This window comes from Pocillopora damicornis, chromosome 7, assembly GCF_964200805.1.
Source record: "Pocillopora damicornis chromosome 7, jaPocDami1.2, whole genome shotgun sequence".
Classification (NCBI taxonomy): domain Eukaryota; kingdom Metazoa; phylum Cnidaria; class Anthozoa; order Scleractinia; family Pocilloporidae; genus Pocillopora; species Pocillopora damicornis.
In genome coordinates, this window is record NC_142676.1 from 7,447,599 (window position 1) to 7,508,546 (window position 60,948).

At 38.0% G+C, this 60,948-nt stretch overlaps 6 protein-coding genes across 7 annotated transcripts; 5 read left to right on the forward strand and 1 right to left on the reverse strand.

The window, feature by feature from the left end:
• The first annotated feature begins 4,072 nt into the window (after positions 1-4,072).
• On the forward strand, positions 4,073-16,278 carry LOC113684438 (polycystin family receptor for egg jelly). Its single transcript, XM_089213028.1, has 11 exons — positions 4,073-4,730; positions 5,842-6,430; positions 6,879-7,058; positions 7,477-7,602; positions 7,824-8,018; positions 8,826-9,086; positions 9,888-10,604; positions 11,078-11,311; positions 11,625-12,923; positions 13,305-13,473; positions 13,827-16,278. The coding sequence occupies exons 1-11, from the start codon at positions 4,168-4,170 to the stop codon at positions 15,557-15,559; spliced, it is 6,066 nt and encodes a 2,021-aa protein (XP_089069154.1). The 5' UTR covers positions 4,073-4,167; the 3' UTR covers positions 15,560-16,278.
• A 425-nt stretch (positions 16,279-16,703) lies between these two features.
• Positions 16,704-21,568, forward strand: LOC113684443 (UPF0764 protein C16orf89 homolog). Its single transcript, XM_027201819.2, has 5 exons — positions 16,704-17,959; positions 19,287-19,715; positions 20,305-20,695; positions 20,828-20,892; positions 20,998-21,568. The coding sequence occupies exons 1-5, from the start codon at positions 17,728-17,730 to the stop codon at positions 21,099-21,101; spliced, it is 1,221 nt and encodes a 406-aa protein (XP_027057620.2). The 5' UTR covers positions 16,704-17,727; the 3' UTR covers positions 21,102-21,568.
• Positions 21,569-24,063: 2,495 nt separating this feature from the next.
• LOC113684440 (UPF0764 protein C16orf89 homolog) lies at positions 24,064-31,137 on the forward strand. The gene is made up of 5 exons (XM_027201817.2): positions 24,064-24,486; positions 27,023-27,457; positions 28,468-28,918; positions 29,404-29,459; positions 30,026-31,137. The coding sequence occupies exons 1-5, from the start codon at positions 24,291-24,293 to the stop codon at positions 30,499-30,501; spliced, it is 1,614 nt and encodes a 537-aa protein (XP_027057618.2). The 5' UTR covers positions 24,064-24,290; the 3' UTR covers positions 30,502-31,137.
• A 2,571-nt stretch (positions 31,138-33,708) lies between these two features.
• LOC113684444 (nuclear factor NF-kappa-B p105 subunit) lies at positions 33,709-37,157 on the forward strand. Of its 2 annotated transcripts, none has more exons than XM_027201820.2 (6): positions 33,709-34,249; positions 34,797-34,902; positions 35,065-35,299; positions 35,719-35,807; positions 36,091-36,377; positions 36,704-37,157. In XM_027201820.2, the coding sequence occupies exons 1-6, from the start codon at positions 33,843-33,845 to the stop codon at positions 36,717-36,719; spliced, it is 1,140 nt and encodes a 379-aa protein (XP_027057621.2). In that variant the 5' UTR covers positions 33,709-33,842; the 3' UTR covers positions 36,720-37,157. The 2 variants fall into 2 exon arrangements, with proteins under 2 accessions (XP_027057621.2, XP_027057623.2); XM_027201822.2 differs by having other exon boundaries at positions 36,091-36,339.
• Positions 37,158-38,157: 1,000 nt separating this feature from the next.
• LOC113684442 (tryptophan--tRNA ligase, cytoplasmic) lies at positions 38,158-44,163 on the forward strand. Its single transcript, XM_027201818.2, has 9 exons — positions 38,158-38,469; positions 39,224-39,332; positions 39,914-40,033; positions 40,516-40,698; positions 40,930-41,030; positions 41,240-41,352; positions 42,009-42,182; positions 42,627-42,767; positions 42,929-44,163. The coding sequence occupies exons 1-9, from the start codon at positions 38,262-38,264 to the stop codon at positions 43,094-43,096; spliced, it is 1,317 nt and encodes a 438-aa protein (XP_027057619.1). The 5' UTR covers positions 38,158-38,261; the 3' UTR covers positions 43,097-44,163.
• Positions 44,164-45,115: 952 nt separating this feature from the next.
• Positions 45,116-57,955, reverse strand: LOC149042328 (uncharacterized). The gene is made up of 13 exons (XM_089212299.1): positions 57,886-57,955; positions 57,060-57,388; positions 56,397-56,538; positions 55,820-55,885; positions 55,349-55,462; positions 54,346-55,150; positions 52,889-53,477; positions 52,225-52,410; positions 51,526-51,654; positions 49,958-49,982; positions 48,484-49,832; positions 47,791-47,959; positions 45,116-47,401 (listed from the first exon to the last, which is right to left on the reverse strand). Exons 1-13 carry the CDS (start codon positions 57,953-57,955, stop codon positions 46,041-46,043), a joined length of 5,334 nt encoding a protein of 1,777 aa, XP_089068425.1. The 3' UTR covers positions 45,116-46,040.
• Between the last annotated feature and the right edge of the window lie 2,993 nt (positions 57,956-60,948).

The following is a 60,948-nucleotide window of genomic DNA, read 5'->3' on the forward strand; positions in this document are numbered from 1 at the left end:
CATGTAGCGGTGAGACTTATTATTTTTTATCTGCAGAGTAACACTGGAAAAGTTAATAAAAAACAAAATGACATTAACAAATCATGGAAGAAGTGACAAAAACGAGGCAAATGACTAAATAAATAAATAAATAAATAAATAAATGAATGACTTAAAAAATAGTTGTCAAATATTTCCATGGAGAACTGCTGAGCACCTCTTTCTTAGGGTAACCTTGGAAAAAAGTGAAAACTAAGGTTTACCCTTATACATGGACCTTAGAATCTTAATCTTAGGTCTCACTGGGAGAAAAATGTGTTTGCTTGGATTGATCTAATATCAGAATTAATCTAACATTATGGAAGAGTATAGGACTAAGTTTGAATCGCAACAAAACAAGGAAAACGTTTTTTTTCCCATTGACAATTAACGACAATGGAAGGGGGAGAGCAGTAAAAGAACATTAAAGACGTTGTTCTTGGTGAGTGACCCAACGAATAATGTTAGGAGGTGAAGCTCGAATGGATCCTACACTTGTTATTGTTCTTGTTTTAAAAAACAAAAAGAGGCAATTCCCACCTTCCAAAAGAGATGTTTATCAGTGTGGTCCACATAAGGCGGCCATTACTATTTCTGATCTTAAGCATTTATACATGTAAATCAACCGATGCCAATGATTTTGACCTGAATTGAGAAGTAGTGTTGTTCTTTCGAGCTAGAAATCAAAAGGTACTTTATCAGGTTCCTAGTAACGCATTCAGATATTTGATTTTTCCTCCATTATTTTGTCAAAAAATGGAAAACACGATCTTCTGCGATTGTTTTGTGTTCTTGGTTTGCTTGGAATACACTCCCTCTATTTGTAACCTTGAGAATCTTATCAAACCTCTCAAACCTTTAGCTTCTCGGATATTTTGTGTCAGTCTAAAGTAAATTTGAGATTTATGAACTCCGCGGTTCAATCTTGCTTTAAATGCCTACTTGCTTTCTTATGAACGCCACAGTATTCATGAATTGTTTGTATGTCATTGCAGCTTGTCCAGAACATTCCGTATGCATCGAAATATCACCCAATGTCTGTCTTGGATGCTGGTGTAAATACTATTACCCTGGACGTCCAGCAGTTGATCCGTGCAGAGATCAGACGGAAAGTAATACATGAAAATTGAATAAATATAATTGTATAAGCGCATAATTGGCACAAGCGCCGTCAAACAGATAAGGAATTTTGTTCCACATGAGATACTTCTCACTATTTGCTACTCATTAACTCACGGTCACTTCGATTATGTGAGGATGCTGCTCAAAGGGACTTTCTCAGAAATTACTAAAGCTTTAGAACCCTGCAGCGCGTATCATAATCTTCTCTTATTATGATAATGATACTAATGAGACTTTAAGTATTTTAAATTGGATCCAACTTTTTCATCAACGAGTCGTAAGTAAAGTAATGACGATACCGTAGGCTAGACTCCGAATTACTTGAGTTCTCGCTTTTGACTACATATTATGAAGCCTTGAAGAATAATCTTAGAAATTGTGAATGCAAGCTACCCGTTTCACAGCCTCGCACTAATTATTGTAGACGAAGTTTTAGGTATAGCGGGGCTGTGTTATGGAATGGCCTGCCTAAAGTCACCCCATGTGAGGTAAGCCAGGACAGTATTAGATTCTGGATTCCACGCTGTGGATTCCGGATTCCAGGTGCTAGATTCCGGATTCTACCCCTGAAGATTCCGGATTCCCTCTCAAATTACTTTTTAACTTTCCTTTTAAACAAAAACCAAACTGAGGAAAAATTTAAACTAAAATACAAGTTTTGTACTACCCCATGTATGTCGCAAATAGATCCCAGACTATGACTAGGAAAAGCTTGTTTTCCTTCATGTAATTGGAGATGATGTTCGACATTATGAGATTGTGCATAAAACGGTGTTCAACTAACTCCACTATACTTAAACCTTTGCAAAATTGCAAAAGATCTGCATTTACACGGAAAATTTTCAAGAATAACAGGTTTTCTTTTCTATACTTCATTTTTCTTTAAAAGGTTAACCAAGTCAAGTCACATTACTTCGGCTATGAATTCTCATAAAAATGATTCTATAAAGGTTTAAGGTGGCCCGTCGCTTTTTTTTTTTTTTTTTTCTTTTTAAGTTTGACCCTAAAATCTGGTAAAATATATAAATTTTATATATAAAATATGTAAATTTGTTATTCCGAATGCCAAATATCAAAGAAAGCGGTTTACGTTTAAATAGCGCAAATTCTCCCGGCTCCCATAGGTGTCCATGTACATCTTTGTTCAAAGTTTGTCGTTACTGAAAACGTGTGGTCCGTTGCCACGTTGGTGTTACAAGCATATCCTGGGGAATTTGAATGGTTTTGTTACGTAAAAAATTTCTTTTTTCTCTCCAAATTTGCCTGCCCATTGACCACGTGAGTGAACTGCACTCCACAGCGGTTGCATTGGTCATGATAAAACGCAGATTGCAGCCATGCAGACTGTGCAAACCGCGTAGACCGTGCAGGCTGTGCAATTTTTTGTTTGCTTTTTTTAAACTGTGATTTAAATATGATTAAGGTGTATAAACCACTTTTTTGCTCTTTTGGTAACGTTTCTCCAAGTTTTGGACACCACATGACGAAATTTTACGAGTTTATATCGAACTCTCGTTACCTAGCAAAGCAAAATCGCAGGTTAAAGTTTCTCGAGCTCATGGAGATTAGACCCACACGGCAAGATATACTGTAGATGTTATTTTTGTGGACGGTGACGCTTATTTATAGGTATGGAATGTGCTGTATGAACGAAGCGAATAATTACCAGGATCTTCACAAGACAGCCCAAAGAACTTTACGGTAAAGAAAGTGCTTCAAGCTAAAATTGAACCTTACAAGGAAATAAGATTTTTGAATCGGAGTAGAAGACTGATCAATAGCTAGTAAGGAACTTTGGCCATTTCAGTATCGAAGTCGATAGAGCGATAGGTCATGACTGAATTTGTCGTTGTCACGCGAGCTGTAGCAGTCAAAATTCTGCAGCGAACAAAGCGCGCTTTATATGGTCTGCACGGTCTGCAGTCTGTGTTTTAGCATGACCGTGGTTGCATGGATACGCATGAAAGCCGTTCATATGATTTGAAACTGATCTTCAGCAAATTTTTTTCTGGATTCATTCTCTGGCGGGATTCTGGATTCCGATGCCCAGTATTCCGGATTCCACGAGCAAAAATTTCTTGGATTCCGGAATTTGAATTACCCTTCATAGGGCGACTAAAGAGATAAAGCAATCGAACTCTCCTCTCAAAATGGAATTGAAAAACCACTCTTTCCAAAGCGAGATCATCTAGCACTATCTTATATATACATGTTATCCTTGTAAAGGATGTCTAGTAGCTAGCCTTTTCTTAGTTAGTGTAGTTACCGTTTTTTATCATTTGAAAATATACCTGAATGAAAACATTGTTGTTAAATAGAGTTCTTACCTACTAACTTGTTTTAAAGACAAACTTCTTAGGGGATAATGGCTCAAGGCCATTTTTGACCGAGTGCCAATATTCCCCAGTATGGCTCGAGAAAGTTAGGCTATTAAATAGTTTACTATATGGCACTCAGAGCACACATATTTATTTTGAGTTTTCTGGCGTTTCGAACAAATTTACGCGGCTTATGAACGTTTCCACGGAAACAGTCATATTGGCAAAATACGGACCATGTATGAACTCATCAGAACGCTTGGATCTACCTCAAGACAACCTTGCCATATAATAAAATCACTTTTTCTAGAGAAGTAAAAAGAGTTCGTTTAATGAATTAATGATTCTGCTGCTGTAAAACAAAATGTCTGCTAAGCGTGAATGGCGTCTCTTCTGCTTATTGCGGTAAGACTTCAGGCGTAGTTTTGAATTTCAATGATAACTTCTCTTTCTGTTCATTTTAGGCAATTCGGGAAATTCAACTGACTCAGTAGAGGTTTTTATCCATGATACAAACACGCAGCCAAGCACACCAATGAAGTTTAGACGTGACCAAACGAGAATGTTGGTCGCGTCTTTAAATATCAAGAACAAGACATTTCCTCCTAAAAAGGTTTCGTTTTGCTGGAAAATTAGCAAACTTTTTCTTCCGCCTTTTCGCACTTCTGTTCATAATCGGACAGAGGTGATCTTAAACGACACTCTTGACATGAACGACACTCGGACAGAGTTGATCGTAAACGACACTCTTGAACTGAATATAAGTCCAAAATTGCTGTCGACAGGACTTAAACTGGTAACATTTGAGCTGCAAGGAGTAAATGAGTCTTCACTGACTGCTCGGGACTTTGCTTTCATCGAGGTTGAGAAGGCACCTCTGGTAGTCACCATTGCAGGAGGAACTGAAATCATCCGATCAAAACATAGACCAATTGCTTTGGATGCCAGTTCTTCTTATGACAGCGACTCTAGCGATGAAACTTTCCGAGGTGTGAACTTTGAGTGGTCTTGCTATACAGACGTCACTTCTCCAGGCTCGTACAACATAGTCAATAAACTTGTCGCCGCGGTTGGTGTTGGAACTCTTTTTAAGTTGCCAGATAAAGTCTTTCCTGAAGGAATAGAGGGACCAAAAGTTTCCCTAGATGCCAAAAACGTTACAAACAACCAAACATACTATGTGGTTCTGACTGTAACCAAAGATAACCGCACAGCAAGTGCCACACAGATTGTTCATGTTCATAACAAAGACTTACTCGAGATTCGTATTATGTAAGTAGAGTGTATATGCGGATACAAAGTCGTTGATGGTTAAAGAAGCCCGGTTGGAATCCTTACAATTCAAGACCAGAGCAGTCTTCTTACCTAAACTTAATGCTCAGAACGAACTACAACAATTATTTTCAATTCTACTGATCTCCACCCAGGGCCTATTTGTCGTTAAAAAATTTGTCGACACATATGTTCAGTTGGATATATTAGTATACTGGTAGACAGACAAAAGCACAACCACTGATTTGGAAAAAAGTTTGGAATGGTTGTGTATTTATAACTACTTTGTAAACGAACTTAGACATGACGTACATATGGTTACCTGCAAATACGATTTATCTCAACATAGTGCAGATTGATCATTTTCACAGCACAGATGCACTCGAAATTCGTACTGTGTAATTACAGAATAAGGATATAGGGTAAATGTGGAGTAAAAGAGTAAGGTTGGCCTGGGTACTAACTGAAATCAGATCAACTTCCTTCCCAATCTTCATTGCGCAGATAAAAGTTAATACAAGACATTTAAAAATTATTCCGTGGGCACGTGTTAAATATGAGATGGTAAATAACCAGTTAGGCGCGTAGCGCCGAGTTGGCTATAACCAAACTCGTATCCAACAATGAAATAATTTTTTTGTATTAATCTTCATTAAATCTTTAACGTTTGGATATTTGGACCTTTTTTTTAGCAACGTAACAGTTGGCGCAGTGTATTTCCCTATAAGCTCAAAAATACGAGCTGATAGCCGGATCTGAGTGAACCAAACAGAAGTTGAAAATTTAATAATTTATGGTATACCATTCCTCACTCGGGAAAAATAATTCGTAATATTTGCTTTATAGAAATAGGGATAATTCCCCCCTTCCCTCGCGGTCTGAAAAAGGCTTAATCGTATCTCTTGGTCTGATGATAGATATGGAAGAAGGCAGAACCAATTATTTAAAAAAGAGTGGCGTAGTTTTGTACCTAAATCGTAGTTCTTACAAACTTAACAATGGTAAACATGTTTCACCGCAATAAGGGACCATCTTTACTCAATTACCAGATTGAAGTGAGAATAATGGGGATTTGATGGACAAGTATCTTAATTTTTTTTTCTTTGCCTAGGTGTGCCATGAACTGTGACTCACCAGCCAGTGCATCATCTCGTATCTCCCTGAGAACTGATTGCAATTCAAAACGTTGTCCTGTTTCCTTTAAATATAGCTGGAGCCTGTTTAGAAATTGTGGAAACGCTTCGCATCCCAAATGGTCTTCCCAGACTGACTTTCAATCTCTCCTGAGTACAAAAGTGGATTCGAAAAACCTTGTTATCAAAGAACAAATGCTTGCAACCGGCTCCTCCTACAAAGTCAAGGTAGACGTGAAATCTCCGAACGGATCATTTGGTTGGGCGGCATACCAATTTTACACCTTGGTGGTTCCATCAGGAGGAAAATGTAAAGGCACACAGTTGGATAAGAAAGATGTAGGATCTTGGGTAAAGATAACCTGTCAAGGCTGGAGAGATGGAAACCTGCCTCTCAGCTATGAATCCATCCAAGAGTTAGAAGATGGAGAACTCGATATGCTGTCTTATGGAGTTTGGCCCAACAGTATTGTTTACATACCACCTTCATATAAGGACGTCATTCGTTTTAAAGTAGCAATAGTTAACGTCGAGGGAGCAGCGTATACAACAGAATTCTCGATCAAGGTATTCATCCTTTGACATCTAAAAATTAGTTTTAAGCGTTTTATTAATGATCCTGTTAGTTCTTACTGCCAAATCAAAAATCCAAGCTACGTTTTATCGCTACCATTGTAGTGATAAAAGCTATAGTTTCCCTGTTTGAATCTTGCATATGATGCACCCTGATATTTTTTCTGATTCATGTCTGCCCAAGTTCCACATATCCTTAGCACCAGGTTTGCAACCGGCTCTAACTTACATCGCAGACAAAAAAACACTCCCTTGCCTTGTGAAGAACTTCAGCAACAGTTAAACATCTCAATTAAAAATTAACGCATTTGTGAGGGATAAATTACATGTGAACATCATACTTGCTCTTTTACTAAATAGATATTTAGTCCCATCGCAATTCTGCTCAAATATAGAAACTCAATTCTTTGTTTTTCTTTGTTTTCTTTTCCTTTTTTTGCAGCTAAATCAGTTATATTCGTTGTCAAAGGAAGAAGTAGATTATCAAGACCTGCACCAGAAAATTTCAGTTATGGATAACTATTTTGCTCTGGGAGAAGTTAATATGGCAATACAAGAAGCAGGCACACTTCTCTTCTCACTCAAAATGGTCTCAGAGCAAGCCAACGAGGGATTACTTCAAGTGAGTTCAGCAGACCAAATATGACATATGTGGTTATGGAGAAATAGTTAAAACAGATATTATAAGATTGTGCTTGTCAGTGCTTATAGCGGCAACCTGTGGCTTCTTGCATTGGCCGCACACCTATTAATATCTCCACGGATTAACGAAATAAATCGCAATAGTTTCCAACGGCATGAAAGAAAAGCACAACTAATTAAGATTGCAGCATTTTGATAAGATTTATCTGCTATAAAGAGGATATCCTTTTTGAGTTAGTTCCAGAATCTCCATTATGCATATCAGTCGTGATAAACGACACACGAGCGCGTTTGTTTATGGTAGGATCCATTCTGTTTTTATGGGTTGAGGTCAAAAGTATCGCATGGTTGTTTTATGTGAGCCCTTGTGTGATATATAATTCAAATCCCTGCTGCAGATGAAAAACCACATTATTTCCAAGATATGCAAAATGCGGACTGACAGACTGGAGTGGTTAGTCCAGGTTGCTGCTATTCTGAACAAGGCTACAAAGGGTGACGCCCTTGTCTCACACAATGCAACGGTAAGATACTGAACTCATTACATATTCCCTTCATGACAAAACACCTTTTTAACTTTCTGATCTATAATCGTTTTGTATCAAAGGAGTTTGAAATGCTTTAAGACATAATTGAAATACAAACTAGCTGATATTTTTAACATAAACAAGTTTGCACGGGGAAGATGTCTGACGCACAAACTCAAACTATATTCATTGGTGTTAAATCATATGTTTTGTTGCAGAGCACTTTATTGGACAAACTAGAGGATTTAACCAAACGGATTTCAACCCAAACTGCACAGGGACGCAATTCTGAAACTCGCCATGTTCGAGAGGGATATAGATTGCTACTGTCTTGTATTACAAATATCATGGATTCCAGCTCCAGCAGACTTCTCACAGCTAATCTGTCTGCTAACTTTGATGAAGACGAAGAGGTATAACTTAAATAGCATGTCTCTCGACACCTTAATTAAGGACCACAGTAAAGGCAATTCCCCTATGAAATGAAGTCGACATTTTCAGTAGAGGAAACAAAGCAAGTACTTCTAAGATGTGGTTTTTATGTCAGTGAACTTTAGATTCATGCGGACAAGATTTTAATCTTACCAGATTGATCGCAAAGAGGAGTCTGGGAAAAAAATTGTGAAATGCAAATATGGACAAAAAAAAAGCTTTATAAGAACTGTACCAGAAATAAAATAATGTAAAAGGTACAGTGTAATCACGCATCAGGCTTTCACCTCGCCCAAAGGTAAAGGAAGTCAAAATTTAACCACTCTCCTCCGCCATGCAACCATTAAGATAATATCAATCTTAGGAAAGCACGAAGAACAATAGAGAAATCCCAACCCCTTACCTTCAAGTCAAAGAAATCGTTTTTATCCTCGAGACCCACGGGCAATTCCTCCCAAAGGCCTTTTTGGACACATGACCACTCTTCGTTCAAGTTATCCCTCCTCTCCTTCATAACACGTTCCCCTCCGAATGATATGGAATGATAAAAAGGGGTAAGTTTCTGAAGAAACTGTGATGCTACGTCGGTGGGAGAGTTTAACAGGGTAATTTAGTATTATCAACTGAATTGAAAACGTAAATTGATCACCATAAAGAGTTTAACAGCGATTGGAGGAATTGCGGGTTGTATGTGGGTTCATATATAAAAAATGGAGCTGCGCTGTTGGCGGGAATAAAGTGACGAGTAAAAAATAATAAATATGGAATGATATATGAACTCCTCTCAGATAAGCATGGGAAAGACAATTTCGGCCCGATGCCAAACGCTGACAGAAGTGATTACCAACGCATTGCTATCGTTCAAGTTGCCCGGAGAAGAACACAGCACCATTCGCAATGGACTTCAATCGACGACACTAGGCAAACAAGAATCAAGTGACTTGAGTCTTTTAGAAATCGGCGATGGAGAAGCCAGTTTTGTGTTCCCTCATCTAGATGAAGAAGGGTTGAAAAGTTGGATTGGTGACGTCTCTGAAGTGGGAATAGAGGTTAGTAATTATTTCAGCGAATAGAGTGGAAAAATAATCATAGATAATATCATGATTTTGAGCACAATTTGGTGTTACTAAGCTCGAGTAAATTTTTCAAAAAGAGCAAAATTGCATGAGCCCGTAGGGTAAGTGCTAATTACACCAAAGTGCGAGAGAAATCATATTTTATTACTTGTATATAATGTACATAAAGAAAACTTCACAAAAAGTCAAGACGGACGAAATTTTGAAAGCGAGCGCGAACCATTTGTAATTTGTACTCGTGCTACAACTTTGCACACTCGTTTACGAGCAATCAGAAGCGCGTATGTTTTTCATGTACATTCTTAAGCTTGCAATTCGATCTTGCTGTGTAAAGAATGACTTGTCTATTAATGGAAATAATTGTTTTGCGATTTATCGATTCTCCTTTAAAAAAAAATACTTCAGCGCTGAGTATTGACTGATGAACTATTTCTCATGGAGTAAAAAAAACCTCAGATATCTTACTGTCTCACGATAGAAGGCACACCACGAATGTCAACCTAACTTTCTTTTCCTTTTTCCACGGCTAGTTTATTTTACTGCATACCTTCATAACAATCCATACAGATTGACAAGGAGGATTTATTGCATTATGCAAGATACGTTTCCTATATCCAATCTCGCTCACCATCAAGATTTCCGTAGTTCAGTTTGTTGCCCATAGAAACGCAAAATGGGGAGAGGCTGCAGTTTGTACCCTCTAGCTCCCTGTGCTTATGGCAAATATACTACTTTATCATTTTCACTTTCTTCGTCCTTTATGGTATCTTGCAGATGATCAGTTATCATTTCAACCCATTCGTGACGGATAACAGCAGCAGTAGAATAAGATCAAACGTTGTCAGCCTTGTCCTAAAAGATGACACCGGGAAAGCTCTCAACACAACCGATCTGCCTTCATATATACAAATTAATATTCCAGTATCAAATTATGATCCCGGAAACAGCACTCGCTCGGATCATTTCTTGAATCCTGGTAGGATGCAATATCATGTGGTAACCGTACGTGAGGTCAATACCACCGTGAAAATGACCATTACAACTAAAACAGCTTCTTTTCTTACTGTGTATGTGAAATTTGCTGAACAGCCGACTGAGACATCTTACGGCAGGATGATTTACTCATCTGAAGAGAGACGTGTAAACAGCACGGACAATGATTGTGCATTAGGAAAAGCGTGTACTCACAGTATCGCCTTTGAGTGCAGATATTCGGGTAAATATTACTTCGGTTTATTGGAGATTAGTGAGTCTCGAAGAGAACTGCCACAGTCAAGGAGTAGACGATCCATTCTATCAGAGCGAGCCTCGCGAGAGAAGTGCGTAAAGTTTAAAGATCCTCCACCCCCAGTTGCTCCTCAAAAAGAGTATGTCAGTCTTGTTCCTCAGTACGACTTTAATAGGTCACTTAATTACAGTGTACAAGTGGAAACAATCTGGTGTGCATTTTGGTCTGAGACTAAACAAAGATGGACAAACAAAGGATGCAAGGTGAGGAAAGAATACACAGAAAGCATGAAATGAACCATTAAATGCAAAAGGAAAACATCCTAAATCACATTACATGAGTTACTCCAGCATTTTTATGCTATCTGTAGGTTTCAAAATTTAACGGAGATCTTTGGGTCACTTAAAGATTTAAACCACTAAACAACTAGTTTATATCTATAGCAACATGAAATATTGTCTTAAATTGTCATAAGTAGATTTTAAATTCCTCACGGGTATTTTAAAACGCAAACGTTTTCATTATTTGGCCGAGAATAAAGTACTCCACATACTTGCTAAAGCTCTGAATCGCCTTCAGACCCAAATCATCTTAACGTAACTGGAATTCGCGTTGCAATTTCCGTAAAAAATTTGCTGAAGGTGAGCTGAGAGAGTCTTTTTAAAAGAAAATAGCCTAACAGTAGCCGCGCTTAGGCTCTTTTAATTGAATCATAAATGAATGGACTGATTTACAGGTGAGCCAAGAATCAAACCATTCTTCTCTGAAATGTCTCTGTAATCACTTAACTGCATTTGGCGGAGACATTCTTGTTGCACCAAATACCATCGACTTTCAACTGGTTCAGCAGGCATTTGACAACGTGGATCCTGATGACCTTCTAGTCTTGATAACATTGTGTTCTACCTTTCTGGTGTACTTTCTTGTTTTGGTAAAAGCACGCAGGGCCGATAAAGTGGATGCGACAAAGGTTGGTGTGGAATCAAAAAATTATCGGATCAAAATAAAACTGAAATTTTATCTTATACATTTAGATGGTCAATTTCCGCAAATAGTTTGAAAATTTAAAGCTGAATAACATTTGCATGTGAATGATATAGATGTAATCTATATCACTCATAGAACCTTTCGCTTGTAGAATACGGTTTTGAGAGGCAAGACTCCTGGTAGGATATTAAAATGGGTGAAAATTAAAAGAAGGAGTATCAGTGGGGTTTAATGTTCAGGTTGACACTTGATTTTGAAAGGTGATGAAGTTTCCCTTTATTCTCTGTTATTTTAAGGACAGTCCTCTGATACCCTTGTTGGAGCATCAAAACGGTTTTTACAAGTACGAGGTATCTATTACTACAGGTGGATGGAAAGGTTGTGGTACTACTGCCAATGTATCCATGATTCTTCACGGGACTGAAAATACCACTGACGTTATCAAATTGACATGTGACATCCCATATGACAGGAAACTGTTTGCTGAAGGCAACACTGATAATTTCTTGCTTCGACATAATATGCCGCTTGGTGAGATTTTTTGTGTGCAGATTGGCCATGACATTTCTGGCGAGGACCCATCTTGGTTTATCAGTGAGATTTTAGCTGTGGATTGTCAAACAGGTCAGCAATGGCTCTTTAGTTGTCACCGCTGGCTTGCACTAGAAAGAGATGACGGTGACACACTCAGGAGATTTTATGCAAATGACTTTAGAGAGGACGATGAATTTAAAAGAACGTTCAGTGCACTGCGAAGAAATGGTTTCGCTGACGATCACTTGTGGTTTTCAGTGATTAAGAAGCAGCCAAGGAATCACTTTACTCGAGTTCAACGAGCATCCTGCTGTTGGAGCCTTCTCATGTTGTCAATGGTAACATCTGCAATGTTTTATGAAAAAGAGGACCCATTGGAGAAGAAAATACAAATTGGACCTTTTTTACTGACTCGGAGTCAACTTATTATTGCTTTGGAAAGTGCCTTGACTGTTTTGCCTGCAAGTCTGCTGATTGTGTTCTTGTTTCGTAAAAGCGAACCTAAGAGAAATACACAAGGAAGGCGGTATCATCTGGAGAAAAGCAAGAAAAAACCATTTTGTTTACTCCCTCATTTTTGTGTGTATATTGGTTGGTTTCTCTGTATAGGTACTGCAATCACCTCTGCCCTCTTCACAGTGTTTTACTCTCTCATGTGGGGAGGTGAGAAGTCGAAACGATGGTTAGCAACGGTGGTGCTTTCGCTTACTGGAGATGTTATAATCTCCCAGCCTATCAAGATACTTATCGTATCCATCATTGTAGCCTCGCGGAGTGGTTGTAGTCGAAGGATGACGAAGGACACTAAGTCGACGAACGGACATGACGGGAAGGAACTAACCAGTGTTGTGAATCTTTCATCCTGGGATGTTGAACGTGCAAAAAAGTTTAAGAGAAACGAGAGAAGAATGTATGCTTACCTCAAGGAACTCGTGTTTTCAATGACATTCTTTGCACTTTTATTGATTGTTTGTTATGGAGAAAAAAGTGACCACAGATACAAACTAAATGCGGCCACAGAGCGCAGCTTCCAGTTTTTTGATAATATGGGCCGCTATAAGGTACGTACCCTTCGACTATAACAACAAAAGAAACAAGGGTTTATTTTCACCAGCCAGGGAAGCATGCTGGTCCTCTGTAATACGTCAATAATTCGTTTTCCGCCCGCAAAGAGTATTCGCTATGAAAATCTGATTGATTCCAAATACCTTTGAAAACATACTGACCATGATTTGGAAGAATGAAAAATGAAATAGGACATTTATCAGTTCTCAGCTGAATCATGTAGCTAATAATAAGAAGGAAAATTTCTCCAGGGTTTCACAAGAGTCCTTATTTACATTGGCTGTTTTTTTTATTAAGCAACAAAGCAGGGAAACAATTTTTCTCCAACAATCATGGACACTCTGTTAATGCAGCTATTGCAAAATTACTTTTGACAGATTACCAATACTACTCAGTTTTGGGGTTGGATCGAGAACATTTTCGTGCCAGAAGTTTTTGTGGATGATTGGTACAACGGAGAAAGAGAAAAAGTTTCAGAATACATCGGAAATAAGCGATCGATTCTGGTCGGTATGCCTCGTCTGCGACAACTAAGGATCAAGGAAAGTAAGTCTATCATTAATTAAAAATACTCAGTTCTGGTGTAAATCTTCCATCCTAAAATTTACCTTCGACCTATTTCATTTATTTTTGTGGACAGCAACAACCTCCAAATAACGACGGCAACGTTATACAAATATTACCTGTAGCCAGTCAAACTTCAAATTCCACCGTCACATCTTTTACGGCGTCGTGACAGATTAATCTGGAGTGATAACCTCAAAGACACATAAATAACTGAAGTAAAATTCATTTTGCGTACGTGAATAAAAACCTTAATGCAAGATGAGCTCCAACAGTAAAGTAATAAAAAAAAGTCATTCTGAGACTCAGAAGTGTTTTTTTTTATCTCTTTACAGCATCTTGTGAAGTTCACAAACTGTTTAGAGACATAGTAACATCTTGTTTCGATTCCTATTCCTCCACAAAGGAGCAAAAAGGAACTTGGATTGACCCAAATAGCACGTCAGTGTTGTGCCCAGAAAATTGGGAATATAATGCAGACAGAAGGTTTGGCGGCTTTGATTCTTGGGGTCGTTTTGCTGTTTACAGTGGTGGAGGATACATAGCTAATTTAGGTTACAACAAGCTTACAGCTAAAAGAATTATCAACGACTTGAAAGAAAACCACTGGATCGATCGTCAGACCAGAGCTGTGCTGGTGGAGTTTTCACTGTATAATCCACCGAGTAACCTTCTTGCAGTGATGACATACTACTTGGAAGTACTTCCTTCTGGATTTGCTGGCACGTTCAAGAGCTATGGAATTTTGTCTCTGAGTGCAACAAATCCTCAAGCTCATAGAAATTTTCTACTGTTTGTTTTGTTGTTCGGCATTCTGCTTGCTTGCTCATTCGTTGTCCAATGTATCAAACTCTACCGTCAGAAATGTTCTTATTTCAAGTCGGTGTGGAATTTGTTGGATATTTTTCAGATACTCACCGCGTCATCAGCGATGTTACTGCAGTGGATGCGGACTAAGGTGGCCACAAAAACGTTCGAAACGTTGAAAGAAAACCCTTTTCTTCCAATCAGTTTTCATCGTGTCTTACTTTTGCTTGAGTATGAAGAAGTTGCCATCTGTGTTGCGATCGTGATTGCCACACTACGTCTTCTGAAATGCTTCTATTTTAACCCAAAAATTATAGTTTTCACCTGGACACTTCGTAGATTGTTTAAACCTATAGCTTCCTTTTTCATGGTGTTTATAATAGTAGCAATGGCCCATGCACTGTTAGGGTTCATCGCTTTTGGAGCCAATGTGGACATATTCGGCTTGGTGCGTAACGCTATTTTCTCTCAGTTTCTCATGCTTTTGGGACAACCAGTCCCACTGAATGAACTGAAGGAAACAAATCCAATACTAGGACGTCTTTTCTTTTTCACTTTCGTCTCCAGCTCGATTATCATCATCTTAAATATGTTCATCGCCATAATAAATGAATATTATGCCGACTCCAACGCTGATAAAGGAGGGGAAGATTATGAGCTCGCGCAATTCATAATTGAAAGAGTCCTGGAGACTGTATTTGGACAGAAATCTAAAAGAAAACAGGCATGGAGTAACCACGAGAATTTCGAGCCAGACTCTTTTTCAGAGAAAAGTTCCCTTAGAGGAGTTCCAGATGGCGACTCTTCCCCTGAGTGGACGCCGGTCATGTACCGCAGCTGCCCTCAGGAAATATCCAAGAAAGGAAGATCTTTAGTAAACAATAGTGAAGACTTGATTGCGTGTTCAGTTTGGGAAACTGCCGGACCCGAACATTTAATGGTGAGAAGTTCTACAAATGATACAGGATTTGCAAGAGTTAATCTGAATAAACTTTCTAGCTACGTTGCCGACGCACGACGATACAACATAATGACAGATTGGGATGCATTGGGCGATTACCATGGAGGTGAAAATGAAAAAGACTGCTGTGAAGACGAAGATGATAATGATGATGACGTTGACACTGAAATTGATTCCAGTAGCGATAGCGGTGGAAATGAGGATTCTATCAGTACTGATAGTGAATATACGGATAAAAAAAGCCCTGAGGACAAGGAAAAAGAAACTAGAAACAAACACGTCCGTTTTATGATACAGTGAAAAAAATTTTCTTCTTCCTCTGGTCCTTTTCTTTTATTATCATGACGAAATCTATCAACTATTGAAAATATTGATATCTATCTGCTTTCCAGCTAATGTTGTTGGCTCTTTCTTTTCGCTAGTGCATGACTTACGGCTTAATTGGCTTAATTTTTTGTCTTAGCCAGGCAAACAGCTTCTCTCGTAGGCGAGGGTAGAGGGTGTATGGATGTTTTTTTGTTTTGTTTTGTTTTTTAACAACTTCATCGGGTTTTATAACAGTACTTACTACAAAAACATATAACATAGAGACAAAAATAAACCCAAAAGGGCAGGTGCAAACAGGACTGGCGTCCCATACGAGACACCGCCCTGTAGCTAAAATACAGTAAAACACAAGAAATCTAAATTAATATAAGTTTGTGGGGCGTCGTGGCACTAGCAAATTCTAATTAGTGTCCACGTGCAGAGCCAGTCAATGTCAAAGGATGTTCTCAGACGATCAAAGAGTGTTTGTTTAACGAAAAGCTGGAAGGAGAGCGGACTCGAAGAACTAGAAGAAGGAGCAATAAATAAAGTTTAACAATGCAATTAAAGTAGGAGGCCTGAAAAGTGCTCGTTTTATAGATTGGTGTTTTTATATCAGAGGAGTTCCTTAGTCTAGTTCGGCCGTGAGAAAAAAAGTTTGTGAAACTTTGTACATCAAGGTGAATATGATTAAATAAGCTCTTATAAAAGAATAGCGAGTCTTTCAGTTCTCTGTCGTAGGTAAGAGGGAGTAAGTCCAGGGCAATAAGTCTATTTCTATTGGACATCTCGCCAATCCGCGTTTGTAAGATCCATCTGGTAGCGCGCCCCGCTGCACTCGCTCGACTTGTGCCGCTAGAGAAACCTGAGAAGGCGACCAGACTTTAGTAGCGTAGCAGAGTTGACTTGACTAGCGATAAGTATAGCGTGCGCCGGGTAGACACGCCAATTAGTAAGGAACATGTCTGCTTCAGAAACCTAGGGAGCTTGTTGGCTTTAGCGGTGATGGTGTGTATGTGAGAGTGCCAAGACAACGTACACGTAATTGTAACTCCTAGATCTTTTTCCGCAGACACTCGCATAAATTTTGTTTGTTGTTTAGGGTGTATTCGTAAATCAGGGGGGGTTTTCTTCCGCGTCACAGTAAGTGTTTTGCATTTCGAGGTGTTGAAGTTGATGTTATTTCCCTTTGACCAGTCATTCAAGTTTGCTAGAGTGGTCTGCAGAGACAGGCAATCGCTGACGGAGCTGACGTTTTTATACAGCTTGGTGTCATCAGCGTATAACGCTGCCCTCCCTTCGCCTACAGTTTCACCCAGGAGATCGTTAATAAAGATCGTGAACAATAATGGCCCTAACAGGCTCCCTTGCGGAACGCTGGGAGTAACCGGGGCCCACTGCGATGCAACGCCGTCCAAAACAACCCTTTGAGCTCGACAGGAAACGTATGACTGACTGCCGTCATGCCAACGTAAAACAAAGAGGTGAACAGTGCGAAGTTTCCTTCCCGAAACTCAAAACTAGGCATATAGGGCGACTAACAACCCAAAAATTATCGGAAATAGGAGAGGGAAGAAGTTTCTCGAACGTATTTTTTCGTCTGTTCTATAACTGGAAAACTATAACTGGTTCAGCGATTATATCAAATACAGCGATTATATCAAACATTCTTAACTTGGTGAAAACTAAATAACGCAAGACATTTGAGCGAGGAGGGGCATGGCTAAGGTGATCGTGGGTCACGCACTCTCTGTCTCGTCACTCCTGACAAAAGACAAAGATAACTGAAATTCTCCGAAGCTGTTTAAGAATTATGAACACTAAAAATAGGTTATTTAAAACATCACGTTATAGACTCAACGCGAAACCTTTTGACGGCATCATAGGGCGGGCAGATTATTCCACTACGCTTTGTACAAACAAAACACATCGCCCATTGTTTCGCTATGCGGATATGCCCCGCTAATAAAATGCTAATCCTTGTCTCGGCAGGCAGTCATCCATCAGATTTAGGTACACGTCATTTAACAACAATAGCTTAGCATAAAAAATTCACCATGCGGAGCATGTTTCGAATTCGTGTTGGGTAATTCATAACATTATATTCCTCTCTGAATACCGCTTTTATTTTAGATTTCAACAACTCGTTTGAATTTTAAGCCATGTTTATGCTTTCACGAAATCGGCAACTGATCGTAATTCTATTTTTGATTTTCGATTTTGGACGATCTGTGCATTCCTCTCACACAAATCTTCATAGAATACATAGAAATAAAATTCATGAAAAACTGCTGAGAAGAACGTTGATCTCGCTGGGCAAGGTTGTGGACTTCTTCGCAAAGGAGTACAAAAAGTTTAATATCGACGGGATTTTTGGTCTTCAGGCACTCGATGGTAAGTAATGATATCTATCTAACATAATAGAATTGGCTAACCAAACTTTTAAGAACTACAAATATTTTTAAAGGATCAAATGAATTCAGCCTGAGTAAAGGGTCGTCAGATGAATACTCACATTAAGCCTTCGGACTCCGCATCGGTGACTTCGATACTAGTTAGTAATGATAGTGATTACGTAGTGTGGGTCATCGTTTAAGCTTTATTAAAGCAGCACAGATTTGCTATCTTAATTTAAGATTTCAGCGGTGACGTATACCTGTAAGCTTACATGAATTCGTGCCGACAATGCCGGTTCTAATCACAGGAAAATTCAATTTTGCTACTATGGTAAACAGTTCAGCTTGCACTTGTCAGAAATCGCAAAAATTGTTTTTCATTCAGAGATTTTAATTTAAATAGGAGATAACGAGAAGCTCTGAATATCGCATCACCGCAAAAAGCACCGATAAACACCATGTCACTGCACAAAAAGTTGACAAAACACCAACACCGCAAAACTTTTACACCCAAGCATGATTTACAAACACAACCGGACACAAATTGCGAATCCATACGACAAAATTGCATGAACTGCGAATAAAGCCGATGTACAGCCAATAATCTAGGTCTGTTCGTATCGGTTCCTCTATCAATATGGTGATTTCAAGAGCCTTTTTTGAAGTTCGTAACCCTTCTTTAAAATCCTGAGCTATTGGCATATTCGCGATTTTTGCCTCCTAAATTAACCAAATTTAGGGTCGGGGAGGATCCTCGAAACAAAAGATTAAAACAGCGCAAGTGTGTCAATGTTACACCGTAAAAATAATACGGCATGAAAAATGAGTAATTCCAAAAAAACGCAAATCCAAACCTCTTCCGCTTTGAGATGAATTTACGATGTTCCGAATCAGAGTAAGTATAAACATATTTATTTACGTATTTCAGTGAGGGTGGGTGAAAGGCAGTTCCCCATTACCATAAGCGGCATAAGCAGAAGCCCAAACAAAAAGAAGATTGTGTAAAAGCGGTTGTTTCATAAAGAGAACGACTCGGATACAATCAGAAGTATAAGAAAATGATCCTGTGTGCTTGTGTGAAGACTTTTCCTAACTGCTGGTGGGTCAAATTTTGTGCCTGCTGGACCACATGGGAGTTAACGGCCATGTAGCATACAATTTAGCGAAGAAATGACGACTCTTGTGTTTACACTTCATTCTCCGCCACTGGCGAAAGGTAGTTGTGCTAATATGTCAACATCAAGGAACCCTACCTCAATAAATCAAATAGATAGGGTCAAAGGGTCGCTTTTAGTTTTTGATAAAAATGAGTATTTTTTTTCAAGGAATTCTTCAGGACTTACTAACCAGGGTGGAAACCAGTCGTATTCAAATACCCAAGAGAACATTCCAGGTATTGACACGTCTGCACCACAAAGCGAAGCTTGTTTCCAGTAAATCACAGCCCTACTTACGAGCCTCGGACCCAGATTACTACAGGCTCGGTTTCGTAACTAGGCATGCTTGGCTGTTCCAGAGAGAGTTCCGGAATCTCAATACCAGTCTCTCCCAGATTAAACCACAAGACGTTGAAAATGGGCATTTTGACATGCACACTATGGACCGGTGTATCTCGGAATTGATTGGAGACCAGATGTCTGGTGCGAAACCTTGTAACATCACCGACGAATGCTGGAATTTCGTTCGAAGTGAGAACACAACAGGCTACATGACAACTCACCAAGCTCTCTATTTGATGGTTGGAGAAATCAAAGGTTTTTTGATCCCATTTTCGGGTTCTTGCCATTTTCTGACAACAAACAACCACTGTAGTCGACCTCTGCTTGCTGTAAATTTATCTACAAAATTGTGGCAAAACTGACCATCACTTTCATCTATCAAAGAAAACACTTCCGTGACTTTCAACTGACTTGTGACTCTTACTTGGCTTTAATGTTGACTCTTTCTCTAACTATCACGTTAGTCCATCGCTGTCCATGACAACAGACCGTTTCACTTCCAGAGCATTACTCTCCTAACTGGACGATCACAGCACCTCGATCATATAGTTTTAGGTTGGTTCCAAGTTAAGGATCAATTTATCATTTCCCAAAGAACAGTGACCAGCATAAGTCTATAAAACCTTCCTGTGGCTTTTTTTCACTTTTTCTCAATGATTCGTCCAAATATATAAAGCTTTAGCCAGACAATTTGGTTCAGGGATTAGTAATTTCGCCTTTCTTGGTAAGAAAAAGAAAATGATTCGAATAGCATGATTACAGAGACACTGGACCATAACCAAATATCAAACACTTGCTTGTAAGAGCATATAAATTTTAATCGCCGACTTTTATCTTTGCTCAGGTTGTCTACCTAATATCACAAAGCTCCTATCCAGTTCACAGAAAAAAGGAGAAAGGAGTATAGAAATTATATTTGGAACACTTTGTGCAAGCATCTATAAACAAATGAGATGGAGGGAAATTGTCTTCCGGAGAAAGCACCAGTCAAGACATGCTGATGATAAAGATCTATACATGGAACAATGTTACGTTTGCGGGATCTTGGGATACCATCAACAGTTTCTTTCACTTGACAGACTTTCAGCTGTTTTAGATTGGCAGCTCCCTCCTGGTTGCTATGGTAGCAGTGAAAGTCCCAAAGGCGGGCACCGAGGCACAGAAGACAGCAACGTTTATAGGGAGCAATGGGACCACGAAGATCTCAATGATGATGATTTCAATGATGGATTCGGGTACTAAAGAACTGAATGCACTTTACATTCCTAATGACTAGTGACGCAAGCTAACACTTTTTTTTATCACTCACATCTCTTTATCATCATCTTCTCTAACGCAATATTGTATATCATACCCTTTACTTGTAGCCTAAATCCGACGAGGGATCTTGATGAACGAATAACTAGAGATCGTTCAAGTAACGGTTTACTAGGTGAGTTTCATATGTCTTGGTTATCTCTTCGGGGGCTGTCCATCTCGTTACTGTCTCCCATTAACGAACTGCTAACCAAATATGTACTATATATTTTATATTAAGGTGGATGTCAGAGGCACATTACAGGTGTGGCAACAGGTCTACTGGGTGTCTACCTGAAGTGGCTATTGATGGAGCCACCTCTCACTCCGGCACATCATCATTAAAGGAACCGAATAAGTAATTAACAAATAGAGAAGCGTTTAATGTGCTCTGTTCTGTTTTAAAGTACGCAGGAAGCGACTAGAGCTGTTTACAAACCTTTGTTTGGTTCCTCTGTTGCTATTTGCCGGACCACTTGTTCCGAAATTTCACTTTCAATTAATAAACAAAAAATAAGAAAATTAGAGAGAAGTCCGGGAAATGGTCGGACATAGTACAATTTGGCGGATGGCGTGATAGGTTTTAAGCTCTCTTGCTCTATGTCCTATACTCTAATGGAGCACGCTGTTTCAACCAACGACAGCGCGCGTAATATGCGAACTTTATTATAAACAGTGATGGTCACAACTTTTCAAAAATTCATGTTTATTGTACCCAAAACAAAAAAAAAAAAAAAGAAGTGAGCTTGAATAAATAAAATAAAATTAAACATACGGGGTTGCCTGCTTGGTGAACCCTTGGGGGTACAGGATGAGTTGGTTGTCTTGCCTTTTTCCCGCCTCCAGGTCCCCTCGGTGTCGAGAGAACTGATCACGGAGACTGAAGTCAGAACGACATCCTGGTGCAATCTAGTAATGTCACCATCACCATATCGATTCCAAAGCAACATCATCATTGTCAAAAAATTCCTGAATTGCATGGTTTGTTAAAATTTAAACCATTTTTACCCAGAAGTAGCGGTACAGTCTGATCGTCTAGGGGAGGGTAGTCCTGAAGGGTCTGTTGTTGTCCGTACCAATGACAAACGTGTCAAAAACCTGAGTGGGAGTCATGAACAGAGTTAAGTGAGGAGTTGTGTCTGCCGTGTGTTTCGAGTATTTCTGAAAATAACTTGGCCCGAAGTTATGGGCTGCAAGAATCAAATGGCGTAAACAGTGAAAGTTCCCTCGACGTAGACTTAAAACATTCGAGGACAAACAACTACAAACTAATACGGGAACAATACTTTTCAGTACTTTTCTCAGCCACGTCCACCTGAGGGGCTCACTCATTTCATGACGCATCGGTTGTACTTTAGATAGAGCGAGTCAAGTAACATTCAGTTATAAATTTACCGTTCATTCGAGTTTATTTAGCTTCAAAATTTTTCCTTTAATTGCGGTTTTTACGGCTTTGATTTCTTTTGATGATAGGAGTCGGTGGGAGGCCACCTCGATCGGAAGCTCTAAGCTGTCAGTCATTTCTTAACGAAAAGTTGTTCAGGAATTTCAGATAAGGAATGAATTTCAAACTTTCCACTAAATCGCGAAAGCCATGTTCATCCAAATTTAAATTTCGCTTGTTCGTCGGTTATTGTGTTAATAATAATAAATTTTATTCTTATAACGTGCACATACATCCATTTACCTATGCTCATCAGATCATTTGCGCGCAAACAAACAAACGAATATTTCAGATAAACATAAAGTGCTTGAAAAATCCCAACTGGCAGAAGGCATGAGGAGTTGAATTCGGGGCGACCGAGAACAATTCCAATGAGTTGCAGGGTGAAGAGCTTTGATCCGGGACTACCAAATTACAAGTCCAGCGCCCTTATCACTCGGCGACGCCGCCTCCAGATTGGAGGCATTAAGAGATCTTTTATGTTCTTGTGAACGAAAGATATTATCCCTTCTGATCGAACATTCTGTGAGTCCTCATTAACTCTTAGTTAGCTGATAATGCAACTTTCTCCACAAAGGATGGCAGCTGACAGTCGGTCGTCCGGGAAAACATGATATTCCTTTAGAGGGTATTTAAGAGCCATCTTTCCGATTTCAACAAAGATATCTTTCAAATCTTCAACTTGGTGGTAGTCAGGAGGAAAATATTTCCCTTTGTTATGATCCAAAACTTACTAGAAAATCACTTGATGTATATTCACCCTCATCACCCGACGGTCCTTCACTTCCCTCTTCTGATGTACCTTCACTTAACGTTTCTTGAAAATCTTGAAGGAGCAACTCTCTGCGATCCCGACCAGCTGCGTCCAAACAGCCGTGTCCAGATATTTCTTCGTTCTCCTTTATACGGTTATCGCTATAACTGGTGGCATTTGGCTGTTCAGTTTCTTCATCTATTCCTCCATCATACCTGAATCGTTTGGCTTCAGAACTAGCTTCTCTTTAGTAATTTCGTCAAGTTCACCTCAGTCCTTAATTACCCACCTTACCCACCCTACCCATAATCCTCCACGTTACTGATCTGTAAAAAAATTACATATATATGCTAAACATCAGCTTTTGGTGCCAGTAACATCAGGGTTAACTTTTATCCACATCAACTTCTCGTCAACAAATTTCAATGTAAAAAACATTAAAAAAGAACTGCCCTTGTCCTACGATCAATTCATGTCATTAATTATAAACAAAATTCTCTTACATATTTTGCAAAATGCGCATGGAATTATTTGTAATTTTGTTTCATAGTGATTTGTAAATAATCAAGTCTTGTTTCAGTAGCTGTCTATACGCCAGTACACCAGTCGATTGTTTTACTTGTTACATAAACTAAAATATCACCAATGATATGTTGTTTATGTAAGTGAACCTACGCAGACATGTAGGAGACATGGCAACAGCAGCATCAGAGATCTAGAATTCAAACATGTTAAGGATAATCTAAAATAATGTTTCCATGTAAGCGAAAGAGAAGGCAAAGATACATGTTATCAACGAAATTGATACGTAATTTTCCTCAGTAGTGCAGTAAGTGTGCTCGCCAAATATTGTCTTTATTCCCCCCCACTCCCCCCCCCCTCCCCCCAAAATCCAATCAAATTTACGTACACAGATACTGAAAGATATAACTATTTGAGTGAAAACCTATTGATGTACACATACGTGACAGCTTTGACTATTTTTGAAAACAATCCACATGTAAAGACCAAATGCTCTTTTTGACGCTTAGTCGGAGACACCCTGGTACTAGCTCCAATCTCCATACACGATCAAGTCAGTCGGTGTGACATATCAGCCGGTCTGGGCACGAGGAACAATATTTACTCATTCACGCTTGCATACCTGCACGTGGTATAAATCACCATGGAGTGGAACCAGGCTCAATTTTATTTAACGGCTATTGGATTTTGACTACAACAGAGTTTAAATAGTGTTTAGCAATCACTTTCTGTCATTTAGGGTTTTTACGAGGATTTGAAGAGCTTCGGTGGTGCGCGGGTGTGCTGGATCTGTGTGAGAGGCGATCGAAAAACTATGATCGTTAATTCAAGTTTTTTGCTGTCAACGATTTTGTTGATATTTTATTGGGGATCGGTGCTTCCTTTTGATCAAAGAAACAATGCTATGACGGAAGAAGTCATCTCTGCTTTAGAAAGAGTCCTCGACTTTTATGAACGAGACTTCAAGAGTATCAATTTGGATGGAATCTTCGGCCTTCGAGTCGCGCAAGGTGAGCTGAACATCGACCAAATAAGTGATATTTGGTTTGATTGATCTTTTTACCAACAATGAATGCTTGTCTATGTAGTTGTGTATTAACAACGTGTTTCTTTTATTTACTGCTGGCTTACACCGAATTAAAATAAATGTAAAAGACCTTTATGTGATTCGAAAGTACACTTACATTTTGACGACATTCGATTTCGTCGTGAAAGATCGCGAAACAATCTCACAACCCACTCTGTGCGATACATCAAAAACAAGGGAGAGCATTTGGTGGTACATCCGAATACCACCTGAGAATTTGACAAATAGCACAGTATTTCTTTTGGTGTTTATTTAAGCCTCTCAATAGCAATCGAAACGAAATAACAGAGATATACATGGGTAAAAAAACTCGTTTAGTGAGATGTAATATGTAGCACATCCGATTTTTTTCACCTTAAAAATTTGGTTTTTGGATATCGGGAGAAGCAAAGTTTGTTCAGTTGGTATGGTTTATTTTTCAGTATCTAAGATTACAGCTTTCGTAGATAATGAATTGAAAGAGGTTCCTGCAGCTGAGCCATCACAGAGAGCTGCATATTTACTTAGGATACCGCCTTTTGTTGATTCTTGAATAAATGTCTTATATATGATACTGCAAAATGATAGCCGAATTCACCCTCACTTTTGTTCTACTTTGAAAAGACTTGAAGGTAAATTTGAACCCTCTTTTTTTTATTGTGGACAAATGACACATTACAGTATAAGGTATGTTTTCACTGTGTTTCAACTGTGAGCTATTCATAAGCTAAGAGATTTCATTTTCCATTATGATTATACTGCCCAAGATAATACATCACCAGTTGCTGTGAGGCTGTCAATGCCATCATCTTCTTTATTAAAAAAATGTCCTAATATATTTAAAATGTTACTTAAAATTTCATAACTTGATATACACCACAGGGCAGCTCAGCTTGAGCTATTGGATCTCACAAAGTTATTGATATTTAAATTTTAATTATATATTACTTTTCTACGTGAAATTTTAGCTTGACTTTTTCCATCACACCTGTTTGTGAATTTAAACTCCCACAATCACAATTTTCTTTAAAACAGCTTCCCACTGTTTATACCAACTATTGATAATGATTATTATTTCCTCTGGGCCTGAAAAGGAAGTCAATTTTTGAACATGGCCTGACCTCTTTCAGGCATAAAATATGGCCTGAACTCAGCAGAGGATAATTTGTGTTTTGATTCTTATCTTGTAAATGTATGCTAAGCATCATGAACTGATGTCTCAATCTTGTTCGCCTTGGTGATTGAACTGAGTTGATCATTAGTTTAATTAGTTTTATTTTATACACTGTAGAGACCAGTTCAAAGCATACGCCAAATCAAACATTCTTGCAGTTATAATATGCAAAAGATTACAAAACCAAGTGGTAAAGACAATTGCCAAGGCCAAGATGGATTATGTGAGGAATGAGATCTCCAAATATATGAATAATCCAAGGAAGCTCTGGAAAACTCTCAAGAGAACTGTTCCAGCTAAATCTGCACCCTCCAATCTTTCATTTTTTGAGCTGGAAGATAAAAGTGTTTGTGATCCTACGGAAATAGCCAACGCCTTCAATAAACATTTTACTAATATCCAACAAAACACAGCTACAGTTATCCCAGTAGTGGATACTAACAAACAAAATCAACGACTCACTGATTTTGTAGAAAATTGCATCAATAATTCAACCATATTCCACATCCCACAAATTAGTTTGAAACAGGTGGTTGAAGATCTTAAGCAAATTCCTGATAATAAAGCCACAGGACTTGATGGCATTGGAATTAAATCCTTACAGGTAGCTTTGAATGCTGTCACTTCTTCTCTCACTCACATCTACAATTAGCACTATGACCAGCAAATGATCATTTCTTGCAAGTGGCACTAGATTATGGAACAATAAAGACAGTGCCACTAGGGGTCTCACTTCCCTTTGTAAATTTAAAAATCAACTATACAAGAAATACATAGATCGGAACTCCAGAGTTGATAATTTTTACTACAAGCAGAAATTTTTAATTAATTTTTAATTTTTAATTGTATTTTTACCTAGTATTTTTGCTATTTGAATTTGCAGTTTTAGAGGACCACAATGAGAACTACTGGTTCTACTAGTAATTGTGTTATGCAATAAAGTCATTATTATTATTATTATTATTATTATTATTATTATTATTATTATTATTATTATTATTATTATCTTACCATCATGATGGTAACTACAACTTTCCTTTAGAAAAGCTAAGCCTTAGCTGTAGAACATCCAAAACTTGTGGTTATCAAAAACTGTAGGTTGAAATTTAGATCCAGTCAAAATCCTTAATTCTTAGAGCATCAATTGGTAGAAATGTTCAGGAGACAGTGAGGGATACTGATATTATAATAGAGATCTTAGGAGGGGAAGGGGGAAAGGGTGGGAGGCTGGCCATACTTTACTGTGTTGCTGGCTGTTAAAACGTTGCATCTTGATGTTGAAATGTTTTGTTTTTGTTGTTTCTAGGAGCTCTCCTCTCAATTATTAAGGATGTGCAAGACGGCCAACTAAGAGTTGAGGACAATGTGCTGAATCGGGTGAAAGAACTTTACAATAAAGCATCTCAAATTGCTGGCCATGCTCTGCCATATTTGCAACGCGCAGCACCCGAATACTTTGAGAAATTTAGGAAACAAGTTGCTGATCCATGGTTGAACTTTAAACCATTCACCGGCAAAGAGCTGATTAAAAAGGAGTATAATCCAGAGATTAAAAGAACTGCAATTGACTTTGATGAGAGTACCAGTGATGAGTGTATGAGTGGATTGACTGGCACCGGATCTGATGGCAATCAACCATGTCATATCTCTGACAAATGTTGGGATCTGATAAGTGCAGAAGGAACACAGGGCTATGCCTTAACACATCAAGCTCTGTTTTTTCAGCTAGGGGAAATTCAAGGTAGGTTTAAAAAGGATAGTGGGAAGAGGAATGTTAAATAAAGAAAGTGAAGAAGATTTAATTCAGGCAAGGTTACTCTACAGCTTGTACTGGTCAGCAGTCCCTTTAGGACAATCAAAAACATTGCACATGACTTTGGGTTTTCTTAGGCCTCACATAACTAAGTGGGCAATTGCAACTGCAGCAAATTTTGAAACTCCTGTGTCGTGCAGTGTTTCTCATACTCTTCGGTCTTCATACTTTCCCTAATCTTGTCCATCTAATTTTTGATTGCAACAAAACTAGTTTGATGCCTGCTATCTATGGTTGATAGGTAATTTTTTTTTAGACAACCACATCCAGTTAACTTTGATTAATGTGGAGTGTTTATGTTTGGATAATTATTTGAATGAAGAAATCGCAGAATACTTTCATCTCTTTTTTTGTTGATACTTGTAGGTTTTCTCTAGAGTGGAAGTTACTTCATCTTCATTTCTATTCTTTCGAGCAGTAGAACAAAGCAATCTCCGTGTCATTTTTGAAAGAAGTTAGGGGATTCTTATCATTATAAATCAAATTCCTCCCTTTGCACAGCTGCTAATAACTTGGCTGTTTATCAGGACAATAATTATTATCCAGATAGGTGAAACAAAGTTTTGACTGAAGTTGAATTTTACAGCTCTCCTGTAGACATTTGCGGATTTCGTTCATGATGTTTCTCATTACACACACTCAGGAGTGTGCTGCCCACTTACTTTCTACCACAGTGGTTATGAATAGACTCCATTTGGTAGTGGTGTATCAGTGTATGAGTCAATACTATTTACAGCGTTTTTCCTATTACCTGCTGCATCTGGATGCAATTCCTGGCTCTATGAACCTCTAAGACCCAAGCCCTATGCTCATGTACTGTTTAAGATGAGTGTCATCATTCAAAAGATGTTACACTTTACCTCTATTTCAACTGCCTTGAAATTATTTCTTAGTTAGTGGCAGAATGACATTACTGAGTAGACTGTCTCTAATTGCAGGTTGTACACCAGTATTACTAAAACGTCTGGAACAATCCAACATAAAAGGAGGGCTAGAGGGAATTTACAATCGAATCTGTTCTGACATGTACCCTGAGATGTTGGCAATAGAGCAGAAAAGAACATTGGATGAGAATAATTATCATAGGGACTTGTTCATGGAGCAAGCCATGGTGTGCAGTTCCATGGGTTATGGTGACTTTCTGTCTGCTGAACGGCTCAAGAAGATTCTGAGTTGGCAGAGGGGAGATGGGTGTTTTGGTCAGATGACATATGGAAAAGATGAGGATGAAACTAAACAGTTTTCAGATGTTGAATTAAATCAACAAACAAATTCCCAAAGTGACTTTGAGGGGTATACTGACATGAATGGTGGTTCAGAGAGGAGTAATCTATCTCCATTTGGGAATTTCAAGAAGAGTCTTGAGTATGAGTACTCACAGTTGCGAAGGTAATTTACTGTAGATGCATTGTTGAAACCACTCATGTAAGAGAATGAATAAGCTATGCATAAGCTAGATAGATAATTTAGATAGATAGATAGATAGTTTTATTGACTAAAAACATAGCAGCCATCGGCTGAATTACGTCTAGCTTACAAGTACTAATATTATAAAGCTATGCATACTAATACTGTATAATTATATAAGCCATGCATAAGTCCTCCACTAGTTGTAAAGGGCTGGGCAGGAATGCTGGCAACAGTCAAGATAAAAACAATGTTAGTTACAATTAATGCTGAGAAATCTCTAACACTTTTAACAACACCTTCAGCTGGTAAAAATAATGACATTTTCTTTGTCAATAGGTGCCTCTTCATAGAGCTTATAAATTAACTGCTGTAAAACAAAAATCACCTTTTGGAGAACAAACCAATTTAAGTCCAGTCTCTAGTGACTTAGTAACCTGCCATCAATAATTTTGGTTTCTTTTCAGAAAACCTTTAAGTATGAGGACAATGCGGTCATTGTTGGTAGAGAAGGAACTTCCAGGTAACTTTAGTTTTGCTGAAGGATGGATTCAAATTGGAATCCAATTTTTCCATATTCATCATTAACAGCAAAATGGTTTCAAAATATGACATGGAATTGAAAGTACACAATATTTACATCCTTTACAACTCAGTAACTGAGAAAAAATTTATGACATTTGTTTGAATAGTGTACATGTCAATAAAAATTCTTTCAGACTATAATTTCTTTGATGAATGAATTAACCCTTTAACTCTCAGATCAAATTTGTAATTCTCCTTACTGTCAATCATACAATTCTTATAATGTCTGTTTATAGAATTTAGTGTTGAATCAACTAATTGTCTCCAACTTGAAATTTTTCTTTTTTATATCACTTATCTGGTTGATATTCTATTGATATTGCAAGGAGAAATTCTGTCTTGGTCACTCATGGGAGTTAAAGGGTTAAGGGGTTCTATTAAATCATCTTCAGATTTTATTATTTTTATTTATGGTTATAACTGTCTTTAGAGAGCATGAAATGGGAATATATTCCTCTTAAGTTCTTATCTGGTTGTTTCAATACTAGTTTGTTATCTCTGCAGATGGGTGTTTTTCACATGTCACTGGTGTTGCTGTAGGCTTATTGGGAGTGTACTTGCGCTGGCTGTTGTACTCTCAACAAAAACCATTCCAGAGTAATGTTGTTTTGGAGACTAAAGGATCATTTAAAAATTCTTTTCCAAGCAAAAACAGAGAGGTGTACATCAATGATAACTTAGTTGATGTTATTGCACTGAAAGAGGAGCAATTGCAAAAGCGTCAAAAAGTGAAACAGGATCATAAGCAATCTGCCCATCTCATGCAAAGACGTAAGGCTGCTATGCTAGATAAAAATGAATTACACTTTGTGCAGAACATGGATGAGAGGGTAGGAACTGGTTTTTTAAATGAGAGAATGTTTGTATTTGGGGGTATTTTGTTTATTGTAGCACTAATACTAGTCAAGGGTGTCAAAAAGATGCCAAATGTGCTCAAAGTCTTTTCACATATTCCAAAGAAAAGTGCACATGTTATTTAAGTTCTAGAATATGCAGAAATTACTGTGAACTAATTTCGCATGCAACATGTAAGCAGTTAGTAGTGAGATATTTTGAATGTGAACCATTTCCTTCTTTATGGCAAGCACCCTTAAGGACAGGACTTGTCAAAATGTTACAAAAGTTGAAAACTTTCAACGTTATGTTCACAATTGCTCCCAAAAAGGTGGGTGTCCACTTTGAGTATTAAGAGAAAAAAAAAATTGAATGTTCTCATAGTTTTCTCCATCATCCACTTGGCTAAAGTAGATTACACTGTACATGCAAAGTACAAACAGGCCATATTATTACTACCACACTGTTAAAAATATGACAATCTCTTTGAAGTGTAACTTTCTTACACCCCAAATGAATTAAAAATCCAGTTATTATATGCCTATTTGAAATTATATTCATCTTACATTCATGTGATATCACAACAAAATCTCAAAGGCCCTTGGACATGTCTATTTTGACACATAAAGGGTTAGTCTGTGGGGTGTTCTCATAGCATGTCATTCTTTCATTGGGTAATAAACGACAACTGCATTTTGTTAAAGAAAAGTTAAATTTCTCTATGATGGGAAGAAAAGTGTTAGAAGTCTTAGATATAATATTAAAAATTCCATTATGGTTCATCTTTGTCTTTGTATTGATTACCATCTTTGGTCACCCTTCCTACATACAATTGCCAGGTTTACAGTGTTGGGTAAGTTTTTTTTTTTTGCAGTAAAAGGCTTGGAAGCAACAAATTATGACCTAAAATCTAAAACAAAAGAATTGTTACAGGATCTCACTTTACCATTACACTTGCCTAGGAAAATAACGAAATATATGGTTGTCTCATAATCTATTAAATCATCCCATGGGAGTGGGAGAGGTCTAAATTTTGAGGGGTTGCAATCCCCTGAAACCTTTCATCCCCTTCCCCTCTGTTTACTAATAATGATGCTAACAGAGATAATGATGATGATAATAACAATATGGGTAATAAAAGAATCAATAATTATTCCGGAGAATGATTTAAAAAGTGAAGTTTAAGCAAGGAAATGTTGCCTATCCTTAGCGTGCTCAAGAACGAAACAGACCATTTCCATATTTTATTCGATACATAATGATGTATGTAAGTATTTAGCGAGTGTAAGCAACTGGAATCGGTGTCATTCTACATTATTGTCGTTGGTTTCCTTATTTGAACGTAGGGTGCGGGAATATAACCACAACCCAATAGCATAATTTGTCCGCTAAAGACAATTTTGGGGTTTAAGACACTTTCAACGTGTTGCGTTAGATGTTATCGCGTAACTCTGTCGACTGTTTTCGGGGTTTCTTCTGTCTCTCGATCTGGTGGTAGAAACTTCATACAATAAGTGTCTTTGCCAGAAGAGAATTGTGCCAACGGCTGTTTCTGGGAAACACAATTAGATCTCTTGTCTAATCCCAGTTAGAAACGGAAAACTGAAAGATGTAATTGGGGTCGAATCTCTCAATAACTAATCTTAATACAGGCACCCCCATCACGTTTTACATGAGAGGGGGTTTTTCCCCGACGAGATTTGTCTTTCCGTTCAGTATCCATTTTCATTCCTTCTCAGAGCCCTCAAGGCCGAACTGCTGGTTGATATTGGCCCATAAGAAGTTTTAGATGCTTCAGCGTGAATTCGCCAACTTTGATCGAGCTTTTCGTCTTGCTGCCACAGGTCGTGGCCATGCATGGCTGTACGTGCTCCGGCCCTTTCAGTTTTGAGAGGGTGGATTCACCTCCGGCGAATGTGAAATAAGCCACGTTCGCGAAGTTGCGTACACAAATGGTGCTGAAGTTGCACAGCTGGTCGAAGCAATTGCAATCACGAGCCTGTATGACGTCACGTCAAAAGCTCTATTATTCCATCCAAATTTCCATTTCAGTCTTATCACTCATTTCAGAGGGAAAGACCTAAAAGTTCTCAAAATTGCCTTCAGAGCTCGAATCTTCGCTAGCGAAATTTTCAAAGATCCATTTTATGTATTATGACGTCCTTCAGGATCCTCAGCAGACTTTCAGTTTTTATTACCTATTGATGTAGGTACCCGGCTAAATAATAATAATTTAGTTTTCACCTTCCAACAACAGATTTAGCCCGCTGTTGTAAACTGACACTTTAATACGGAAAATGGCGGTCGACCAAGGTGATTGTAAGCGCCAAAAACGGTTCTTGAACTTTCGCACTGTCACTGTCTTGCGCGGTGTATCGCTAGACTTCAAAAGTCCGTAACTGTACTGATGTTGCGTCAAGACCATTTTTGACCTTATAATATCATCAAGAACACTTGTCTGTCTATCACGGATAAATTGATCCGTTTCAATAAACGTGGGGATGTTCTTGTACTGAAGTAATTGCGAGGTATCCAGGATATTGCGCTCATGTCATCAGGGAAAATACAATAATGAGAAATAACTTCAACCTATTTAGTTAATAATTGGAAAACTTTTACCTTACCTGTAGAAAACACAGTGCACATTTAGCATATCACGGTTCTCGTGTGACAAACACGCGTAAATCACATGTGATCATTGGCGGGCAAATGAATAATTCCCGTGTATTTACCTTATACGTATAATTTTAACGATTAGTTCATTTTTGAATTTAAGTCAAATCGAAAAAAAGATTTGCTGAGGCTAGAAAAATACAATTTTTGTTTGCAAAGCAGGGAAATTCTTACGCCCTCTCGCAACCCCTAGAAATACCTGCCAAAACATGTCCTAAATGGAACAGGGGTTGATGCGTTTTCAATCGAATCTCTCTATACTTTTTGTTAAATATTGGCTAAAAATAACTGCTCGTGACAACGGGAACTCGAGGAAAAAAAACCTACAAAGCAAACATATTCGAGAAGCTCATTTACGATAGTGTATTGCGATTGACGCGATATTTTAACGTCAACAAAGAGCAATTACATTTCCCAATGCGAAAGTCCGTTTTTTCGGGGAATCCCCTAATTAAAAATTCATTGTTTGTACCCACATCAGCTGACACCTTTGCATTCCTTCACGACTCTCGCTGTCGCCCAGGGTGCCCCGGTGGAGTCCCTAAATTCCCCGAGATGAAGCGTTTTGATTGGTGAAAAGATTACAAGCTCGCTCGATCATTGGTCAGTTTTAGGGCACGTGATTGAAAAGGGAAATTTCCCTTCTCTGACTAGCAAGCGTATATACATGATCATCCGCCATTACTAGGCATCTTCGATCACGGGGACTGTGAGAGTGTGTGTAGAAGTTAATAGTTCAATTTGTTTGTATTAATTTTGTTTCTTAGAGAACCGTAAACTTTTTAATTATCGTAAGAAATCTGTGTTCACTGTGATGGATTCAACTACAAGTGGGCAACGAAAGCTGATTCCTCGCGGAGCGATGCCAACCGGTCTGGTACTACAGAAAATGTTAGCAGTTCCTCATGCAGATGGAAAGGTTGTAAGCGCCAACTATCAGTGTGACTCTGGATTTGGTGACGACGAAGAATTACGCTCTCGAAGCATAGAAAGAAACAATGAAGTCACCAACTTGCGCAGTGTAGAGGAGAGGACCGAAAATTTGTCGATCGAGGACCCTGATACTGATAACCGACACCCTTCCTTGGAATCACAAGATTCATCGCTTCTGAAAAACGAAGAACTTTATCTAAACTATGCTCACACTAATGACGTGAGGTATCTATTAGCCCAGGACCATGTTAGAAAGCAGTTATATCTTCAAGACGACGATGGTGACACGTAAGTTTCCAAACGAATCATCGTTCTTCTCTAAATATTCGTTCTGTGCAAACTTAAGATTCGTACGTGTAGCCGAGGTGCATATCCAATGACCTTTGCCTTCAGATAAAATGCTTTGCTTTCTCCTCGATCTGTAAATAGCTGAATATCGAAACAGGTAGTGTCGTCGTTTTTTTTCTCTTTTTTCTTTCACCCTTTACCGACTTGTACGAAGGAGAAGATATTTTGAATTAAAGTCGATCAAATTTCCTCCTTTCGTGAAGCAAGACATAAACTGTTCCCTCTACGATTCCAGGCGTGGAGAGGTATTCGATTTCACTTGAAACAGCCAAAGTAAAAACTGACTTTTTCTGGAAATTGTATAGAAATAACGCTGTTTTATAAACTAGCGTCAGGAGCAACGGTTTACTTCAACACTTATGTTTTCGTTTTAAAAATATCGTCATCCACCAATCTCACAAATGTTCCTTTCCCCGAAATGATGGATTTGAGTAACAATATAAAATTCTTAACATACATCATGGTCATTTTCTTTTTATACTTTCAGAGCTCTTCATTTGTCGATTATAAATATGAAACCAATGGAAACAGATGCGATAATCTCAGTTGCGCCGTGTAGAGAATGCCTCGACATTTACAACGATCTGAAACAGGTAAACAAAACAAAACCACTTCATGTTTGGCATATTTCCTCTAGACTAACTCAGATTTTGATAAGTGTTCTCTCGGAAAATCAGCCTTAAGACACTGTAATAATCTTTTTATTCTTTATAAAAGAAATTTGTGTGATATTTATGAAACATTTTCTGTCGTAGACGCCTCTTCACCTAGCGACAATCACCCGACAGCCCGCCGCAATCCGCAGACTTCTGGAAGCCGGAGCTTCGCCAAACATTCCCGATCGCAATGGTAGAACGGCTTTACATTTAGCTTGTGATCAAGGAGATATTGACTGCGTAAAGGAGATTGTAAGACCTCTGCACGACAAACGATGGGGTGACGAAATGAAAGAGAAAGTATATAACATGCTTCACGAGCGAGACTACGAAGGTAAGTTAACAATATTGATCGTCCATTTCAGTCGAGCCTTATTTGGTGCTCTCGTCTGAAATTATACATGAAAGCTCTACGTGCCCTTAGCCCACGTTTTGGTTTCTGTTGATGACTTCAATTGCATGGGGGCTTCCCTTTTTGTTGAAAGGGAAAGTGAAATGTGCTGTGGAAGCATAACCGGTACATTGTGTTAGCGGGGGTTTCCCATACAGGTCGGAAAGGGAAATATGCAAGTAAGAAGTTTCGTTTGGTAATTTTTTTTTCCTTTGTTCACATAAAACTTGTCAAATTGCCAGGGTTACTCCTACTTAAGTTGTCAGTTCATCTTGATAGAGATTTGATCAGAAGAAACTTAAACTCAAGATAAGCAATGGCGTATTTTCGTGTTACTAATACTTGTATTTTTTTTTCCCTAGGTTATGCCGCTTTACACAAGGCTGTATTTGTAAGCAGTGTACAAATTGCCACTTATCTGGTGTCTCTTGGGGCTAATGTTAACATTCAGGTAGGTTACGTTTACATTAATTTTTGTGTCTTATTTTTAAATGCACAAGAACAGTGATGGTGCAGGACTCCCACAAGTTGGCTTATGTTGCATTCCTGTTGGCTCCTGTCGTTATAATAAAGCTTGCTGTAAGGATTTTTATCACCCTGCACTAGAACACAAATCTTAATGTGAGAGGAAATTTTGATAGTAGTCATGGCCTAGAGCAGAAGCACTGAGGAACTAGAAAATTAAAAAGGATCAATGTTTTAGTCTAAATTTTTTTCAACATCTTTCTTCGCAGGATGCTAAAAGTGGACGTTCCCCACTTCATCATGCAGTTGAGGCTGGTAACTTGTCCATGATCAACTGCCTTTTGTACCAGTGCAGTGCAGACCCAGATGCCATGACATTTGGTGAAGTGACACCTCTTCATATTGCCGCAGGACGGGGAATGGAAGCTGTGGTAGCTCTGTTACTTGCTGCCGGTTCTGATCCAAGCCTAACAAACTATGAGGGTGAATCACCTCTTAATATTGCTGCCTCTAAACAGGTGATTACTAGTGGAGCCCTTATGTTGAAATCTCTCAGGTGAAGAATGTTGCATGGTAGGAACCTGTTTAATTTAAACACATAGAGCAGTTTGAAAAAAGGGCCAGCGTGCTTGTTTTCTTAATTCAAAAGGAACTTCTTTGGCTCCCTTGTTTAAATGAAAAGTCAGCATAGATGTCGATGATGCTTTCACTTTTTTCATTGTTGTTGAACCTTTAAAAGTTTTCTTTCCCTTCTCCCATCGGTCCCATTATTTAATTTTGTCCTCGGAGGAATTATATTTGTGAATCAGTACTTAAAAATAACTAAGTGAAGTGAATTCCAATCTAATGATTCCTTGGTATTCTTCTGTTTTTCTTTTCCAGATTCATGACATGGTGAAGTCTACCTTCTAAGCTTAAAATAGAGTTACAGACAAGAATGGAAGGAGTGGATTTCAAACCCCCTGAATATTTTAAAAAACCCACACAATGGCAGGCTGGTAACTTCCAAAACAAGCCTGTGCAATTGACACTATCATACCTTATAAATTTACATAGCATTACAAAAGCAAGATTTTTCTAGGGCCTTGAGGCTACTTCCTATATCAAATCACAGACATTTTACTGCATGCAACTGCACGCTTTATTGCTATTATTGAAAAAAAAAAAAATTTTTTTTGTTGCTGTCTTGTCTGAACCAAATAGATAAAAGTGATTTTTACATAGTTGCTAAAAAATCAAGAATGTAAATTTGAACTGGTCTATGTGTGCAATTACAGTTCCTTGCAAGACTTGATGCCAAGATATCTCAGATCAAATAAAATTCAGTTTTAGAATAGTACGTCTCTTCCATTTAGAATAAATAGGATAAATACTGACCCTAAAGAAAGTTCTATTGTTTATCAATGGTAACATTCTAGGGGTAAGTAAAGCACAGTTTTCATTCTTTGACACATCACAAGGTGGTTTTCATAAGTAGCTGGCAGCCAGTGACGCTAAATGCTTTGCAAAAGCTATTCTGTATGGAAAGTGTCCTGATTCTGTTCCCTTTCACCCCCAAGATCTTGATATCAACTCTCTTTACTGCCAACCATAATCCTCTTCTATTTTTGCCATGGGAATTAAGGGTCATTTAACATAACAATATCCCTTGGTTGATATTTCTTATTATTGACATCAACCCTGTGCTCTACAATGTCAAAATATTGAAAGAAGAAATTTCTTACCAGTCACTTTGAGGTGAAATGTTAAGTAAGAGTTGACATAATTAGCCACTGCTGCAGTGATAGCATCTACAATTTCACATTTCAATATATTTCCATAGCATCCATCATGAACATAACATACTCATCAGGCCTTTGAATGACTTCACGAGTTACTTACTATTACAAGCATACATGGGAAGGGTACTCTTGTATGGCTCTCCTTTCCAGCCCAAAGCAGGTGTTAGATAATCTTTAATGAATTTGCTCCAACATGGTTATGACCATGTTTTAAAAATGATAATGTTTAATGGGTAGCTACAAATACTGTCATCTTAGCAATGTTGTAAAGAATTCAAATAATTAAATAAAAGAAAGAAAGTGAGATTTGTTTCTAGGTATTTACTGATTTCCTTATGATGCGGTCTTTAAAAGAGTAGATGTTTCCAACCCACTCCACTCAGGGCTAGGCTACGTATTTTCAGTTCTCTCTTTCCTAAGTAAAGATAAGATTGAAACCCTAAAACGGCGAGTTTAACCTCAACCAACTTCGTCTCCAGGGACCCCTTTCTTCCTCCCTCGGACGAAGACCCAAGGAGCTAAGTTGTTGAATGAACAAGGTGTCAATTCAGTGTAACATACACGCATCAACTGTTGACCGTGGGCTCATATTGGCTGATGTAACAGGAAGGGGATTATGGAAATGTTCCAAGAAATTCATTTATAAACACCAATAGTATATGTTGCTTAAATTTCTTGTAAAGAGAGGAAAGCTTGGTAAATTTCCTACAAACTTTAGGTGTATAAGGTACATATCATTAAGCATGGCGGCTTCAAACGACGAAAGTAATAAAGAAAACGTAGCGGATGGAGAGACAGAACAAATCGTGACCATGGAGAAGGTCGTTGCAGCGGATAACAAAGGAATCGACTATGACAAGCTGATCAGTTAGTTTATCTTGCCTCATTTATTTATATTTATATATTCAAATTTTTTATGGTGTTATTTCTTCCGTTGAATTATTCCAAGAAAACGGCGTGTAATAGCCTCGATCGATGATCAGCTGAAAATTCAGTCACGTGGCTTCTGTGGTTTTATTGTCTAGCTGACTTAAGAATATTCGTCTGGCATTGGTTGAAAGATAGTTAACAAGGATAAATACGATATTCTTCCTTTCAGCATGCATGACAATAGCCACACCAGGCTAGTAAGACATGATGGACTTCCACATCAAATTCTTTTTTTTTTTTGGACATCGGTGGTACTTATAATAACTACCCACCCAAAACATACCCAAGTATACTATTGAGGCAGTACCAGTGCTGAATACCTTATTATTATTCTCTTATCTGCCAGCCAAAAGGGTTTTGATTTTGTACATAATCAAACACCAGTAATTTGTTTTTGAGACGTTTGTAGGAGGAGGACAAAAACGCTTTCATTAGCCACAAGAGTTAATTGTTTCTAAAGGAAGTATCAATTTGAAAGTTCTTCTTTTGTAAGTTCTTTCTAAAACAAGGCCTTTATTTGGAGACTGGTGGTAATTATAATTATTACCCACCCAAACATACCCAAGTATGCTATTGAGGCACTGTACCAGTACTGTACACCTCAACACCCACAGCGAGAAGGCTTAGTTTCCCTTTCTTTGTTAAAAGGATGAAACTTTGTTAGTCCAACAAGTAATTTTATGATCCACAGGGCAGTTTGGTTGCTCCAAATTGGAAGACAAACACAAGGAAAGGATAGAGAAACTAACTGGAAAAGCACCACATCATTTGTTAAGAAGGGGTGTCTTCTTCTCACACAGGTAAAGAGGGACTAGTTATCACTATAAGGCTTTATATACAAAGTAAATAAGTAAACGTAATTAATCAGGAGATCCTTTTTTTGACTGTGTTGGTTGTAAGGGTTGTCATATTATGGTGTCCTCCATGGCCTTTAAACAAGGCGTTCATTTAATGGTCATTGTTAACTGCAATAGTGCTGAGTGCCCTTTACTCAGGTTTAATCTTAGGTTAGTCTTAAGGGTTTTACCAATGAAACAAAGTTTATGGACTGTAGACCTTGATACCCAACACTGGTGTACTGTCTACCTCTCAGAAACTTTAACCTCAACACTTATTAAAACCCTTTGTTAATAAGAAAAGTTATATTTTAACAATAGTGCTATATGTAGCTTTGATCTCTTACGTTCTAGAAAGTCACATAACTGTATTTTGTAGTACAAATTATTGTAATTTCCAGCCTACAAAGGGAAAGGGACCTTTGATTCCTTCATAAAATGTTATCAGCTTATTTTGGTAGTCATGATTTAATAGCTTCAAGCCCTGAATTGTTTGTAATGAAGGAATGTTACAAATTGTTAATTATTACCTTAAATGTTTCAAGGGATCTTGACTATGTCCTGGATATGTATGAAAAGGGAAAGCCTTTTTACTTATATACTGGAAGAGGTCCATCCTCAGAAGCCATGCACATGGGACATCTGATTCCCTTTATCTTCACAAAGTAAGTCACTGCGGATAATTCAATCAAACTGAAGAGGTGGCTGAGTGACTTTTAAGGAAACCTGTTTTATAGGGGTATACAAGAAAGTTTGGAAGGAGAATTTTCAAGAAGCAACTCAGGGCCTTTTCCATGCATTCCCTCTGATGTTTTTAAATCTATGTCTGATGTGCTACAAACATTTACATAGTTACAGGAACCAGTTTCATTGAAACAAGAAATGTTAAACAGCTTTTGTAAGCCTGAAATTTAGTTTTACTCAAAGATTTGGATCTGATATTTTTTTAATTTTGTCATCTGGCTCTATACCAGCTGAGAAACAAAGAACCCATTAGTGAGACAAGTAATATTACAGCAAACAAAGAAGTGAGAAGAAGAACTAGATGTGCACATGTGTTGAAAAACTTCACATTTTGCTTAGTTTCTCCACAGTTATGTCAACAATTAAGGTAAAAAGTGTAACAGAGATTTTACTTCTAATTCAGGTATCTTCAAGATGTCTTCAATGTGCCACTAGTAATTCAACTAACAGATGATGAAAAGTTTTTTCTCAAGGACTTAGAGTGTGAAGAAACACACAGACTGGCTTATGAAAATGCCAAAGATATCATAGCTGTTGGCTTTGATGTGAAGAAGACCTTTATCTTCTCAGATATTGATTACATAGGGTAAGAAATAAACTAATTATAAACCTGTTTCTTCAATTAATGATTATGAGTAAGCAAAACAATTGCTTAATTTATGAAAATTCACAATACTATTTGTAATCCCAAGCAAGGAATACATGTCAAAATATATTTATGGGAAAATTAGTGTAATTATAATTATTACTGAACTGTTAGAATTTGTGAGGATTTGAAGGGTGTATGTGAAAAATTATTTCTCTTATCAACTTTTAGGAGCAGCTCTGAGTTTTACAAAAACATCATCAAAATACAAAGGTGTGTAACTTACAACCAAGTTAAAGCAATCTTTGGATTTGATGAGAGTTCTTGTATAGGTATGTATCAGAGTACCCCTTCTCAATTTTTCAGCATTATTTTCTATATAATAACTTAATAGCGTTTGGTGTTTTAATAAGTGTTTCATTTAGCTTTCCTCATTTTTAATCAATCTTTCATGAAACATTTTGTTTCCATGTGGCAATGTTTGAATTTTGTTTGTGGGTTGAACTTTTGTTTTCCAGGCTCATGTATGTCTTTATTTCAGGTAAAATAGCTTTTCCTGCCATACAAGCAGCCCCATCATTTAGCCACTCTTTTCCTCACACATTTGGAAGCAGAAAAGATATCCCATGTCTTATTCCTTGTGCAATTGACCAGGTAAGACTTGCAGGAAGTGAATCAAGACCTTCTTCTTAAACAGAGGGTGTGTGGTGTTCTGTAAATGCATTGTGTATCCTCTCATTACAAAGCATTTGCAGTGGTATTTTTCAGTGGGAGAGGGAAGGAAATATAGATTGTCTCGGAGGATACCAGGTAGAAGTAACACTTTTTCTCCGAGATGGATACCACACATATCTGGCTGTTTTATTATTGGACAAATCTTTTCTTTTATCGTATGCATCTGATTAAACCTCACCATAATTATGGAAAATTTTTGCTACTTTACATTTTGCTTTTATTTTTCCAGAGGTGATGGGCAGTGAAGGTGGTTGTATTTGCCCAATGCTTGGTGCATGAGCCCAGGAATTAATGCGTTCAGAATAGCAGTTCCTATCAGCCAACCCAATCCCCTTTTCATAGTTTCTAGATTGAAATTAATTGACTTTGGTCAGCGTCTCTAGAGAATTGCATGAACCATCCTTAGTGATACATATACATTCTAACGATGTGCAGATCTAAGGGGGAAAATTCCTAACTACAATCTCCTTCTATTTGGTACATGTACATATAGTTGTGTGTAAGGTGAAGTAATACAATTCACCTAATCTTTACTGAATGTTATTTGTGTGTTTTGTTTTCTTCCTAATGGGTAGGATCCTTACTTCAGGATGACTCGGGATGTTGCTCCACGACTTGGTTGTCCAAAACCATCTCTGATATTTTCCACATTCTTTCCTGCTCTGCAAGGTGCAAAAACAAAAATGAGCTCCAGTGATCCAACCTCTTCCATCTTTCTCACTGATTCCCCAGCTCAGATTAAAAAGAAGGTATGGTTGTATTTTACAGCAGTGGTGCTGATTTTTATTACGCAGGGTGTGTTTAACTTATCACTTTTGCCAAGTATAAAAAGGTGTTGAACTCAGTCAGGATTGCATGAGTCAAATAATTTCAATTGATTCATTTGAGCTCAGTACTCAATTGGGTCTGTCAGTCATTTCTCAATAAATTGTTTGCTGAAAAATCTAAAGTTAAGTAACTTACCTCTGGAGAGAAATTTCCTTTTGGTAATTTTCCAAGAAACATTGGACACAGAGCAAGTTCTATAATTTGTATCTCTTCATCTCCTATTCATAAAGGGGTCTTTCTTGAGAAGATCATTATATGTAGTTGTCAAATGGTGATAATGAAGTTTATTGTATTAAGTGCCTTACTATGGTCAGAAAACAAAAGTTCTTAAGTACATCTAGTGCATTACTGTTTTTGTCATCTAGGTTAACAAGTATGCATTCTCTGGTGGTCGTGATACTGTGGAAGATCACAGGAAATATGGTGGAGATATAACAGTAGATATTGCTTATCAGTATCTCACATTCTTCCTCGAGGATGATGAAAAACTTGCTCAAATAAAAGAGGTAAATGTGCCAAGACCATGATGTTTTAGAAGTTATGTCAGTGTTTAAGGAAATCAGGACTAAGGCTTTTTTTGTTTTTCTTCTTGCCACTGTTCTTTTAAAAATTTTTGTAAATGACTTAGTAGTATACTAACCCCATTGGCTACTTGTTATTAAATCAGGATTATTCTACTGGAAAGATGTTGTCTGGAGAAATCAAGAAGGAACTCATCTCAGTTTTACAGCCCCTGGTGGCAGAACACCAAGAGAGAAAGAAGCTAGTCACAGATGAAGTTGTTAGAGAATTTATGACTCCAAGGAAGTTAGAATTTACAGGATTTAACTCCTGAGCACAGATAAAACCTAGCAATGAATAGTTTCCTAAAACTGCTTTATGTATGATGTTACAAGTGTGGTAAAAAGATTTTTAAATGCATGTGAACTTAGATTTCCTTTGACACAATAAGAATGTTGACCATAGAAAGCAGGCAGTAAATATATCAGCGACCATGAGTTAAGTCAGTTACCAGCACTTAATTTATTTCAGACTCCAACTGTTAAGGAATGTATGCAAGGTCATGCCTTAAGTTCTTAGTGGTAATATATTTAGTCACCATGACTGATTATAAACATGAGTTCAATTGGGGGACTGGGGATATACAGTGTAAAGGATAAAATCAGTTGTACATTGGTGATTTCACCATTGTCTTAGGTGATAAACTCCCAACTGCCCCAGTCCTTTCTCCCACTGTGCTTTCCAAATACCTGTTTCAGGCAGACATCCCCAAAGGAGCAGCTTCAGCCATTAGGAGCAAGGTTCAGTTGTGGAATAACATTAACTTTACACTCAATTTGTGGCCCAAGAATAAATAAAGCCTTTCGTCAATGAAGCAGTATATACATGTTAGATGCTCTTTAATAATTTGAAAGTAAGAGGAACAGCAACAAAACCTTTTATTTTATTTGGGGGGGGGGGGGGGACGCTCTTAAAGGTAATGTAAAGTTTTGATATACTTTTTTGCCTTCACGAAGAAAATTACGGAAACAGATTTCATTTTGTTTCCTTCAGTATCTTATTGCACTAAGGTAAAACCTGCCAAGGCGCTTTTGTTCAAGAGAAGTCAAGGACAGATTTACGCACACCTCTTAAACCCAGATTAGCGAAAAACTACTTTATTTCGAGGAAAAATAGTAGGGTTTATTCTTTGGAATTTTTCACATAGTGTTCACTTTCCAACTCTGAAAAGTTAGGTGTCGAACTATTTTCGAACTAAGACTGAAAAGAATAAATAGCTGGCTTTGTAGAATTGAGAACGGATTCTGTATTGAATTGTGAAGTATGTGAACATGAAGACTACTTTTAAAACTTGGAGACAGCCAGAAAGATAAATATTTGTAATAAAACAAGAAGTCTGGACCTGTCTGAAGTTTTCTTCTATCCACTAAGCTGCTGACAGTGCTTCCAAGGTGAATTTTGTGCAGTTATTTACACAAATGTGAACGAAACCTTGGGAGATGGACCGCATCAATGGTCATTACATGAGTTGTATTTGTAGCTGGTACAGGTTAACCTGCTACTTTAGCTAGGAATGAAAAAAAATCTCCTAGGCCTAAAATTGCCAGTGTCACTTGTAATTAAGGCATTGGGATAATTCAAACTTGGATTTTTCAAGAGTGGATGTGTCTAAAATACCGTCTCTTTTCATCGATCCTTGACGAAGCTGTAAATGAACTAGACAAGAAAAGGATTGTGGTAATAAGCAGCCGCGGCAGCTGGGTACGTTTGGCGGGAAACTCTAATTGTACGACTATTTTGAGCCCAACAAGATAAGAAACTAATTTTACTCGTAAAAGGTCGAAAAATCCTCTTTCATCGTTTTATTACATAGCTCAAAATTCGTCTCCTTTCCTTTTCTATTCACTCGAGGCTTTTTACATAGCTGACTCTAGCACAAAGCGGGGTGATACCTATAAGGCGCCTTGTTTACGGTAAGTTTCTGTAGCTAAGTGCCAGGGCATTGGGGTGCGGAATTCGAATGTCTGAGTTTCGATTCCTCATGAAGACTCAGCCTTTGATCTTTGTGATAAGTCAGAAAAAAAAAGATCTTTCTTGAAGTCTTATTTTGCCCGGCGGATTTTGCTGTTTTTTCGCACATTCCGTCGAATACCTTGCGTATTTTTAGCCAAGTTAACAGGTTCTAGTCTGAACAAGACCTCTTGGTAATTGCTTTCAACTGAACAAACAAACATACGCTTAAAACTGCTCATGCACTGATATGTTCAGTTAACTCAGAGGTTAGGAATACAGAATCATTTGAATAAAGTTTTGCTTTCAGAGCAGTTGAGTTCTAGGAAAGAGAGGTGAAGGATTTTGCAATCTTGAATTTTCTTTTTAATTAACCAATAGAACTGCTGTTTTGAATCACAACATAGAATACATAAGACTAAATCATATACACTCTCCATGTTTTTATGTGTCTGTTCAGAGATAGATCATAGAAAAATTAGAAATACGGTACGAACATCAGTGACACACTCATCTTCGCGTCGGGTGCCACTTTTTTGGTCTTACCACATGATAATGTCAGATGCGATCGCTTACTGAACAGACGCAAAGCGAGCTTTAAGTGCTAAAACCAGTGTGATACTGCTAAATTGAGAAAAGGTAGGCAAGTATCTCTACATGATATAGTTTAGTCAGTCTCTCTTCCATCAGCTGAGAGGAAAATTTGCAGTGTTGTCCTCTTCTAGTTGCTGTAGCCACGAAACTCTAAGAAGATGAGTGTGCACTTCAGATATCAGGTGTCAGTAAATACCGCAAGCTTTTATCTGCAAAAGTTACGTCCTGGAATCTAAAACATGAAAGTAGATGCTTTTCAGCCAAATTTTCCACTTTCCTGAACATTGCAAAACCAGTTGAATGGAACATTATGAAAATGTGAACTGTCATAGTTGCTTCCATTCTTGCAATCGTTATTTATCCCAAAAACCGCTGGATTCACGATCGTGAACTATTTTGATTGACCCTTTAACTCCCATAAGTGACAAAGACAGAATTTCTCCTTACAATATCAATACAATATCAAGCAGACAAGCGATGAGAATTGGGAAAATTATCAGTTAGGGATTATAAAGTTGATCCAATACCAAATTCTCCAAACTAACATCACAAGAACTGTATAAGAGACGGGAAGGAGAATTACTGATGAGATCTTGGGTGTTGAAGGATTAACAGCCGGATGAATCCTGTATTGTTCATGGTAGCCTTCACCGGTAAATGTTCCAGACAATTGGTTATCGAAGTTGTAAACTCTCGTACTCGGCCGCATCTAGTTTAAAAGATAATTTAGGTGTACGGCTACGATGCGGTGTTGAAGATAAGGTACTCGGAGTAGTTTCTTCCAGCGAACTATTTTCTGCGATAATTTCGGAACCGAAGAGCTCGTGGTTCTTCTGTTCTGCCCATGGCTGGTTTCTGTTGGATTTCTGGCCAAACAAAGTGTAATTAATTCTGTCGGTTATAAACTGTGCAAGTTCTAAGTCTTCTCCTCCTTTATCAGAATTTGAAGAAGCATAGTGCTCATTAATGGTTGCAATGAACGTATTTACGATTATAATTGTCGTACTGGCGACAAAACTAAAAAAGAAAAAACGTCCCAATATAGGATTTGTAGAAATCAGTTCATTTACTGGAATATTTTTTCCAAGGAGCATCAGAAATTGCGACGAAATGGCGTCTATGAATGATGAGAACATGTAAATATTGGTTCCGAAGGCGATGACCCCTAAGAAAGAATGAGCTATCGCTACTACCATAAAGATCAAAAAGAAAGAAGATATTGAAGGAAAGGATCTGCGGAGTGTCCACGAGAAAACTATAATTTGTGGCACGAAGTAAAAGCATTTTAGAAGACGCAATGTGGCAATTACGGACGCTATGCAAATGACCAGGTTTTCAAGGTCAGACCAAAGTAACACCTCATGGAAGCCAATGGGAACGAAAGGGTTTTCCTTTAGTTTGAACAACGTTATTTTTGCTGCCTTGGTTTTCATCCATTGGAGGAACAATGCTGATGATGCAGTGACTATCTGTAGCATGTTCAACCAGTTCCACCCTGACTTGAAATACAAGCAGCTCTGACGACAGAGTTTGATGCATTCCAAAATGAAGAAGCAAACAAGTAGAATGCCAAACAGAAATGCAAAAAGCAAGTAAATGTTATGGGCTTGAGGGTTCGTTGCACTCAGGGACAAAATTCCATAACTCTTGAATATGCCGGCAAAGCCTGATGGAAGGACTTCGAAGCAATAAGTTATCACGGCAAGAAGGTTACTCGGTGGATTATACAGTGAGAACTCCACCAGTACAGCTCTGGTCTGACGATCGATCCAGTTGTTTTCTTTTAAGTCTTTGACAATTCTTTTAGCTGTAAACTTGTTGTATCCTAAATTAGCTATGTATCCTCCGCCACTGTAAACAGCAAAACGGCCCCAAGTATCAGAGCCACCATTTCCGTTGTACTCCCAATTTTCTGGACAGAGAACTGAGGAACTGTTCTGGTCAATCCAAGTTCTTTTGTCTTCTCCGTTCTTAGTGAAGGGACCGTAGCAATAAGTAAACATGCTTTTGAATATTTGCTGAAACACACAGGAATCTGTTCAAAGAAAGTAATGAGTTTAGACCCTTTTTTTCAAAGATCCAAGTTCCAGGGGTAATTATTGCATTTCAATCATTTCTTTTCTTCAATCATGGAAGACATTGCTCTAATGGAGTCTTTACAACTAGCCAATAATTTTTCTCGATCTTTACGTGTTGCTTAGTTAATTGGCTTGGAGGTCAAAATTCTTAGTTTGAATGTACTCATTTTCCTTTTTAAGAGTGGAGTAGATAATTCCATTTAAAAGTCATTATGACATGCTATAAAAATCCAAGTAGTATTAGAGAACGAAGAAAAACATCTTCTTGGGATGACCAAACCGCGAGAACGTATCGGTGTTGTCACAGTCATACTACTGAGTCCTTAAAATTTCGGTATATGCTTACCTTTCATGACCCTGAGTTGCCTTAGGCGAGGCATGCCGACCAGAGTCGATCGACCATTTCTGATGTACTTTAATCCTTTTTCCTCCTGATCCTTGTACCAGCCCTCTGAAAAGATTGCTGGGACAAACGCGTCCTCCAGCCACCTCCAAAACTGAGCCACGTTGGTTATCTGGTAATTTTAAACATTTAAAATTATTTTCGATGAAAATTTGAAAACGAGAACGAACCAACATCATTGATATCCTAACTGAACCAAACTTTTACAAACGTTAAAGTACATACCCATCTCGACTAACACCATTAGATTCAATGATCTTTAAAGCTTTGAATCAAAACACCATTTAGGAAATAGAGGACATTTTCCGCGTTTGCATAGTTTCATCTTAACATGAAGGGGATTGGAAGAAGTTATGCAAGCTATTGACTGTCTCAGGTTTGCATAACTTTCTTAAATTTTCCCAACCCCCTGAGTGCTTTTAAGAGGCGATGAAAATACTCGAAAAAATCCTCTGTTGCTTTGATAAATACATCTGGGAAATAATCGTGGTTACTTACCCTTATCTAAACGCACCATCTATCAATGAGAACGAATGAGAACGTGCGTACGACTTTGAATATTTACAAAAGTCATTTCAGTTATTTCAGTAAGACAAACCATAGGCACTGATTGATTTAAGGTCGACAGAAACATACCTTGTACCGTCCAACATTATCGAAATACTGGACTTCGCTTTCTATTGCAGCTCGTAGATGATATCTCTGCCTGCTTTTGTCTCCATAGCAGACGATCAATAAAATCACGAGAAAAATTAAAGAAAACAAGAGTTCCTTCGTGAATGCATACATTTTTCTCTTGTTTTTCCTATACTGTCCTGCTCGTTCGACATCTATCGATGAAAGATCCAAATTGTTGGATGCATCCGTTAGATAACTTTTATTTGTTGACTTGCCACCACTCCTGTACCGTAATGCTAAGACTGCAGATGCAATGATTATCTTGACGGGCTGGATGACCAGCACCTCACCGGTTAAGGAAAGCAGAACAGATGTAAGCCAGCGAGACGATTTCTCTCCTCCCCACATGAGGGAGTAAAACACCGTAAAAAGGGCGGAAGTAATTGCAATACTCACACAGAGAAACCATGCGATGTATACAAAGAAATGAGGAAGTAAACACCATCCTTCTCTCTTGCTTTTCCCCAATTGATACCGGCTACCTTGACTGTTTCTCCTTGGTTCGCTTTTACGAAACAAGAGCACAATTAGCAGACCTGCAGGCACAACAACCAAGGCACTTTCCAACGCGATGACAAGTTGACTCGGAGTCAGTGAAAAAGGACCAATCCGTATTTTCCTCTGTTTTAGGTCCTCTGTTTCATAAAACATAGCGGATGTTACCATTGACAGCATGAGAAGGCTCCAACAACAGGATGCTCGCTGAACGCGGGTGAAAGGATTCCTTGGCTGCTTGCGGATCACCGACAGCCACAAGTGATCATCAGCGAAACCATTCCTTCGTAATGCGCTAAATTTTCTTTTGAACGTGTTGCCTTCTTTGCAATTATCTGCATAAAATCTCATCGAGGTCTGACCGTCATCCCTTTCTAGCGCAAGCCAGCTGTAACAACTGAACAACCATCTTCGTTCCTTTTGACAATGCACAACTAAAATCTCGTTGATAAACCAAGAAGGGTCCTCGCCAGAAATGTCATGGCCGATCTGAACAGAAATTATCTCGCCCAGCGGCATTTCCTGTCGAATAAGAAAATTATCAGTGTTGCCTTCAGCAAACAGTTTCCTTTCACATGGGATGTCACATGTCAGTTTGATAACGTCACTGGTATTTTCATTCCCATGAATCATGGATATATTGGCAGTAGTACCACAATTTTTCCATCCCCCAGTTGTTATGGATACCTCGTACTTGTAATCACCGTTTTGATGCGCCGCCAAGGGTATCAGAGGACTGTCCTTAAATAGAAAAGCAAATTGAGTGAGCATAATTTCCTGTTTTAAATAAATCGTCAAGCTGGACATTAAACCTCACAGATCGAGTTCTGTCTTCGAGATAATATTTTGATACTGAAATATCAATTTCTATATCCGAGGGTAGATCTATTGTGTTGAAAGCTTTCCCAGTGTCATCCTTTAGGACAAGGCTGACAACCTTCGATCTGATTCTTTGGCTGCTGCTGTCCGACACATATGGGTTAAAATTATAGGAGATCATCTGCAAGGTAGAAAACGACGTCATAGTAAGATTTACGTATTTTAATACTTGTCAGTAAAATAAAGCAAAAAAAAATTAATTCTCTTTTGAGGACTCGAAGTCTAGCCGAACTTTTCCGATTTTGCCATCCAACTGAACTACGAAACCCTTGCAGGTGAGTTAAACGGATTATAGAGGGCTGTCATTATATCAAAAGATCCAAGCAATGGATCCTCAACCTTAACCTATCAGAAAGTTTTAAAGCGTGAAGTGAAATAGACGTGCAAAGGAGAAGGAAAGAGAAGGTACAAAAAGACCTGTTGTTACGGTCATTTTGTTATCCTGTCATCTCTCAAAGATAACTAACATATCGTGTCATTTACATAAATTATTTTTTTAAAAAGTTTTCTAGATGACAGTATATTGTATAAAAATTAATTCTAAGTATGGAATGTCTATCTTACGCGTGTGTAAACATTAGTTTTAAGTATAAAATGCTGATCTTATGCATGTGCAACTTCAAGTTATGTTATTCTTGGGTAACTGTGCTCGGGGTTCCTGTGGATAGTAGAGAGGACAACCCTGAGCCTTAAAATTTAATGAAGACGTCTGTCAGGCTGTCTATTAAATTGCAATCTGAGCTTTTACCATCCCAATATACTCAGTGTAACAACAACCACACACCTCTATTCCAACCTTAGAGACGTTGCCAAGCCAATTTTGCAACGTACTGGTATTCATAGAGGGGAACTGAAAACTGGCTTCTCCATTTCTGAGTTTTAAAAGGTCCATGTCCATTGACTCTTCTTTACCGAATAAAATCGATTGAAATTCATTGCTGATGATGGTGTATTCCTCCCCTGGCAGCTTAAGTGACAGAAGTGTGTTGGCAATCATGTCTGTTAACTCTTGACAACGGCTAGAAACTATCTTTCCCATGGTAATCTAAAAGTGCAAAGAAATCTTAAGTTGGATCTAGCATCCACATGAATCACGAGCCAAAAAACTCTTCACATCAGAAATATTTGTTTCATATTTGCTCCATTAAGATACTGGAAATAAATGTGGTTCATCACATGAAGGTGTAATATTATAAATCTTTAAGGGAATACCTCTTTCTCTTCATCGAGGTTAGCAGAAATTTTAGACATAAGGATTCTCTTGGAACTGGATCCCATAATATTTGTAGTACAGTACAACAACAATCTTCCTCCATCGAGAAGAAGGGGGGATTCAGACCTGCTTCTTCGTGAAAAGAGGGTTGACATCTCCATCAGTTTATCCAATACAGTTAACTAAAAGATAAAAGTCATTTTGAAGTCATGGAAATAAATAGTTGAGGTTTGTTTGTAAGACTTGTACACGACACAAATAGGTCTACCAAGATATTATCAATCGATTTGTATTTTAATGAAGTCTTGGAATCTTATAAAAAGCTTCTTTATCAAAAGTCTAGTCTAACGTGCATTAAAACTCAAGTTTGATTCTGCAAACAAAAATATGAGGTAACGAGTTCAGTGTCATACCGTTGTATTGAACGAGACAAGGGCGTCATCCTTTGTAGCTTTGTTCAAGACAACACCAATCTGGGCCAAACGCTCCAGTCGGCTATCAATCCGTACTTCACAGATCTTAGAAATAACGTGATTCTTCATCTGTAGTGAGAGAAAAATGTTGTATCAAACGCATGTTTCAACAATTTACACGTCAAGCTGTGAGCCATTTATACACCTTATGTAAAGCTATTCTGATTAAAGGAGATTAAGAGAAACCTTATATGTTCGTGCATGGTGGAACCTTTCAACCTTTTTACACAGCATTGAATGATTGGAGATGAACTTTGTTCGTTTGTCTCACGATAGAGTCACCTATAATGTAGATCGCGACGTTTCGTCTGCAATACTGCTGGTCTTCATCACGTCAGCACGTTGGTACGCTGCTATTGGTGCATTTCGATCCTATCCTATTCTACTACTTGGTGAGACCTAACTGTTGTGTCTGACTTGAAAACGGTTGGTATGCCTTGATGTTGCAGGCAGCGGCGAAGAACCTCTGAAACCTCTGATTATTAAAGCTGTTTTGAGAAAAATTAATCCTTTATGTTCTGCACCCTATAAAATTATGTTGCTGATCAGTTACAGATATCAAATGGCGGCACAGAAAACACACGTTTCTATGGCAAGAAGTGCAAAGCCATTTTTTTACATTCAATCCACTTTACTTACTTGAAGTAGGTTCCGATTCACATCGTCCTGCTTTGCAGCCTTTTGGAATAAGAAGAGAAGTGCGTGTGCTTCTTGTATTGCTGTATTTACTTTTCCCACAGAAAAAGAACTATCCATAACTGAAAGTTTTTCCTGCAGCTTGTTATAGTCTATCTCTTCTGCTGACAACGAAGATGATTGATCTAGCTGTGAAAAAAAGATAGTTAAAGATTTATTTAAGCAGATCACTGACCGCATTAAATATCTTTACGAGGGAAAGTACAACTATTTTCCCTCCTTGAGATTTATTGGGTAGAGATGCAGTGATGAGTAATCGAGAAAGTAAGATGTATCAGGGAATCTAGTTTCTTTGTCAAAGTTCCACTGTGTGCTATTGGCTGTTTGCGCTCGTTTGCTTTGTGGCCAATTGCAAACCTCGTTCATCGTCTTCCGCATCCCACAATATGGTGCAGCGTTAATGGAACAGGCACCATGAACAATGGTTAATAAATAGATATGGACTCCAAAATAATAAAGTAAAAAATAATAAACTTTTGTAAATGCTTCGGCGAGTAGCAAATGTACCTCACGAGGTTACCTTTATCTAAAATCAAACAAAGAATTCGAATTGCAGGATAATTTGCTAATTACTTAAGGCTGGTTCTCACCATCTAATTACTAATACCTTGATAGAAAATCCTACTCTATATGCCGCTCCAAAAACATTAGCAATCGCAACCCGAAGACGAGCAACAGCCCCATCAGAAGGTGGAATATAAACAACACTGTAAGGCCAAACTCCAGAGGACAACATGTCGAGTTCTCCATCTTTTGATTCCTGGAAGAATTCATAGGTTAAAGGCACATTTTCATCACTCCATCCTTGACAGGTAATGTTTAGCCAACATCCTACATCTTTCCTATCCAACTGAGTGGCATGACATATTCCTCCTGATGGAACTGCCAATGTGTCAATTTGGTATACCGCCCAGCCAAATGAGCCGTTTGGAGATAGAACGTCAACCTTGATTTTGTAGGAGGACCCGGGTTCAAGCATTTGTTCTTTAATCACAAGGTTTTTTGAATCCACTTTTGTACCCAGGAGATGTTTGAAGTGTATCTGAGTAGACCATTTGGGGTTAGAGTTGTTTCCATCGTTTTTCAGCAGGCTCCATCTGTACTTGAGGGACACAGGACAACGAGCTGAATTGCAGTCAGTTCGTAGGGAGGTACGAGAAGATGCACTGACTGGTGAGTCACAGTTCATGGTGCACCTGTGCAAAGAAAATAAGAAGCAATCCTCTACTCATCGAACCCCTGTATTCGTCCCTATTTATTCCTTTAAGATGGTTCGTATTTGAAGGGAAACGAATGTATATCACTGCCAAGATCTTTGTTGAAGAAGCAGGGGTGTTATCTAAACAACTATGTTACACTTTAATCGAATAAATTCTTATGCTTTTGTCTCTTATTGCGACATAACCAATTGAACATTTGCGTCAAAATTGGAGAGTCATGGATGAGAAAGGGATGTTGTTTCCAACCTCCTTATCAAAAATAACAAAAAACTATTGGATGAGGTTTTTTTGATATTCAGAATAATCAAGGTCGAGGCAAGGGTTATGAGCCGAAGCCAAAGGCTGAGGCTGATGACCCTTACCGAGACCTTAATTATTCTGGATATCACAGAAACCGAAGCTAATGATGGTATTTTTTTTCCTTGAACGAAAATATATGTTTTTGCTTTTTGCTTGGCAAGCAACACAAAGCGCACGTACTTGATATGATTACCCTTACAAATCATGATCATCCTCTGTGGTTACACATGATATGACTGCCCGTTACCTTGACATGATTATTGTCAGTATAATCTGCAGCTAGATGACGTCCCAGGCGCTAATTTCGAAAATTCACTGTACGCTTTCGGCCAATCGGGAAAGAGATAATGAATTGAATGTATAATAATTTAATATATCTCATGGGATTGCGTGGAGATCAGCAGACTTTAATCTATTCTACGTTGTTCATTCTCGGCGTTGAAAACGTGGAAGAGGACAACTCTTATGTTAGATACTAAATATTTCAGCTCTGCATATGCCAGTGATAACCATCAGCTTCTTTGCAGCTATGAACTAAACTTACAAAATACGAATGTCGAGTACATCTTCCTCGCGAACGTGAACAATCTGAATGCCACTTGCAACGCGGATATCCTTGGTTACCGTCAGAACCACATAGTATGCTTGATTGCTGATGAGTCTTTTGGTATCTAAGGTCACTATGGCTTTTTCGTTGCCCTGAAGAAAGACATCTTCCGGCAACTGAAAGAGGGTTCTATTTGCAGACGCACCGACAAATGTGTCGTATATGCCATCTGAACCTCGAAAGGTGACGTTTGACACTGGAGTATAGTTTCTGGAGACGTTAGATTGTGTTGTTATTATTAAGCAAGACCAATCATATTTCATTCCCGAGGAACTAAAAGCACTAAGGCTGGTGTCATGCGAAGCACTGGCATCCAATAAAATTGGTTTATCTATGGATCGAAAAACTTCAGTTCCTCCCGCAATGGCAACTTTCAGTGGCGAATTAAGAACTTCGAGAACTTCGATGAAAGCAAAGTCTCGAGCTGTCAGTTCAGATCCGGATTTTTGTCGCAGCTCAAATGTTACAAGTTTAAGTCCTGTCGACAGCAAGTTTGGTCGTAAGTTCAGCTCAAGAGTGTCGGGCACTAGCAACTCTGGTTGATCAGAAATGTTTAAAGGTGACAGTGAGAGTTGGCTTATCTTCCAGGAGAAAGAGACCTGTTGCGCAAGAAAGTTCTCCGTCTTTAAAGATGTAAACAGTCTTCTTTTTTGGTCTCGTCTAAACTTCATTGGGCTGCTTGGTTGTGTATTAACATCATGGAATAAAACCTCTATTGAATCATCAATACATCTCATATCGCCTATAAATGGGGAAAAAGAAGTTATAGTTTTAATTCCAAATTTCGTTTAGAGTCCTTTATTTCACTACATGAAAAGCTGTTGAGACGCAATTCAAAGTTAAAGAATATACTCTGTTTGAATACTGAATCAGTAATTAAATGACCTATATTTTAGTTTTCTTTATGGTTAGATTTACTCTACTTTCTCTCATGTATTACTTTCTGTTTGTCTTCTGCACGGATCAACTTCTGGATCTCCTGGGTAAAAGTATTTACACCAGCAATCATGAACGTTAAGTGATGTCTCGATGCCTACGGAATGTACTGGACACGCTGCAATGACATACAAGCAATTCAATACAATTATGTGAAACATCGGGAGGAGAATTAATATTTTTTACAGCGGATTTATCCCGGTAAATGAAAAGGGGAAACTGTGATTGAAAAGATGTATTCGGTTATCCAGGAGTTTCTTTGGACCGACAAAAAATACTGAGAGAAATTTGCTTAAGAGATCTTACCTAAATCGAACCAATAAAAAGATGATCATAAAGATGATCAATTGAACATTCACGATGATTAAGGTAGGGCGAGAGGTTGAGTAACAACTTTAATAAGTTCAAGTTTTAAGAAATATCTCAAAAATTTCTTATTTAATAAAAAGCACTCAGTTTCAGTTAACACACTCACCCCTACACGGATTTCCTTCATAACCATCTTGACAACACTGTAAGGAAGTATCAGTAACATTTTCCCCTGAAAATAATATTAAACCGGTTGTTCGGTAAAATTTTGGCGAATGTTTCTTCAACAGTCATACTCCATCAGGAGGATACAGTATTTCGCCCCCAGCCCCCCGTTACTGCAAGATTCCCACACTTGCAAACACGAATCACTATGAGGAAGTTCTAGAAATTCCAAGCAGTTCGAAAGAAAAGGAGTCAAAGAGGAAAAATTGATTGTCCAAGTCTCACACAAGTTAAGCCCAGTTACATTAACTATCATAAAATCAATGCTTGGAGTAGTGACCTCTTTCACTTTGAACGATTTTTATACAAAAGCCGAAAAACTTTGTCTTGATCTATTTGGTGATTGTATGACAGTATTTTTAAGGCTTCAAGAATACAACTTTATTTTCCTTCGTAGAATGAACTAGTTCAAAACTTGACAGTGTTTTTGTTAGAGCATGTCGCTCATAAGTACTCTTAACGATTTTGATGGGTAGGAGCATTAGCAAAAATGGACCAACACTGGATTATTAACTTGCCTTTTTTGGCGCCGTACACCTCCACTCTCAGACTGTCCCACCCATCATTCGCTGTTGGATGGAAGCGAATGTATCTTGCAACCACTGGTGTTGACAGCTTATGTCGGTCCACACCGTGATTTTTACCAACTCTCTGAAATTCCTAAGGAAAATAATGAAAGACATAGAACATATCTTTTTTTCTGAAATAAGCAATCTCGTATATATTGAGAATCATTGGAGGTATTACAAGAATTGCCCAGTCATATATTTTTTAGTGTCTTTTTTCAGAGATAATTTGGGTGATTTTCTGATGCAATTTCCTAGCATGTTACTACTTTTGAACCCCGAATTTCTTTCAGAATCAGTTTCGTCTTCTTATATTAGCTACTCTTTAAAGGTTGAACTTATTTTGATTGAGAGGTATTAGGGTAACCAAAGTTATGTCAACAAAAACACACAGCAGAGGAAAATATCATCACTTACCTTGTCAATGGGAGTTCAAAGTAAAAAAGGGAGTCCACCTTAATCGAGAAATAAATATGTCCGGTCAACTCCGGATTGGTCACAGTTTTGCATCTTAATGGATGTGGCGGTGGAGCGAGTTTTCCAGAGCAGTCATAGTGGGAGGGAAAGCCGAATTACTATTGACACTCAAACTGTTCAGGTGATGATTCAACTTACCACGTCCACGCCATTTCCATCCTTGTACGTTTTCCGATTGTTATCATCGGAAGAGTAAAGAAGCTTGAAAGCTGTCGTCCAATCTTTATGGTAATTGCCTCCCTGGGTAGCAACAGCACACACTTGAAACTCTTTACCAAGATCAACCTGAAGCCAGTCTGTTTTGTTATTGTTCTTCGGAAACCAACCGTAACCTGACTCGTTAAAAAGTCGCCCATACTTCGCAGAGGTTTCTTTATTATAATAGGATGAAGCTGTCATCTGATTGTCAGGGATGACGAAGGGACTGGAAACACCAACTGGGCAATAAAAGCACTCTTCGAGGATTTCTGTACCAAATTGTTGTTATCAGGTTATTAATGAATAAAACCTATTATTTCATACTTCATAACGTTAATTTTTTGGTAATTTATTTAATCATTGGAAAAAAGGATTCGTTAAAGTGAGCATCAACACTTACAATTTGGTTCACTGTATGATTCCCGAATCTTTAAGAGCCTTAAGCATTTTCATGATTGGTGATCAAAACTTATTATCTGGTAACTGAAAATACAAAACGAAGTCACAAAAAATTAAAGAAACTGTGATCACAAACAATCGCAGTTTAAAAGTGGCCCCTTTAGTAGTATTTAGTTTTTCCTCTCGTTCATATCAGTACACATGTAACTCTGTTAGGTTTCTTTCACTCGTTTAGCTTCATCTATTTACTTACGTTACCATTTTAAATTAGTTTATTTCAATCGTTTATTCTCGTTCTTTGACCTTTCTCTACTTTGTCTTTCGTCCATGTTACGTTTTGATAGATAAAAAAATTTATATTTTCTACCCCTTCTATTCTCCTTTCCTTTGCTTTTCGTTATGTGATTCTCTGGAACGTAGGCAAGCTTACAAGCCATATTACCTGATATAATAATGTTGTTATGAAGCCTAAGGAAACAATGCCTACTTTGATCAAATAAATACACACCTGTGCAAAGTAGTAGATAGCAATATGTCAAATCTGGTGGTTTGTAAACAAAAAACGAGCCACAGTTCCGAATTGAAATATAATAAGAGCCATAATGACATTCACTGTCGTTAAAGCGATAGCAAAGTTTTCGTTTCACAACCCCTTCAGCAACAGCAGGATGGGCACCACGGATCCAACCTGGAGAAATTGTTCCGCAGTGGTATGCCTGTGGCGGGTTGTTAGGAATGACTGTTCCTCCGCAGCCAGTAAAGCGAACCCAACTTTCCGAAGTAAGAATTCCTCTGTCACAGCGTGCATCTTTACTCTCTATTTGATTGGACACAGACCGGGTTGGGTCGTTTATTGTTTTGTAAGAGGTGCATTCTGAAAGGAAGACAAACATGAATCATTTATTAACAACGCCGACATGTATGATTATTAGTTTCATCAAACTTTTTGAGCGAAGAGAAAAAGGAAAAAATTTGAAGGAGTCCTTTGACTCGTTTGTGGGTTGTTGTTCGGTAAGTAGTGAAAGGAAGGGAAGCCCAAACTTTGCTTTCTCTATTTTTTTTCTTGGCGCTCAAAAATGCGATAGACCCTTCTCCCTCCATTCCCGTGGTTTTCTTTTTCTTCTTTTGGAGGAAATTACAAAAGACAATCGATTAAAATAACTAAAAATATGTATTAGAGGAGATAAAAAGTCGGTTTTATTTGGTCGTTTAGTCTGGAAAGAAATAGTTGGCTGTATTTTCAAGTTTACAGAAATGACTAATTGAGACTTATTCCTTTACAGACAAAGCCTTTACTTGAAACAATTTGCTCAATAATTGTGCATCCCACGCTTCGATCATTGCATACGGTTTCGTTCAAAGGTGCTATTTTAGACAACGATTTTCATAGAAGATCAGGAAGGTCGTTTTATCTCAATACACAATTAAAGCCCATACTCAAGTCTGATAAAATTCACTCACCATCTGTGCTTTGAACCCCGGTTACCAACAAAGTGAGGACAGTCAGCACGGGAAGTAGCGAAAGAAGACGACCAGTCATTTGAAGAAATCTTGTCTGAACGAGAAATCAGACCTCAGTTATATTGCACAGGGCTATTTGATAAGTTTGGTTACAATGTACTGGCTTTAAATACCACCTTCAGATGCGCATCCTTCGTCACTAACGTATCTTCAGGCTTACAGTTATCCCAGACAATGTGTAGGCTGTATTTAATTCGACGATTAACGACAAAGGTTAACGACTTTTGTTGCATAATTAAAATTTAATAACCAACCGGAATATACATCGCCTAATGAGGTAATTTTTTAAGAAGTTTCAAGAATTTCTTAGGATATGAATGTAAAAAAAAAACCGTTTTTTTCTTCACCTGTCGAAACACGGGAAGCCAACCTCTCGAGAAAAGTTCTCTTCTGTATTTCGTGACAATCAAACGGTAAAAAACAGTTTGGAGTAAAGAGACTTACTTCGCCTTAGCAAAAGTTAAGATCAAATTTTACCTTTGGTTCAACTTCTTAATTCAGTTTTAAAATCGTTAGCATACCTTGTGTAATCCAAGACTAAAAAAAAGACATATTGAAAATAAGGCAAAACAAGTTTAGTTTTGTTTTCTTCGAAGTTTCCAGCCTGCGCTAGATTGATCATGTCTACTTTTGGAAAGCCGTACCTCTCAACACGCGCCAGAAAAGAGGTACAAATACACTTTGCCACCCTAAATGAGGATTTTAAAATGCATACACTTGTGTCTTGTCCCACTGCAAGAACTGATAGCACCTTGAGAGTTTTCAAATGTTTCAGACGCTCTCAACTGAGGACAGGCACATGCAAGGTTAAACATTTCAAACATAACATTTCAGTTATTTTTGCATTTTAGAGTACTTGCAGGACAAATGTGTATGACCATAGCAGCGTTCGGTCGAAGTTAAGTGGGGAAACTAACATTTATTGGTTTCTTTTTCTCATTTAAGGCTACAAAACATCAAACAAACAAAAATAGCTAAATGAAGGCTGATCGGAGTCGTCTTGCTTCACAACAACCGTCACACTAAGATACTGTATTGATTCATTTGACATAGCTGCTTAGTTTTTAAAAATGTGAATTTGCATCTTAGAATTAAATGTGTTTGCTAACCCCAGGCCACAAACTGCGAAGAAATAAATAACTTTTAAAGGTTGGTTTTTTGAATATCGAGTATCTGAATATCTTATGCAGTTTTATTCCAATGGTTGTTGTATCAATTCACCTGCGGCTTCTAGTAAGTACTTTTTAATATTTTAAGATACATGTATTTTGAGCCGTGGGGAGTTGTTGTTTGTCGCAGCAAGGCTCTCTCGTCAAGAATCAAGAATCATAACACGTCCTGGAATTAAGGACAAAGGTGTAGGTTGGTGTCATGGTGCATGTTCTCACAATTCTTAAGCGGCGAAGTCGTTCAATTCGTAAATGTTTTGTTTGGTTAACAGAAAGAAAATTTATCGACATTTTATTTCCTTTGATCAGAAACCTTGTTTGATGACGACAGAAAGATTTTAATGACTTCACAAACTTTTCTAACCGACAGAATACCCAATCCGTGCCAAAATTTTCAGCTGATATGCAACCCTCAGCTGGAGAGTTTTTTAAAACCAACCCTCTACAGGCCTGTTTATCCCCCCTAAGATAAATTTCATAGTTTTCTATACACAAGAGTGACCGAATTAAATTTAAAAGTCTTCATTAGGGAGCATATCTGAATGGCTAAGATCCAAATAATGCGTTATGAAAACTTTTAAACTATGTAAGCCATGTTATCAGAGAAATACCAGTTTGAAATTTCTTTTAACCTTTTTTGGTCTAAATTTTATTTCACAAAGGCTATCAATAACTCTTTTACATTTGCTATTTATGTTTGCAGATATATATATTGCTAAACTGCGTTTCCAGATTAGCCT

Bases quoted from the DNA above. Each gene is read 5' to 3' on its own strand.
- LOC113684438 (XM_089213028.1), top strand. From the start codon at position 4,168: ATGAACGACACTCGGACAGAGTTGATCGTAAACGACACTCTTGAACTG. The intron at 7,059-7,476 runs GTGAGTTCAGCA...TCCCTGCTGCAG, and splicing joins CCAACGAGGGATTACTTCAA to ATGAAAAACCACATTATTTC. The intron at 9,087-9,887 runs GTTAGTAATTAT...GGTATCTTGCAG, and splicing joins TCTCTGAAGTGGGAATAGAG to ATGATCAGTTATCATTTCAA.
- LOC149042328 (XM_089212299.1), bottom strand. From the start codon at position 57,955: ATGGCTTGTAAGCTTGCCTACGTTCCAGAGAATCACATAACGAAAAGC. The intron at 57,389-57,885 runs GTAGAAAATATA...AATTTGGTACAG, and splicing joins AGGAAAGGAGAATAGAAGGG to AAATCCTCGAAGAGTGCTTT. The intron at 49,983-51,525 runs GTATGACACTGA...TGTGTCGGACAG, and splicing joins TTGTCTCGTTCAATACAACG to CAGCAGCCAAAGAATCAGAT.
- LOC113684440 (XM_027201817.2), top strand. From the start codon at position 24,291: ATGATCGTTAATTCAAGTTTTTTGCTGTCAACGATTTTGTTGATATTT. The intron at 27,458-28,467 runs GTAGGTTTAAAA...CTCTAATTGCAG, and splicing joins TCAGCTAGGGGAAATTCAAG to GTTGTACACCAGTATTACTA. The intron at 29,460-30,025 runs GTAACTTTAGTT...TTATCTCTGCAG, and splicing joins GGTAGAGAAGGAACTTCCAG to ATGGGTGTTTTTCACATGTC.
- LOC113684442 (XM_027201818.2), top strand. From the start codon at position 38,262: ATGTTGCTTAAATTTCTTGTAAAGAGAGGAAAGCTTGGTAAATTTCCT. The intron at 39,333-39,913 runs GTAAAGAGGGAC...AAATGTTTCAAG, and splicing joins GGTGTCTTCTTCTCACACAG to GGATCTTGACTATGTCCTGG. The intron at 42,183-42,626 runs GTATGGTTGTAT...TTTGTCATCTAG, and splicing joins CAGCTCAGATTAAAAAGAAG to GTTAACAAGTATGCATTCTC.
- LOC113684443 (XM_027201819.2), top strand. From the start codon at position 17,728: ATGTTTATGCTTTCACGAAATCGGCAACTGATCGTAATTCTATTTTTG. The intron at 17,960-19,286 runs GTAAGTAATGAT...TTTTTTTTCAAG, and splicing joins TGGTCTTCAGGCACTCGATG to GAATTCTTCAGGACTTACTA. The intron at 20,696-20,827 runs GTACTAAAGAAC...CTTTACTTGTAG, and splicing joins GATTTCAATGATGGATTCGG to CCTAAATCCGACGAGGGATC.
- LOC113684444 (XM_027201820.2), top strand. From the start codon at position 33,843: ATGGATTCAACTACAAGTGGGCAACGAAAGCTGATTCCTCGCGGAGCG. The intron at 34,250-34,796 runs GTAAGTTTCCAA...TTATACTTTCAG, and splicing joins CAAGACGACGATGGTGACAC to AGCTCTTCATTTGTCGATTA. The intron at 34,903-35,064 runs GTAAACAAAACA...TTTCTGTCGTAG, and splicing joins TTTACAACGATCTGAAACAG to ACGCCTCTTCACCTAGCGAC.